This window comes from Manduca sexta, chromosome 28, assembly GCF_014839805.1.
Source record: "Manduca sexta isolate Smith_Timp_Sample1 chromosome 28, JHU_Msex_v1.0, whole genome shotgun sequence".
Classification (NCBI taxonomy): domain Eukaryota; kingdom Metazoa; phylum Arthropoda; class Insecta; order Lepidoptera; family Sphingidae; genus Manduca; species Manduca sexta.
The window spans coordinates 10147145-10219233 of record NC_051142.1 but is presented as its reverse complement, the minus strand read 5'-3'; the positions used below and the strand labels follow the sequence as shown (position 1 = coordinate 10219233).

The following is a 72089-nucleotide window of genomic DNA, read 5'->3' as shown; positions in this document are numbered from 1 at the left end:
GTTCAGTTAATAAACAAAGGACCACAACAAAACTCACGAACATTCGCTCTCATTTGTGAACGCATTATCGCTTACAGTATAATACTTATTTGTCACAGCTCTATGGTCTAGTTATAACCGTTATGTATCAAATTGGATTTGCGTCCTACCTTTACATAGTACATACTGTACAATGTACCACATACACACGAGTTTCATTAAATATGACCGACTCAACTTATGTACCATTGCGAGTACATCATAATCAAACATTTGAACAAACAAATCAAACTTTTGACACAAAAAGGTTTATCCTTTCCCCGATTAATAATGTGGTAAATGCTAGAAATCACAAAATGTACGTCAATGATATTGACACATACTAATACTGATAATGACACAATGCACAAAATGTAGTATAAATTTAGATTATAATCATAAATATAGTTGTTTATGATCGTAATCCGCATTATGTGAAAAATGAAATGTTCAATTACCACGTTATTGTTCGGGGTTCAATAATTTTCTAATATCATTATATACGGTTGCGCATAGCTGCTGAAGGCACCGTACGTGAAAATATATTCTATAATGAAGAGCCAGGCCGAGGCGCTGGGCGACTCGCTCGGCGAGGAGCCGCAGCAGGAGGTACCATCTCTCTCGCATGAACACCACCGAATACGACTTGATAACATACAAATATCTGTGCATGTGGCTGTTGCAAGGGTCAAGTCTAATCCATTCATTGCATCATCAGGCTAAATGTCATTACATAATATTCGATTTAGTTTGTTTTGTTTTTAGAGAATTAGAATATAAAATAATTCTTAATTCTAATTAATGTACAAGATGACATTAATTTTATGTTAAAATGTATAAACTCATTGGTCTCGATTATTCTATATTGTGCTTGGAGCACGTGTTTGCCGCAAAAAATCTAATAGCAACTCACGTATGTAGCTTGTCGGAAATCTTACATAATTTTTATTACGAATATTATTCCATAACTATTTTTAAAAATAATAATAAAGTACAATTTAATTTGAACTCCCACGGTGTTATCAAATACTTTTATGTCCTATTAAAAACGCTGAAAACGTAGATACGATAACGTATCAAGTCTTATTCTGTGTGATCACTCTCAATGCGAGATTATGCACTTCTTCGCTAGAGATCTGCATTTTGCACCGTTTCTACTAGGGTCAAAAGTCAAGTGTGCCGTAGTATTGACTTTTGATGTCTTAATGTTAAGATATTTTGACTTTATTATGAATGATTTCTGTTATTAGGCTAGTTGTTGCACGAATGCACACTAGATATTTACACTATATAAATAAATTAGTAGATTGTACGAACTCGTCTGAATTTAAGCGACGAATTCACATATTATTATCTTTTTATCATTTTGATTTGAATATTGTAGTAGTTTTCAATATATGTAGTTGTTTTATTATAGTGGTTCGTTACTTAATTTCTAATTGTATTTATTTTTTATAAACCGCCTTACGCTTTGATATTGATTATGTGGTGTCACCAATATTATTTCCGAAATAATTGCGTGCTTAAATAAAAAACAAAATTACGTTATAAATGATAAAGGTAATGTAAGAAGTAAAACATCTCATACAGTTAAGGTGGTAGCTCAAGGTCCATTTTCATACATTTTGTTTCGGCTTTAATCTGGGTAACTAAACAAGTATTGGCAAGTAAAGAATTTAAATTCACGTCTAGTTAGTGATTAGTTCTCGCAGTTGAAAGAAAAATGTAAAATAATTAATAATCATGGATATTTCTGCCTTTAAAATTTCGTCATATTAAATTTTAAAGGCCGAAACAAAAATTCTAAACACAAAATTGCATTTAATACACGGCAGGAAATCTAAATTTTCAATATTTCTTTGCTAATTAAAGCGTTAGTTGAGATCCACTTTTTTTTTTTAATGCCTTTGTGGCGTAGTTATAATGCTTACGCGGTTTGCGTACAATAACCGCTCTGAGGTGCTAAATTCGAATCTCAGGTCGTGGCAGTTATTACTAATACTGGAAGTTTCCATCTTAAAAATTACTCTCATGTCTGATCAGCTCGGAGTCAGGAAGTTGGCGGTGTGATAACCCCGTACATCGGAAATCATGTAAAGCCGTTGGACTGCTCTTGATATCTATCCGGTCATGTTGTAATGCTGTTTGTCTGCACTACGAGAGTGTAAGAACAGAGAGTGCACCTGTGTATTACAAACTCGTGCACTATAATATCGGCTGATCTCTGTTGAGATTGGCCGCCGTGGTCTAAATTCGGCTAGGCTGGATTCAATACTTTTTGATTTTATTATAAGCACTTATAGCTTTAGTGAAGTGCGCACATGTAACTTACTTTAATAAATTGGTATAAAATGGATACAAAAGTAATAATGATTTGCAGTTTTTATATAACAGATACCTACCTGGTTGTACAGATTTAATGAGTTTTTAATAGCACCTTTATTAAATTTAAATGTACACATCATAAGATAAAATAACTATAAACCTTAATAACTAGAAGTAACTTACGTTGTAAAAACTGTCTTGTGTTATATAGCTCCCTGAAATAAATAATAAGAAAATGAACGTTTACTTGTACACCTTAGAATTTCTGTTGGATTTTTCGTATAGACTTATTTCACTTCAGTAAAGAATTGCGACACACGAGTCTTAAAACAACGACCATCCATATACATTAAAATAATACTCGTGCCCAGTCACACATTATATTTTTCTTCAACGTATGTCTTGGACGCCTAGTTGGTATGCATTATTTATGGATATGACTCTATGCGAATTGTCTAGCGGAGGTAAAAATTATCAAAGCTGCCATGTCTTTATAAATATACTACTGTACTTTAATTTTTTATTAAATTGAATAAATCTTTCACTGTTAAATGCAGGTTCGTGATTGTATTAGAAAATACATTTATTTTGCCTGTTCCTACAACTTATTTTGTATTGTTTTATATTCTAATAGCATACGTTCAATCACAAGGCAATATAATAAATACAGAGTTTGACGCATTATGCCACGTTATGAAGTTAATGAGCTAGACAAAAATAAACGAGTTTCCAGATCTCCGTCAGAGTTTTACAAGTTACAACGCAACTTGCAGAGAGCCTGCGGCCCCGCATGGAGATTATTAAAACGCCATCCGAAGGCCGTCAACTCGCATTCGTGCATTTTAAACACGAGTAATTATTAGAAAATAGTAGTTGTTACCTCCGCCAGTAGACAGTAATCTGCATTATACATTTTAGGTGTTACAATTTTGTCCCCATGTTCCATTACATTTCCACTTTTTACTATCAGAATGTAAATTAATATATTATATACATGTTTAAATGAGTGTAATTAAATTAAACTCACCGCACACGTTCATAACCTTATTACGTTCATAATTATGAAACCACAAACCTGTTTTTTACAAATTTGAATTGAATCTCTGAATGTGATATTATTATTTAGAGTTTTTAGATTCTCGATAATTTCCTCATGATATGAAAAATGTAATTTGGGCACTAAATAATAATTATATTTTTATCGAGTCAGTGGTTTCTGTACGAATTTAATTTCTAAAATTTTTGGAATGTAAACCTTTTTAAACTGCTGAAAATAGAATAATGTCAGATTGTCTTATAAAGTTGTAAGTCATGGTTAGAAAAATAAAGTTGTTGATAATGTAAATATTTAAAAATACACTACATTTACTATGCTATATAAATAATATTGTATCTGAGCAAAATGTCTCTGTTAACATCGTCTGGTGACGCGCAAAATTCGCCTATTGAGATGAAAGTAAGCGAGTTTATTTTGTAATAATATTAGCGCTGTACCAAATCAGCCTACTGCTGGTTACTATTACAAGGGGATAGGGCTTGATCTTCGTCCACGCCGGTCCTACGCGGATTCCTAAACTTCATATTTTCAGAGTACCATTAAAATCAGATCTACAGACTGCCACTTAATGTATTACTTCATCTTTAAAGCTAAAAAGACAATAATTAATAATACACGTGTAACTTAAAAATATAGAGTTGTTTGTGAGATCGAACTGGCGCGGAGACCTGCACCGACTTTGTAGGTAATAACATGCCTGCTAGGCGGAATTATTCTATCTTCTTCATTTTACTTCATTTAACATATTGCTTTAAATTATTTATTTGTTATACTAAGTAATATGAGGTGCTGTTTGTTTCGTCTAACATATCGGACATTTGACTTCCCTCATTCTATATAAACTGCAAGATAATAAATACAATAAAAAATAAAATTACAGCACTTCGGAAACTACTAGAACCGCAACATAAATAATACAGTTAAAACCCGCGTAATTAGTAAATTAAATAACTCTTTAATGGGTCTGTATATGCCATACGGCAAGGTGTGTAAAAATGGAATTTTACACTTATTAGTAATTCGTTTGATTTTGAATAAATTATACGTATAGGTATTTACATTGAAATATCTAATAGCGAAAGGATTTTAACCTATACCAATATTATTCAGAGGAAAAGTTTTCAACTTTATTTGGTTGTAGGAGTTATTTTCTGGAACTATTGAACTGATTTATAAAATTATTTCACTAATAGGAGACTACGTTACTTGCTCTATAGCAAGTGACGTAAGAAGGCTATGCTTCTTTTTGTCCCGGGGAAATACTTAACCCGGAAAACAGTCTCGCGCGGGCGGAGCCGCGCGTAAAAGTTAGTGTAGCATATTTACTGGTACATTTAGTAACGGGGCTGAGTTTGAATTCAAAGTATTATAAACTATGTGAACATATAATTAACATCTAAATAAAATGCTAATGGACATTTGTGTATGCGTTAACTACAATCGAAACTCGACAAGCAGCAGATAAGCTTATTTTGTTTGCGTCGCGCACAAGATGTACTGATAGACAAGAATAGGCATATCTAATGAGTATTCATCTACGTTATTACGTCACCTGCACCTGTAGCATTTATTTTTGTCATTGTGATCAAGGCTTGTGTAATGACAAAATCATCTGATAACAATGGAAAGATAGGCACATCCGGTTAGTTCGCGACTTGGTACCTGTATGGCCTTATATTACATACCTAGTAGTTAGTACATATGTCATTCGTACCCGAAACTAATACATAACAATAAGTACAATATAGTATCTTAATTAAGTTTTAAAACTGAATTGGAAAATTTATCAATGTCTTCATTGCGGTTAAACTCTCCAAGCATTTGGTAGATTAATAAAATATGGAATAGAATATAACACCGAATAAAATTTCTTAATTAACAGACTTCCTAAATATATAATTAACGTATTTTACTGTTAGTGGGCAATCATTAAGATGGAATACCAGTAATAAATTTATAATAACAATATAATTGCACCAGTATCAACTAGTTTGAATTATATAAATATGTGTATACATTCGTATTATACATTATTGTATTTGTGAAAAATTACCTCTCGATATATTTTAAATGTAATAAGTATACTAAAAGTACTTTCACGGAAAACCACTCATGAAATTTAATCTGAATTCTCAGTTGAATATTATGTATATGAAACGAAATTAATTTGAACTGCAGCCCAAAAAAACAAACCGTGAAATTAAAACATAAATTTGATTAATAAATTAATTCGTTTGTGCGTTAATTCCGACCTTGTCCGTCCATTTTGGTTTTTTCCGTTGTATATTTATATAAAGGAATTTATTGGTAATAATATACATAATTAAAATCCAATAGAATAATTTAAAAAGAGTTTTCGTGTTTACTTTAAGTTTACACGGACAGATATAAATGTAAGAGTTAAGTACAAGCTCCGTCAGTCGTCCGTTCTCATGTAGTTATTAGCTTATCGTAGTTAAGGTCCAGTTATTTTGTTTTCGTATCGGACGATATGGTTACGAAACATTGTTATATTTCTTCTAAAAGTACAATAATTATCATTTCAATATGTGTATGCAATATTAATATTTATATTATCACATCCGAAACTCTGTTACGGTTTCATGTTCCTATCAGTGCGAATATGATACTTTTACATAATGTTTTATAGTGGAGTGCCTGGAGCATTCAAAACCGTAAAACCTCGGATTAGAGTTATAGTGAATGAATTAATATGATCGATGTGAGATATTGTTTTTTAAACTATAAATTGCAATGTTTACCCAAAATTTTTTTGTGCACTCCATTTTTTCATTGTTTAAACAAATTATTATAAAAAAATTATGTTTGACCAAATATTTTCACTTTAAACAGTTTTTTTTTATTTATATGTTAAATCTTACCTGAGAAGACATATAGGAACATTTTTAAAAGATACCTGTGTATAAAAATAGCAGTAGGGATCTCGAACAGGTAGAAAAACGTGGAGGGGAGAGCGGAGCGACAGCTGCTATGTACAATGAAATTTCTCGGCCAGTTTAATTATAAATGGAACATACTCTATTGTGTACATTTAAAAAAATTAGGTAATTAATTACGACTAATGAAAAGAAAAAAAATATATTAGTACAAAATCTGTTTATTTAAATATATTACATTGTTGTCTACATCAAATATTTTCTTCTACTTCATCTATCTGTATAATAGGTGAAGTATTAGAACAACTATTTCCGCTGCACTATAAACATGCTACACTGCAGTATAAACATCTTTTTCTGCATCCACACGCAGCTCCACATCCCTTTTTGCAATTACAAAATAACATTTGCAAAAAATTATCCGGAGCAGGTAATTGATTTATTGTTATTGGGATGTACATGTTATTGGAATACTTCCATCACCAATTTTCAATAACTACGTCATTTTCTAGCCATATCTGAATTTGTAGGTACACTCTGTTAAGGTGCTCAAACGCTGCATCAGTTGTTAGAGGCAGTGATGACAAAAGAACACTCGTATTTTTGGCTGTTGCTTTTATGAAAGAATTGAACCTTAATGTATTTAAATCATGAGTTTTAGACGGAGCGCCATATAAACTCAAAATACATGCTACACCTGCTTGCAATATATTATAATTTTTGGCAAACTTAATTTTTCCTTTATTGAAAAACGCAGAAGTAATATCACAACCCGTAAAGGCATGTAAAAAAAGAATATGTTCTTTACAATTTGGTAATGATTTTTCTAAACATTTCGATGAAAATATTTTCTGTTGAACTTTGCCTCGGGATGGTTTTAGAAAATATATTTCACTATCTTTATCTACCAATGCCGTTAATATCACTAAGACATCGATATCTTCTGACTTTGCACGACTCAGTAAAAGTATTTAAAAATATCAATGAAGGCCCCAATAATATACTGCAAGCAGGTGTAGCATGTATTTTGAGTTTATATGGCACTCTGTCAAAAACTCATGATTTAAATACATTAAGGTTCAATTCTTTCATAAAAGCAACAGCCAAAAATACGAGTGTTCTTTTGTCATCACTGCCTCCAACTGATGCAGCGTTTGAGCCGTTAACAGAGTGTACCTACAAATTCAGATATGGCTAGGAAATGACGTAGTTATTGAAAATTGGTGATGGAAGTATTCCAATAACATGTATATCCCAATAACAATAAATCAATTACCTGCTCCGGATAATTTTTTGAAAATGTTATTTTGTAATTGCAAAAAGGGATGTGGAGCTGCGTGTGGATGCAGAAAAAGTGGTTTATACTGCAGTGTAGCATGTTTATAGTGCAGCGGAAATAGTTGTTCCAATACTTCACCTATTATACAGATGATGAAGTAGAAGAAAATATTTGATGTAGACAACAATGTAATATATTTAAATAAACAGATTTTGTACTAATATATTTTTTTTCTTTTCATTAGTCGTAATTAATTACCTTATTTTTTTAAATGTACACAATAGAGTATGTTTCATTTATAATTAAACTGGCTGAGAAATTCTATTGTACATATAGTCCATTGAAAAGTTACATTTGGGGTTGCGTTTTTTAGAGGACGCAATTTTATTTTTTAGAAGTGTAGGGGGGGTCAGTGTAAAGCTAAAACCAAGTTTGTGGGGTCGCCACCCTTGTCCCACGGCCGCCATCTTGGGTTGAAATGGGTTTTACGATGTATCTCTTAAACTATTTATCTGACAAAAAATTATATACATTTTTGTTGCAAATTAAATTCTCTACAACTTTGGTCTAGTAACTTTTGTCGTAGAACTATAAATAAAAAGTTATAAGCAAAAATGTTAAGCAATTGCTTCATCTGTCCCAAAGCGATTCAGGATCCAGTAATTCGCGTACAAGCCGACAACCGCGGGTTTGTGTTGTACGTATTATGAACCTTATAAACACACGTTCTGATGACGTTGCAATGGACATTGCTTAACATTGAATTTCTTAACATTTTCGCTTATAACTTTTTATTTATAGTTCTACGACAAAAGTTACTAGACCAAAGTTGCAGAGAATTTAATTTGCAACAAAAATGTATATAATTTTTTTGTCAGATAAATAGTTTAAGAGATACATCGTAAAACCATTTCAACCCAAGATGGCGGCCGTGGGACAAGGGTGGCGACCCCACAAACTTGGTTTTAGCTTTACACTGACCCCCCCTACACTTCTAAAAAATAAAATTGCGTCCTCTAAAAAACGCAAGGTAAGGCCTAAAAAATGTAACATTTCAATGGACTAATAGCAGCTGTCGCTCCGCTCTGCCCTCCACGTTTTTCTACCTGTTCGAGATCCCTACTGCTATTTTTATACACAGGTATCTTTGAAAAATGTTCCTATACGTCTACTCAGGTAAGATATAATATATAAATAAAAAAACTACTGTTTAAAGTGAAAATATATGGTCAAACATAATTTTTTTATAATAATTTGTTTAATGGAGTGCACAAAATAAATTTGGGTAAACATTGCAATTTATAGTTTAAAAAACAATATCCCACATCGATCATATTAATTCATTCACTATAACTCTAATCCGAGGTGAAAACCCCCAGGCGCTCCACTATTATATTGAGTAGATTTTTAGACTGATGTTCTATAATTTTAACGCTTTTTAAAATGGATACTAGGTACATTTTGTGAAGATAAATTTTGTCGACATGTGTATCGCGTTTTTTTTAAAAGGCTAAGGTTAATTAAGGATATCCAATCACATGTCTGGCTCAAATGAAACTGACTGTGTTTCCTTACAGCCGGATATGTCTGGATAGATATGTCGTCTTTTAAATTTCAACAACTACCTAAAGATAGAACTGGTATTTTGGTGCATGGCTTTTTGTATGTCTCTTGAGAAGTTTGTGAACATAACATTATTTCTATATTTATTCGAGTTTAAAATAACATTAGAAAGTCAGCCTCTACATTTTAGAATCTGCGAAACACAACTCTTGTTGTGACTCTTCGTATGTGATGAGCACTAATGGGTTATAATTATTTCGGAATAAATTTACACCCACTAAGCTAGTGGATTTGTCCTCTGTCTCCTTGAATTACGGCTAATACATTTTACGAGAGTCAATTAATTTGCATGTCCAATTGTTGAAGAGACGTTTCAATTAAGGAGCTACGGCTGACGGCGTCGGGCTTCGTTATCACCTCGTCAGCTCTACATGTTAATCGCGATTAATTGTGCGCACCACAATGCTTCATTGTGCATCAACTCTGGGAGATTTATGCTCCAAATGCTTCTACCATGATGTTTAAAGTCAACTGCAAAAGCGCATGTAGTTTTATATTACGGATAGTATGATCTATTCGAAGTGTCTCGTGGTAGAGGGTTGTGAGAATTCAAATAGGTTGTCAGTGCATGGACGCACCATAACGTGACGGTGTTTTAAAGCGTGTTGTACGATACAGGAAAACAATAATTATCCATTTAATCGCAGTCAGTTCAAAAATGTCGAAAGGTTTTTTAATGTCATGGCGTTTGTGATACAGTAAGTAAGTAGTTGCTGTTCAGGTGTTCAGTGATAACCGGCTTTATAGTAAACATAAACTTGGAGACAACTTTTGCGTTGGACCTTCTAAAGTAACAGGTAATGCATTTATTGCATTGATTTAGTCCAATCAAGCCAATAATGATATCAGATGCACGGTCTTCTCTTTACCATATTGTTATATTAATATCTATGCTAATGAGTAGGAACTAAGTAAGAAATTAATCATTTTATAATCCTTGCTTAACTTGTAGCAAATTTAATCTCTGTATCCTATCACATTTTATATTAATAGCATTACAATGCTTTAGTGGGCAAACAGAATTAACTCAAAACTCCCGGTGTTATAAAATTGTCGTCATCGTCATGACTAATCCATTTTTTGGACTGGCCTCAAGGATTTTTTTGATAACATTCAATACAGTGAAAGGCACGATCGAATTGTTGTTTTCAATTTAAACGGGATACTTGGTATAATGGTTTGTTATCTGATTGTCATTGTTATATTGATCGGTGAATGCTGTCGTATTATACGATAATTAAGTAAACTATGAATCCATTATAGTAGCGCCGCGACGTGGCCGTACTGGCCGCTGGAAGCCCGGATACAAAAGGGTTCTTATTACCTTCACACTCGGGTCAGCCGGTACGACACTGACATTACACCCAATGCCATCACCATCTGATAGCTAAATACTTCCACGTGAATAATTTACATCCTATGCCAAATTTATATTATTTCTACAAATATCTTAAAATATTGTTCATAATTACGTTAAGGCTCCGTGTAAAGTTCGGTCACCGTAGACTCTCCGCATACTACACCATCATTGACCTGATGTGAGCAGTGTATTATGGCTAATTGGTTCAGACACTAGTCATTTATTTCCGCACGTACGATGCGACGAGGCACTGAGCGGCAATGTTGTTGCCGTCACCACGGCGCGGCGCGGCGCGGTGGGGTCGCCGAAGCTAGCGTGCTGCGTGCCTTTCTTTTTATTTCTAGTTTCCCAACGATACCGCGTTGCTGAACTCGCTTCGCGCGACCGCAGCTGTAGGAAAAACATTTGAGGCGAATCGAGAAGTAGTTACACACCGCGACGCGTATCGTCCGCCTGTCGCGGCTTCCTCTCACTGTGCACGTAACTCTTTAGTGTTCCCGATTAATGTACACACTTAAAACTCGAAACAATAACAGACAGTTTTGTTTATAAGAATACGCGTTCAACGCCACCATTCAGTGTTTGGTTACAAAACCTTGGATTGCGTGGGTGATTTCTAAATAAAGCGTTGGCAATTTGTGATGTGGACGACGTGTTTTTTGCAGTGCAGTCTATATCTACCGCGAATCGCAAAACACTAAAACATTGGCACATTGCTTAAAAGTTGATAAAGTGTTCTATACAAATGCAGACGGTCAAATGGATAGAGATGGTCCACCTAGGGCCCACGGAGACGGAGCGATCGTCAAATTTCGACCATGCAAAGGTAAGACTGTGAGTCTGAGTTCCGTTATCGAAGCTTCGCGCAAATTATAATATTATATAAACATGAATCAGAATAGAATTAACAAACTATAAATCTTATAGAAAGAAGGATAAGATAAAAGTACCAATGTCCATAAATTAACGTACGCAACAGACATAATAATGTATTAAACACAATTTTGTGACGTGTTCGATGCAAAGTTTTTATGTGTTGAGGTCATTGTGTGTGTTTGATACGATAAGTCGGACAGTGTTTCTCATAAGAGCGCGTGTTTGTGCGCATTCCAATTTTCACACATGACTACGAGCCGGTCCGAAACGTGAGAGCTTTGCTAATGTTATGAACGAAACTCAAACACGTGTGTCTGGCGATCTATGTTTACATAGATTACTTGCGATAAATTAATTAATCTGTGTCATACGTCTAGTTCTTCATGAATTCTCATACCTCGACAAAACAAAAATTGTCTGTAAAATAGGAATTTATTACTCTATAAATAGAGAGAGAGGCGCATAATCACAACATGGACAAGGTCTAAAAGCTGTCTGTTCTATGTAGTAGCTTTGACCGTAAATGGTACTAGACGCCGTCCGATGTCATAGATCGCAATAGCTTATTAATTAAAAGTTAAATATTTGTTCAAATTTATAGAAGAGCTATATACTATATAAACTTCTATCATGAGCCATATTCAACCTCATTCTTCATTCACACCTGTCGTGATACTCGTATACTTAGTTTATTATGAAGTTTGCGATTTGAGTGAAATATTTTTGTATCTTTCATTGTTATCAGTCATTTAATTTTTATTAGTTGTTCACATAGGGCTTTTTATTTGGTTCGTATACGTATTTATCAATTTATCAAGAGATATAAATTATTGTTATTTTCGCTTATTTAAAAGCAGTAATCCCACTGGCTAATCCCAAGATTATGGTCATGAAAGATAGTTAATCGCGAGTTTTCTTTATACCCAAAAGAAATCGGTGCGCATCAGTAGATATTTCAATGCGATAGTGTCCTCATGGGCTCAAAAGGGAAACAGAAAATCCTCAATATGATATCGATAGTGAAATAATTTTACTTAGTACGGCGAGAAAAAAATCTGTTAAAATGGCACTCGGTGGAATCCAGCCTTGAATTGCAGTTATTGCAAAGTGCATAATTCTTGTGCCACGAAAACGAAGAGCGAAGTCTTATACAGGATGTTACGTTTCTTACGTAGAGTCGTTCGGAGAATAGTAGAGAAGGTGCGGAGAGTGGAAATGATAATGTTCAACATGACTGTCCGACGGCGGGGAACAATACATTCAATTTGCAGACGAGGCACTATTCATTCTATGTGCGACAGAGGAACGATGCACGCTGTGCGTAGGCGGGGTACTATACATTCCATATGCGAGGTGAGATTCAAAAATACGTCTTAAATGTAGACATATATTATTTTACATATCGACGGTTAAAAAAAGCCTTCATTCAACTTTTGAACGGTAAAAAAATCCGGACAAAATTTAATATATAATATCGCTAAGCGGTTAGTCAAATAAAGCATAATTACCATGGAAAACATGAATAAACACGACATGAAGTAAACTTTAATGTTCATATATTTTGGTAACAATGAAGAAAAAATGTAAGGTGTCTTAGGTCAACTTGTTAAAACGTACTTTGATATACTACATACTACACACATTTTTTATGCGAGTATTATGTAATTCTCAAGGTTTATAATTTGTGGGACATTTAAAAATTCGAATAAATGTACTACAATTTTGATAATTGATATCCAATCGAATCATATATAACAAATCATGACTTAGGACATAATATATATGTTATGATTATAACATATACTTATCAGTGACGTTATTTAAAATATTTTTTGTTTCTTCATCAAATATAATATGAAACGGTAAATCTTACATGTAATTTTGCTTAAAATGAGGATTTGTAACTGCAAGAAACTATTACTTTTTTTATAATATTTTAAAAATATTTAAGCAAAATTATAAAAGCTCTAGCCGTACGATAACTTAATAAAGTTTATGTGTAACGTTTAAATCATTAGATTTACGTTCCTAAGACCCAAATGTTCACCTAAACAAGTTAAATGGTGAAACTATGAAATAATTTTTTACTTCTACTAGTTTTATATTAAAAATAATGCACGCAATATTTAATTATAATCTTTAATTTGAACTGTACATATTTTGTGTAAATTGTGTCTTAATTCTATTACAAATATGATGCCATTTGCACCTAATCTAGTTCTACACTGCGAGCTGCAGCTAATTGAGGCATGGAGTCTAATTGTGGGTAACAATTATGGAACACAACTAGCACAATAGTCGTACTCTTGTTATGTCAGTTAGCAGTGAGATAATTGTATATCACTTGCCGCCATGAAATACAATCGTGTCCTTTAAGATTTAAAAACTTTGTTGAATGTACAGTTATGAATACATCCGACCTTTATAATGAATAAAACAAGAATTGCCGAAGTTTATTCACCTTGTTAATATAATTTTAATGAAAAAAGTGGGTTGCTTTGTCAATTCCTTGTTCATGATTTAAAAAGTGTTTGCTTTTATAATAAAGTGAGTCGATGAATTTGAAATTAGTAAATTGATTATACTTTCTACTTAATGGTAATTTCACAAATGTTATGTAATCTTAGATATTGCATGATCATTATTTTACCGACTCTGATGGTGGTTATAATATTGTGTTTAATGTATGTAGACGTGTCTCAGGTTACTTTATAAAAAAACAGTTATGGGAAAAGAAATATACGTTAAATGTAGTAATTATACCTTATAATCGAAAATTAAATAACATTATTATACAGCATAACTGCTGGAGACCTTATTGAGTTGTATAAAAATAACTTCGGCTACATAATATTTTTCAAATCACCATTCAATTAATATAATCATCAGCCTTAATGGAATGAAACGAAAATAACAAAATCGAGAATGATCCTTAAATTGCGTCGCGTCGCAATAACTAGAAGCAACATAAGAATATTAGTGTGAGATCACTTTAATAGTTGATTAAGATAAGGCACCGAGTCGTACGGTAGGAACGCGAAAACCGACCTAATTTATTGTCTTAAGTAGCGCTACTGACGTACGGCTCTATGCGACCGAGCAATATCTAAATAACAAAAACGCTTAACCATATTCAAAAACCTGTTTAGTTTCATTTAGATTAATAGTGTGCACGGAAATTAAGCACCGAATCTCAATGTGAGCTGTAGATTAAAAATTAATTAGAATGCATCACCTCACTACCATTTTAGGAATTTTTCACATCAACCTGCCACCCTCACCGTCATTGCATATTACGTTGTATATGATGTAAATGATAACTTGCTCGTGGTAATACTTTATTCTTTTACCTTGGGGAATTGCAGGAGAGTTGCTCTGACATTACAAGGTGACTCTACCTTGTAAATTGTAACTGAAGTACGTAACCATTTTTTGAAACAGTAAATTTTAATGGTATGTAGCATAAAAATGCCTACATTTTTAAATGAAACCTAATAAACAAATGACTTCATATAACCCTATTGGGGCATAAAATATGCTCTTCTTAAATGTACAGATCATGGTTTGAGAATACTGTTCAGTATTAAAAGAAAATTCCCTTTGTATTGGAGTTTGGACATAGGTTACCGAAAGTTGGCCGCGCTTGCTATCATATTGCGGTTGGTGAATTTCATTATTCATGCATCTTTATAAATATATTAATAATTTTCTGTTGGCATGATCTGCACATGAACGGGAATGTTTGTCATATTATGATTAGTTGCACTTTAGTTTACTATAGTGAAGTTTAACGAATAGCGCTAAAGTCACAAATTTATAATTATTATTTACAATTGCGTACACAATTCTGGATAATAGTTGTATAAGTAAAATGATTTTGTTGTCATGTTATTTACAAGAAATCGACAATGTTAACTGTTTTCACAAGAAATCGACATAAAATATAAATAACGCTAAAAGTTTCACATTGTATAAGTATTTAATTGTATAACGTAAAAGCAAACAGAAATTGAACAAATAGTTATTATTGTGTAAATGTGATAACAATATTAATAAAGGTGTTGTGTATGCTATTGTATATTGTACTAATGGTTAAGGCTCCACTTATCGTTGGTTACAATATTATATCGATACCTCTACACCATGCGTTACTGCGTAACAATCCATACAATCTGTAGACTCTTAATTTAAAATGAGAATAATACCGATTTCAAGCCTTTTCATTCTAAAGTGATTAATTATTTTCTCCATATGTATAAGAAAAACAATAAAAAGAAAATGCGTGTTGGGAATGAGGTATCGAAATGTCAATTCAGAGAAACAGCATGATCTTTGTATGATTGAATCAATTATATCTGCTGTACGCAATCGAAGACCCTAGAGGATGCTAGGGCTGCGTATATTTCATAAAATTAATAAATTCTGTAATATAGATGTAAGGTATTCTTAAATGCTTAGGTTCTGTCGATGAGCGATGAACTCCGACGGGCGCTGTACTCGTCGGGCGCCTCCGTCGACATGGAGTTCTCGCCGCCTGACCTCATCGGCACCTCGGAGATATTCACCATGGAACACAGGTAACATCACCCTTATCTATACACATATCTGCTGTTTATTTAAGGTATGCTTGGTTTTTAAATCAATTACCAATAATCAGTCAAGTCTTCATGCGTATATTGTTGGTATAAGCTATTTTTGGATTCCAGTAAATTTGGTGTGAGGCTTTCGAAATTTAAATTTCGGCTTAAATACACATCTATAATGTCTTCATCGTTCACTTGGATATATTCATTTGTATCCATGCTAAACTTAATTTACGTGTTTCTTGAAGGGACTTGTTCTTTACAATATTATCAGTGGTGAAATGCCAGTACCTTCAGTTTGCCGATATCAACTTTAGAGATTAGTTGCTTCAGTTGCTTTTTAGTTAGGTTTGTAAACCGTGGATCCGCGATAAAAGGGCATACAAATCGCCTTTCAGTATGCGATACATTTACATTTTAAATAAACTGCAAAACACGTTTTCTTTTCGTTTCCGCGTTACAACTGCAAAAAATAGCATAACTAAGAACCGGTACATAATATATTGGTTTTACTGATTTCAGCATTTATAGGTATAACTATTGTGTCCCGTTCGCTATAAAATGTTCATTAATTAGGCGGTCTGATTATAACATTTTTTTAAATAAAGGTTGTTAAAATGTGAAACCGGTGTGGGCAGATCGTGAACTACGGCTGTCAACGGCCGCTTGATATGTTCCGGATTTTCGAGTTGAAATAATTTCGTTTTTGTACATTTATAGAAGGCTTTACCATTCAAGTAAATGATTTATTACCTACCTAAAATAATGCATATTCTTTGAATTACTTGATAAACTAATATTACAGTTATAGGATATGCATTCATGGAAGAGAGCTGTCGATTAGGTAAAGACGATGAAAATACTGGTTGATTCTAAATTCTAAGCCATAGAATTACCTTACCAAATAAAAAAGTGATCCGAGTTTTTACGAAGGAAATCATATTCTTTTCAAGTTAAATAAATGCATCAGTTTGCTTATACATGTACATAACATTTCAGAGAAGACTAAATGCCGTGTAATGTGTTCTTTTCAAAGCGAGGCTCCGTATATTTAAACGTGTGTGATGTTAGGATTATTTACACTGATCGGTAACAACACACTATCTAATGAATCCCGTCATGATATTAAATCAATACGTAAGCTTTTGCTTTACATTTCTGCAATCGTCGGCCTTGTGCCGTCGTGCTAGGTTGTTGTTCATCGAGTCGGAAGGCCGTGTTGTTGCACTCGCTATTGTTTCGTGGCTTTTACTTTTCCATTAAAAATAGCTTCTCTAGTTTACACTAAATCGGTATAACGGTACTAAAATTAGAGCACGTTGTAGTATTGTAGAAGTCCGTATTTAGAGACAGTTGTAAAAAGTATTGTCGTATTCTACTTTGTCATGATAGTTCCTGCTTTAAGAATTTAACAGCCTTGTACATTCTACAATGGATGTAGAGTAAATGAAGGAAAATGACAAAGTGGCAGAATACACCAAACTTAACGAGACAACTTAGAATTTGCTGGCGTGGCAATCTAATCTAACCCCTCCGTTTGTTTCATCTCATGTCAATTAGTAGCCCGTAGGCGATGCAAATTATGATTCTTTCGTATCCCGTTTTTACCCATAAACTTTAAAATGTGTTATGATTTCTTAAGTTTACGCGAATGTTATACATTTAAATTAAACTATTTTACGAATTATATCGCGGTTTTAATATTTTACTTTTCTAGTTTTGCAAAGTCAGAGTTTGCGGATGAACAACACCTCAGTCCCCCCCTGTGACCATGAAGGCTGCAAAGTCTTCGAAACGTCGGGAGAAAAGTAAAATATTAAAACTGCGATAAAATTCGTAAAATAGTTAAATTTAAATGTTTAAAATGTGTGTTGTTGTTTGCAGGGAGAAGCTGTGCAGCGTGCTGCCGGCGCGCGCGCAGGGCTACATGTGGTCGCTCGCGTTCAGCACCAGCCAGCACGGGTTCTCGCTCGCCTCCATGTACCGCAAGATGCAGCGCGTCGACAGCCCCGTGCTGCTCGTCATACAGGACACCGATAACAACGTTAGTACCACACGTTACCATGCAATTACTTGTTAAGGGATACTGCCAGGCATCAAATGAAAAGTTTCTGAAGTGTTATCGCCATTGGCGGCTTAAGCCGGTGCGAACCCTAGGACTAGATTGGTTAACAGGGTAATCAAAGGATTACGGGAAAACGTCCGGGGCCTGGCCTTGGTCTTTACCAAGGCGCCGCGCGAGGCCGAGGACGTTTTCCCGGTGCAATTTACAATCCGTTTAATAAATATACCTAATATTGTAACAAATCTACACATAGTCCAACTTATCCCTGTTAGCTCAGTATTTATCTGTGTATTAAAAAAACAAAGGCGTACATTTGTAGCTGTGCAATAGGAATAATAGCGAAAAACAACGATGTACGACAATTACGTTCAATTATCATCTCTTGGACGTCTCATCGAAATAACAACACAAATGCAGTATGCCGCTGGTAAAGCAGCAAATTAAATAATGACGGCCCTGTGTATTATTCTAGAAACTAGAGCATACTAAATGCCTTCCAATACCAGTATTGTTTGTTGACATAGAAACAGATGAGATACATTATGAATTTGCATTTGTGATACCAATGTTGAGTGCTCATCGTTATTCCACCGTATAAATAATTGAGGTAGTAGTTCCATAACAGATATGTTAATATTTTGCAATATAATCTTAATGTATTTTACAAATATATAGTTATTTGTGAAGGGCACAAAACATAATTTAAGTAATTATTGAAAGCAATAAATATAAAACTTGTTTTTTTTTTAAAGATACATGAAATTTTTACTGTCTCGGTGGCGTAGTTGTGTTGCTGTGTGACGCTGCGATGCGCTGTGATAAAGAGATATTTAGGTCATTAGACTCAATAATAGCCTGGAGTTTAATATAGTCCCCTACTACATTGCCTAAAATGTCAAGCGAAGTGTAATTTTTTTTTTGTTCAACACAAGACCTATGCGTAACAACGATATGTGGGTAACAACTTTAATTACCTTTGAAAAGGGAAAGTTAATGAATATTAAAAACTTACGAACACTTGCAGGTGTTCGGGGCGCTGACATCGTGCGCCCTGCATCCTTCGGAGCATTTCTACGGCACGGGCGAGTCGTTCCTGTTCGCGTTCCAGCGCGCGCCGGACGACGCGCCGCGACCCGCGCCCGCCGCGCAACTCCACTCCGCCGACAGCAACAAGATCGTCAAGGATGATAAGAAGGAAGAGAAGGAAGGTCAGTATTGAAAAAAATTAAGCTGATAATAATGGACCACAATATTATTTGTTTTGGATCAATCATCGATTACAATCCCTATTCAAATGTAGTCATCCATATAGGTAGCTGAACAAATTCAAAATTTCAAATCGCCTATACAATTTTACATTCTTAAAAAAAAAGTTTCTTCGAAAAACATAAAATTAAAAGGATTTCCTTTATTTCACATAAAATAAAATATTTCAGTAAAACTTAACGTATACAGGTGATATGAAGTACTTACTAAATTTGTTCAACTACTTTCGTACCATAGCCCAACGTGATAAATCGTTGATGTTGAACATAGTAATTACATGCAACTGCTGTATTATTATAACCAATAAAGTCAATTAAATCAGTAAAATAAAGACTTACTTTTTTTCTTCAAACTAGATCAAGCAGCTCCAGTGAAAACAAAGTTCAAATACTGGGGCTGGACTGGCGACAACATGTACTTTATTCGTGGAAGCAACGACAACATATCTATTGGGGCCGGAGAGTAAGTTTTAAGAAAATATATAATTTTTACCTCAAATCCAACTTTACAATATAATAAGAACAATTTGTTATATTGGTACTTATAATTTTTTTATCAATTCCAGCGGCAAATTCGGAATATGGCTCGACGGCGATTTATACCTAGGGCGCACACAGCGGTGCAAGACATACGGCAACGAGATGCTGACGACACGGGAAGACTTCATCGTCAAGATCATGGAGTGTTGGACCTTCATCTGAGCGGTGCGCAAATGATGCCCTGATCTATCGTTGTACACCGCAGCATCGCTTGCGCCTGCGAAGGCTAAGCGCTCCTCGTTCTATTTTCAATAAAAGCTTTAGATTATCTTATGAAATTTGCTTCGAAGATTTGACACCTTTACAAGTCTGTCTATTGGACTTTAGTACGGTTGAGTCTTAAAGATTTTGTATTCGCACTGCGGCTCACGACCTTTCGGCACGATCAGTACCGATCTGCCGACAAAGACAATATCTTGAAACGTCTACGCGCATTTCTAGTCAAATATATTGAAACTTGACCAAGGTTTTCATCCTCCTCGGAACATATAGAGGCATGTTCGGATACTAGTGCCGCGGCTCACGCGGGCGCCGCCCGCCACTCTCCAGGGAGCGAGTGCATTAATCCTAGTCAATTGTCATTCGTAAGTAGGTTGAAACTTTATGAAGTTGGAAAGAGGTCACGTCGGTGAGCTCTAGGGTAAATAAAGCATAGGTCGCATTGCGGCGCGGTCGGGAGTGCCGGCGCTCGAGTCGCGACAGCCGACTCCCGCCACCGGACACTCCGCCGGACCGAAATGATTACGTGTCAATTCATACAATTATAATGTGCATTGTTGTTAAGAAAATTAAAAGCATACATATTTGTAACAAAAAAAAATCATTGTATAATGTTACGTAGAACTTTACACATATTTAACGAATCAATGTTATTGTTTAGACGCAGACTTATCAGTCAGTATTGATCGTAGATGTATTCCTATTGATTTCGCCTCCATGCATCGTACGGCGCAGGGTTGCTTGTTCGTGGCTGCGAGCGGTATTCGTCGAGCCCCGACAGCCTCGTGCGCTTATTGAATATACTATATAAAAAATACTAATGTGTTTCAGCGACATTATCATTATAAATTAATATTACTATTTATGTTTCGTGTAGTAGATTTTATATGTTATGTTGTAGTGTTTGGATGTACTGAGTCATAATATTAAGTTAGTGAACGTAATTATGTTACACTTTCACTGTGATTTGATTAACTATGGTTGCATTTTGTTAATGATTGAGGCGTTATTTCACTCATCGCGATATACATCGAGTTAATGTTACAATATCATATCTTAGTTCCTCCGTATTTCCTCACGTGCATAATGTAAAAGAATATAAACCATAGATTAAATACATAAATTATTCAGAGAAGACAGATTGTTTGGTGACGTAACGCTTCACTACAGAAATGAGTAGCCAATATATAATATTAACTAAATAGTAAATAAAATCTTAAATACTAGTAATGTTAGAGTGCTTGATGAATGTAATCGTCATTGTGCTTAGTAATCGTTAGCATGTTACTCAGACGTATTCGTTGATATAATATTTATTTACCAGTTGTAAGAGCACCATAAGTCGCAAGCTATCAGCGTCACTGTAGCTAACCGTTATGGCCAGTATGTGGCGTACACTTACTTTGTGTGTATTTACAGCTGCAAAGTAATATATTTTTCTTGGAAGTGCACGCGTAACCACTTTATTGTTATAATGGCAGTAGATAAAATGTAAACAATGAAAAAAATAACTATATAATGTGCGCCGTTTACGCGTGCGTTTAAATACAGTATATTTTGATGTTATTATTTGTGTACATCAGGTGTGTCATAGATGAAATTAGGTTAAAAATTATATTGGCATAATTATTATTGTTATAAATTTATAATCATTAGACTTGTTGAGTAGCAGTGGAAAATTTAATATTTATTTATTATGTTAAATATTTATGGTTTTCATCTTGCGATTGCTGTAGCCGCATTACTTTATTGGTGATTTATTATGTAATTCTAAGTTGTTAAAGTGTAAATCAAGCCATAATAATTGAAAATATATTCTTTGGAGAAAGTAATGTTTTTATTTCATAATCATTGAATTATAATATCTTCCTTATTTATATTAGTGGCTCAATAATGCCTGGGCCTTTGATTTCGATATCCGCGCGAGTTGTCGTACTGTTGATTGTAATCGTTATAGCCTCTACTATAGTTGTCTCTCTCCCTACGGTCATGGAAATCCCTGTTTCTGTCCCTATTGCCATGTCTTTCATATGGATGGTTTCGTCTGTTATCGCGGCGATCATTCCTTCTGCCGGAGTTATTGGGCACCCACCATGAATCAACAATAGGGGGTATCGAAACGCCAGCATTAAACACTTTCATGAATTCCTCATCGTTTTCAGTGAACCTGTCTTTGAATTCCTCCTCACACTTTTCCAAAAACTCTTTGTCTTCTGGTGAGAGTTTGTTACTGGCCATTATTATGTTAGTTTTCTGGGTATATTATCAAAGAATTTGTAACTGAAATAGAAATATATAATTAATTTAATTACATTATAGTTTTTTTTATAGGTACCTATAAAAATGTGTGTACACTTGTCTGTTTTCAAACTGGTTTTAAGCAGCATTCATAAATTAAAACTGTGTAAAGTTATTTCTGGCAGTTTGATCTAAGTGTGTTGTATATTACCATCAATATAAATGGTAATAAGTGGTGTCGAAACATAAGAGATCATTTTACATCTTCCATGCATCATTTGTCATAAACAATAGGTGAAATAAATCAATTTTCCGGATTTATCGCAGGTTTAGGTGTTTCTGTAGAAATTTTAGTATGTACATATATAAAAATGTAATTGTAAACCTATCTAAAAAAAAATCATAGGTGAGTACATATGGTCTAATATAATAATACCCACTTTATAAGTCAAGGAACAAACAAGGATGTAATTATAAATAATATCAGCCCTTTTGATGTCAAGTCCCACTGCTGAGCACAGGCCTCATATAATACTGAGGATTTAGGCCTACTGCAGGTTGCCAGACTTTGCAAACCCTTGAAATTACTATGGAAAACTTCTCAGGTGCGCTTCTCAGGTCTACTCACAATTTTTCCTTCACCATTAAAGCAAGTAATAATTCACAAAGAATACTATTAACAATAATGCAAATGAGAGGAGCATGCTTATGGGTTTTGATCCTGTGTATATGTCTCAGCAGTTTGTTCCACGCCCAACTAGTCATATCACCTATATATCCATATAACACTTAACATTTATAACCACAATGTAATGTTGATGAACTTATCAGGAAATAATGTAGCCAATATATTTTATGTGAAAAAGGTATAGATGGATTTTTTGTACAATTAAATTAATTTATGTCATAAATCAATGTAACTGATTGGTATCTTCTCACATACATTTAAACCATCACAATGACGCAACAAATGATATGATGAATACAATTTCAATGAGATTTTTTTATCTTGCTTAAATGAGTCCAACACAATTAGGACAGTGTATTTTAAAGTTTTCTTTGTTCAAATATGTATGTCACTACTCACTACTATTTATGTTTTATATACTTTTCTGCATGTATCTGACAATTTATATTATACAACTGACCAGATTTCCTACCACTGTATCAGTTTGTTTAACAACATGTAATTTGTTGTTTATACACACACATCAGGCATTTATCTCCGATATGTAGAGGCGCAACCAGGGCACCCACTTTTCGCCAAGTGTGTTCCATCCCATGATGTGATAAGGTGCGAGCCTATTGCCATATTGGGCACAAATTCCAGACTCCGAGCTGATATTGAACAGAAAAACAGGACCTCAGAGTGCTGCTGTACCGCGCATGCTGTACATCTATGCCACCGAGGCAGTGCAACTTGTTGTTTATATTTTGTTTTAAGTAACTTTTAAACACAGGAATATAGCTATAACCCGTTTTTTATGTGGATGATGTATTGATGGCCAAGTGAATGATTAACAAACCCATAAATATGATTTATTATTTTTACACAAATGTAAGACATCAAATTAAAACTAGTTTTTGGATTATAGCCATGATAAAATCTGAAAACTGGATTTATTACGAAAATCATAATTCTGAAACTGATACATTTCCTACTTGCAAAAATGTATATATTGTTAACAATAAACCATATTGTCCATTCTACACTACATAGTTGGTTATCAAGACAAACAGTTATATATTAACCAAGAAAAGAAATGAATTAGCTGTAATTCACAGAAATCTCCCTTAAACACAACCAATGTCCCAAGCAACAATATCCTATTAAAACAAAAACAAATACCAATGAAAAATGACCCAAAAATAAAAATGTAAAAATATTTACAAGTTTCACCAATCAGGTTTATTAAGATGAGACAGAAAAATTGACTATCTGGTATAATTGAATTATATTCAACTGGCTCAAAAACCCATCCAACATATGTCCCGCAAACAGGACACACACAAAGCTTCCAACGGTAGCCAGGAAACCATAACTCGCTTACTTCCCACTGAAATGTGTGTTATTATAAACCTTTTATAACATTCTGGAACCATCTACAAATTATTTAGACTAAATAATTCTTATACCTCTCCAACAGTAACACAAGTGGAATGTTCTGTTGTAATAACGACGAAATTAAAAAAAAAATCGCTTCGCAAAACTTGGACTAGTACTTTGTTTCTACCAAATAAAGTATCCTCAAAATAATATTGTGAAGTGGAACTTTTTTTTGGAAATATGTAATTAGATGTAGAGATAACAGCCCCGCAACTTCTACATAGAATGTGGTCTGAAACAGAAAACTTGTACTATACCATATCAACAATTGAAGGATATATTTACCTATTGAATTAGAACAAACCGTCGGCTGATATGGTTTTTACTCCAGTTTCAACTGTAGTTATGTTTTCCAGAGAAAGTGTTATATTAATTATAACAGTTAAAATTACCACACTACGAAACATTCCACTTCTAAGTCGAATTATTATAAAAGTAAATGTAATTTTGAAGTTATTATATCGAAGATAAGCGAGATAGGCACTTTTATTATGAAGTGTGGCTTACAAGCTAATATTTAAGAAAACACAATGTTGATAACCTCAGAACAAGAACAAGCATAGAAGGAATCTAAATTACCCTCATATACTTATCCTATTTTTTCTAATAGGTCAAAACCGTTAAAAAGAACGAGACAAATATTATGTTGCTAAGGTCGGCTTGCGTACACGTTACAAGTCAGAACAATGACAAGCATAGAAGTAACACTATGACATTTGAGTGTACTTTGTCCAATGATAAAAGAGTATAGAGGATGAGTGATATGGTCACGTGACATGCGGCACATTTAATGCATAAAATGGCGCTGACTCCGCCCTTACAATAGTGATATGCTAGTACCGAAAATTTTCTATCGACATCGAAGAATTAAAAGAGAGACAAACAAGCCCAAAAAGATCAAATACGAAAGGGGTTAGGTTCTACCATAATATAAATATAACAAACCATAATATAAACAAACAAACTGAAACTGATTTATAAGTAACAATTGTTAAAGAAAGCAGTAACTGTTGTGACAAACATCCAGTTGTGTTTGATCTATATTTGTATGTTACACTATTCCTTGCTAAAAATTTAAGGTACAGATTAAGATATTTACTTAATACATGATGAATGGAATAAGATAGCGTAGCCAGCAATTATTTGGTTGGTTTTATTTTATTTTATTATTATGCTCTTTAATCGAGAAACATAACTATTTTTCAGCAAACTAAAATCAATGAGCGTAAAGATGGTGGTTAAGATAATCAATTATAATAATTATTTGCAATAACAACAATATGATTATATATCTATTTACGTGCATGCAAAGGTTGCTCGAAACATAAGACCGCCAATTGTAAAAATATATCTTACATTTCATCTTTATGTTGTTTCTTTTATGTTTATCTATTCTTTTATGTAACAATTCTTATTTTATTCATATATATTAAAGTAATATTACTATTAGATGAAGTATAATAATCATTACTATTTTACTTATCGGGAATATTGTTGGAAAACAGTTATCTTTTACTCGCGTTAATTAAACGTGTGGTTTATGCATTTCTTCTCAAAATGTAAGGAACGAATATATGTATTTGGTGTAGGATTCCAATCACGTCGCCCAATATTCTCAATTCATTTTGCCTTGGTTTTTAAATTTTTTGGTAATAAAAAAAACATTCTAATTTCACTTAGTTTGTCGCTCTGGACAATACAATATTGATTTGTGCTCTAACATTCTTTCAAAGACAAAATCCGTAACTGATAAACGGGCGTCTGTTAAAATATCGATATCAATAATTTCTAAACAAATCCACCCATCCCTAAGCTCGTGTGTAAACAAACATAATGATTTTAATGGATATAAATCACGCCTAAAAGGGTTCAAAGCTTATCGAACAAGATCCACATATAATTTTAATTGATAAAAACACATCCAAAAAGTAAACATAGAAAGATATTTACTAATTTTCGGTAAAAACAGTTACTAACCTATGAAAAGATATTTCGGGGTCTTTCTTGCGTGAATTCGATTTGCATCCTTTCACACAACACTGTGTCACTTTCGAAACTTAACAAATACACTAATAAACAAACTAAACAGTTGAGAATATGATTATATTACTTTAAATTCAATATTTATGAAGATTTGTTTACATCGTCTGACACTACATGTACTTGCTGACTGGGCTGCAATAAATGGCGTTTCTGCCGCAAGGCGGTCCCAGTGTGTTGAAGTAAACGAAATAGTGCCATATTCGAAGAAAGCAATTATTTTTGTCTTTTTGTTGCGTTCCAAATAACCTTTGAGTAAAAGAGATAGACATATATATTGACAATTCTGCGTCGATTTCCCTAACATAAATATAACTTATTCATATAGCTAACTTTTGAGGCCTGGGCCCTTATTCTCTATCTCACACGTTATTTTGGCAGTGCGTAACAAGCACGCAACACAACGCGTCATGTTTAGGACTATAGAGATTTGGCTTACAGAATACCATTCCACGCACATTTCTCGAAGATAACATGACACGGCCGCGTTACGCGCTTACACTATCATACAGAATAAGGGCCCTGTCCTTTTTATATTTAGTCATTGCAGAGTACGCTCAAATGTCATAGTGTTACTTTTTTTTTTTATTGGCTACAAGCACTGGTTTGCTGTGCTACGCCAATAGTGTTACTTCTATACTTGTTATTGTTCTGAGGTAGACACTTCAAACATTTTTTGTAATCATGTTTGGGTCAGGGTTTTCTGAGAATGATAATGTATCTTAATTCTGTTAAATAAAGTTTAGTTTTGGTTGACAAAACTTTATATAACATTTAGTACCAACATAATAGACTTAAAAATCTAGAAAGTACATATGTTGGCTACCATGATAGCTCCCAATTGGTCGCCATTGTTGCCGCTAGGTTTGTTATTGTTGGACTTTATTTGCTAAAGTTGTCTAGCGAATATGTTAAGTCGAGTTTATTTCTCCGTTTCGTATTTTTTTCTTGTATTTTATTTATTTTGTTTGCTACAATGGAGAAGAGAACTAATAAAAAAGGCACTTACTAAATCTATGAATTTGACTTTGCAATAATTGTAATAATAGTAATTGTTGATTGGTGGGAAAAGATTATATTTGTAAGGTATAATACAGTTTAATTTTGATATGAAATTGGAAATAAATAACGAAAATTTTTATTGTATTGATTTTTTGAATCAGAGACTTAAACAGTATATACCTACAATGTATACATAAGAAATTCGCGTAACACCATTGTGTACTTTGTAATAATAATTTGTTAAGGGATTTGATTAAGGGATTTTTTCAAAATTGTGGACGTATTACTTTTAATATTCCAAATTATAAATAAAATCATAATTAAAAAATATAAAATTGCTGACATAAATTTTACACAGGTGTGTAAAATTTATAATTTTTTTAACGATATAAAATTATTGATATATTACTAATCGAATAAAGACGTCCCTAGAGAGCAGCAGATTCATAGTAAGTTGCCAGCCTTGCGTCATTTTTTATGCGTAACATTGGTATAAAATCTTACCTAAACAGAGCTCATATATGCGTGAGCTCAAAATTAAGAGCAAGGAACGGAACCTTAGAATAATGTCAAGCAAACGTTCAGAAGCAAACGATAACAAATAAATCAGAGACTACAGATTACCGACTACTAATCAATTTTTTGTCAAAATCTTTTGGATAAAAATTTGTACCGGCTTCAAAAACCAATTACCTATTTTGGAGTCGGTGCTAAATAATAATTAAATCTTGTTTTCGTACATTTTTTCATGTATTTAAATTAGCAGTAAGTAGTACCTATATTACTAATTAATTTGTCTCTGGCACCCACCAATTAAAATGACAATTGACATTTGTCAATTATCAGTGACAGTTGTTATTTTCCGTTTGATAGGTATTTGTAAAAGTGCGTGCTTGTGAAAAATCTTAAAATATTTACTACTTTAAAATCAATAATTTAAAACATGTCTGAAAACGTTAACATCGATTTATCTGGGGAAATGAATGCAACTACAGAAAAAAAAGGTTTTCAAAAGTATGTCAATGATATGGATTTGTAAGTTCTGACTAACAATAATTTCTATTACGTGTATTTACCAGCTTTGTAGTTTGTGTTTATTACACTGCTTACGTACACATTCGTCTACACTCGCATAGCTTATTTATATCATAATTTCACTAGGTATTACAAGCAAAGAAAAAACGAAATCTTATATCCACCCACTTTTTAAATATATTTTTTTCTCCGTATTGTCAAAACTTTATTCTATGCATATATATATTTTTTTCTATATTTAGGCTTCATCTCCCCTAAATACGGTACAGTTTTATAACGGATAAAGCTATCTAGGTGCCTCAACAAATGATTAATCATCATTATATTAAAACAAATACAATCCTAATAAATATCTGACATATGAGGAAGAATAGATTTTAATGCTGGCAAATAAAATCATAGAAATGCTAGTTATAATGCAATAAATGCTCTCTTAATCCATATATCTTCTGTTATATTATGTTCAAGGTAGAGTATGGGCTGCATGCAAAAGCATCAGTCTGCATGAGCCAGCCCGCAGACATGTATCCAAGCTTTTTTTGTGAAATTAATGATTCAAATGGCTCACAGGGCTTTAAAAACTTCATTAACATTAAGACTTTTCCCAAGATTATTTAAGTTGCATACATAAATAAGAACAGTCCTATGAGATTAAAATCATTTTGTTAATACATTTATAAAAATAAACAAAAATTAGATATTTTATAAAGTTTTTAGACACTTAACTACTTAAGTACCTATGTCAATGAATTTAAGCTGTGCCCTGAGACACTATAATAAGTCAAAAAGGTTCACTATGGCAGTGGTAATGAGTTTGGAGTATAAGAGAATTCCATGATGTGAGCAGAAACTGCCTTTTATGAGTACTTGACACACACTTGCATATTGTGAGAATCAAAGTTTTTTGAATCTAATATTTATGAAACAAAAATTTTATTTTATTATATGGTGTGTGATTAATGATAATAGGTGTTTCTTGCCATTGAATCTTTCAGAATTGTGCAGCCACTAAAGATATATATTTTTTAATTATCATCCTCACATTAAAGTAATGATTCAGCATACATCATAGTGTACAAAAATCACTGCTTCGGACAATTTGAGTCAAACTCAGTAGAAGAGATAGAATTCAGTCTAAATGCCTATTAAGTGTGATATTTTTTTATTTATGCCATTATTCTTCACATCCCCTCATTACTGAACTCCATTCTTTGCCCCAATTGTGGTTAACATCACCTAATTCATGGTAGGGAGAATAATGTTTAGGATAAAGTATAACACAAGATAAGCATAATATAAATTACAGGTCATAGAAAATCATTATGCAGGTTTGTTGGGGGGTATCATGTTACTCTAGTAATAAAATTTAATCATCACTTTTTCTTTAAACCACTTCTTAAATATGTTACAATTAAACCACAACTTTGAGAACTCCTCATTTACAACACAATGAATATGCAATTTTATTACACCAATCTGGTTTAGGATAATTAGAAAAATTATAATACAACACATAAAGTAACATGTTGCCTATGCTGGTATTTCTGTGGAAATTATAAAGTTATAATTCACCCGTACAGCTTAGAAAGTGCATTTTCATAGTGTTGTATTGAAACCAGAAATGGTAAAAATTATTTTATTTTGTTATTTAGAATACTTCAACAAGTTACAAGTGGTGCAGCACCAGCTTTGCTTATGGGTGTGCTTGCTACCAGACGACCATGGACACAATTTGTTGCCACTGAAAATTTCAAGGTATTGATACATATTGGATACATACATATAATATACTCACAACAACATTATCCTTCTTCAGTGGTAGTTGGGTAAATAGAATAAATAAAAGAAATATAGTATATATATTTAAAATATATTTTTGTTTATAACCAATACTAATAACATTATTTTCCACTTGCCCTTAATCAAACATGAAGGAGGGTTTGGTGCAACCTTCTTTATAACCATATTACGAACAAGATTTGATTGATTTGTATGACCTGCATTGCATCTCCCCTCTCCAATCCTGGGAAGCTTGGGTTAGAAAAAGTCCCACATTTTGCCCAGCCAGCAGCAAAGATCAAATTGCTGATCTCCCAGTTCACAGTCCATAATGGTGTCACTAAATCAAAGATTCATAGCAAGATTGTAAAAACTAATACAAATCTACTGTAAGTTTTATGTTAATTTTTATTTGTAGGCACCAGCATCTCTACCACGGTTGTCTCGGCGTTTCTATAGAAATGTGGAGCACTTCCAAGCTAACTATATTATGGTCTTCCTTGGTCTATTTCTTTATTGCCTGTAAGTATTTTATAGTTAACATAGGAAAAATATTACTTTTGCTTATTATAAACAGATCCATATATACTTTACCTTTAGTCTTGCATAAATTTCAAAATAGTGGTAGATACTTAACAATATTTTATTTAAAACCCTGCATATTTTCAGGATAACATCACCATTGCTTCTCATTGCCATGGTAGCAAGCTTTTTTGGATATCGGAAGCTGACATCTGGACCTAATACATGGAAGGTAACAACATGATGACCTTGAACTAATATAATTCTCCTTTGGACTGCCATCAGCTGTTGAATGTGGTGTCCCATACAGTAATTAGAATGAATGGGCTCAACTGGGTTTACTACATAGTTAAAAGATTCATTAATTCAAAATATTTCTTAAATATATCATTTAATAATCTTTATTGCAGCCTAAAGTAAGTAACATATTTTGTAAATTTGTAGCAAACTTATTATTTTCTTATGTTTATTTTATAAAATGATGGTATAAATGCAATTTTGGTTGTAATTTTCATTTATAATAATGAATTTGCAAATAAGAATACTTCATACCTACTAGTCCAATATCTATGTACAATCAGCAAAGTTCGCGGTCGACCACCCTAAGGGTCAAAATAACTTGGCAAATTTGTTTTACTACGTTTGGGAGGCGGGGTTTGGGATCGATTGCATAGATCGATATCAGTCGTAGGCCTACTGGCTACCTGCAATGACGTTACGTAACACTACCGAACCGCTGCTGAGTGTATAATAGAAAACGAAATTAAAATTGATGCGCGCACGTCTATGCTATGACGATAATTCCTATACTTGTAAGATGCATATCGTCGGCGTAAAGAACGTAATAACAAAAGTTTTATAGTTTGGAGACAATCGCGATTTACAGTGTTTTTATTGTTAATTTTTGGCATTATTTTTGATAAATAAGAAACGACATTATGTTAATTATTTTATATCATATTATGTGCCTGATTACCTTCTTTTTAACTTTTAACAAACCAAACTTTATGTTGTATTCAAAAAAAATCATTTTAAAGCAATTTCCGCCATATTTGTCACAACTATATTTTGTTAGTAAATTATGATTAGCTACTTTTTAAGCTTTTTTAGTTTTCGGTCTCTTTAAACCCATAGTCTATAATTAATTTATTAAATAAATTCAATGACTGCATAATATTATGATTGAATTTTGAATCGTAAAAATTTAAACTGTTCAGTTTATTCAATTCGTTCAATAATTCATATTATAATAATAAATCATAGTTAATAGATTTCATTATTTGAATTGTTATTTTATTTTATTTCAAAAACTTAGACGATAACATTTTATTCCAATCTCTGTATTTACAAATATGTATTAACATTAAAGTTAAAATAATTGACCTAAAATTATTAGCTTCTTGGAGATATTGTTTTTTTTATTACCTCTTAATGATCTTTTTTTATCTTAAATAAGAATAGTTTTTGAGTTAATAACGAAATACCTTTTTCATCCTAATTTGAACTATTTAACACCTTTTTGAAGTAGTTAATTGGACTATTTATCGATATGCAGCGATTATTATTTATTTAATTTGAAGCGAGTTTAAAGATTTTATGTGTAGGCGGTAATATGCTTTTATTAGAGTAATATTGAAAGGCCAACATTTTTATTGCTGCAGATGTTGTTTGAAAAGAATAAATATATCACATAAAAATTGTTTGTTAAAGAGCGCATTTTTATCAATGTTTGTATTGACACCGGTCTTACGTGGACGCATTTATCGTTAAACTGAGTCGATTGTTATGCTATTGAATTTAGAGGCATTTAAAGATTATAAGTGTAGGCGTTGATTTGAATTCTTATTACAATAATATTTGCAAGGCTAACATTTTATTGCTGCACATGTCCAATTTGTAAATTTTAGTTACTTTCTTTAGCCAATTATTTAGTTTTCGCTGAGTTAAAACCCAAAGTCTATAATCAACTTACAGTTATTGATTTTTTTTTTTACCGATTTAATAGCTGCATATTATGATTGAATTTTGAATTATATAAATTACTTAAACAGTTCAGTTTATTTAATTCGTTAAATCATTCACATAATCATAAATTATTGTTATTCGTTTCATTATTAGAAATTATTATATTTTTCTAAATTTTTTTTATGCGTGAGTGAACATTTTATTGACTTTTAAAGGACATGTCCGTTTTGTTGTATGGGCGCTGGTTTTTTGTTTCGAATAAATTCCAACCAACCTCAAACTTATTGAATAATAATGTGCCAAAAATTAGTACTTTGGAGTCATTACAATAATAATTTTAGACCCTTCATTGATAAGAAAAATAAGAAAGAAAAGTCATGGCTGAGTAATTCATACAAATAATTTCACGATTCGTCAAAAGATATAACTACCTGTTTTTTTTTTACCTAAGTAAGTGTTGTTGTTGTGTTGGAAAAATTAAAAAAATAAGAAAATTTGAAAAAAATGTTATTCGCAGTAAATATTTTCAGAGATAACTGAACAAGATTTTTGATTACTTAACTTTTTTCGGGATGCCTTCCAAATGTAATAACGTTTATATTTGCAGAGTTCATTTTAAGTGTAATATTTAAAGTAAATATTTTTTTTAAATCTCACAATCAAATCTTTCAAATAAAATGATTTATTTCAATAGGCTCGTTTTGTGAACCAGTCGATGAGGCTCATGCACATATCGCTACGATATATAATTATCAAAAGTTAAAATCGAATATAGTAGATAATATATTTGCAACACCAACAAATAATGAGATACACATGTAAAATGAAATTTCGTAGAAAGTCCATGTAAATAAAACACATTTTTGTTACTTCAGTGATATGATTTAATTGTATTCATTACAAGTTTGATACGCTCAGCAGGCAGGTTGAGTAGAGTGTGCGCTCTGGATCGGTTAGCGATGGAGCTCTCATCCGCATCCTAGTGTATCCATCGAGGGACAGTGGTTCTCTGTAATACAATTAAATTATATATTAATTACTAAAATCTATTATTCTAATAATATTTTAACGTAATGACTACAGTGCCAAAATAATAAAATTTATATGGGAGCAGAACGCCAGTGCGGCCGACACAAAATACGTGGGTCAAGTACGAAATAATCCAAATTAAGTAAAAAAAAAATCAGCTCTGTTTTCCATAATTGCACACATTTTATTGAGATAAAAATCCCAAATTTGCATTAAATCGGATTGTAATTCTACTTTAATTCAGTGCTACATATTATGTAGTTGTAAAAGAAACAATAATAACAGAGACCTCTGGGTTAAACTGGGTGGAACTTAAACGTCTATAAGCGGATCTTACAAACGCGCCGACATAGTTAATTACTCTAGTAAGAAATCATAATACCACTACTTAAAATCTTTAAACTCGTCTAAATTCAATAAACAATGGACGCCGCTTTCCGATAAAGGCGTCGACGTGGAACCGGGGTTAACAAAAACATAAAAAATGTCGTCCTCTAACAAAGACCCTTTTATGTGAAATCTTTACACTTTTAAACTGCACATGTGCAGCAATAAAAATGTTGGCTATGCAATATTACTGTAATAAAAACAAATTATCGCCTATACATAAATTATTTATACTCGTCTATATTTTTGGCATTAAATAAAAATTATTAATAAAGGCGATAGAATTTCGGGCGTCGTGACTTCTTTAAATTGGAAATTTCCTCCTTATTTCTTAAATATTAATATTTTTTAAGTTATCGAAGAACCTCTTTATCCTCTTAATAACAATTATATTTTTTAAGTGCCAATGAATACTAAAGATTATTTTTCTAGACGTCATGTTATCCAAATCGAATGAGCTATCACTCATATTTTTGCATCTTTATAATACATAATTTGACACCTTTTTGAGCTTATTGACTAGACTAAAAGGCTTACCGGCCTGTCTTAATATATTCCCAACATTAAATTAGAGTTTACTATTAAAAGTCGACGGTAAAAGTTACGCTTAATGCTACTGCTGTTTCAATATCGAAAACTCTGAACTTTTAACTGAGATCAAGAAAAGATAGGTAACACCTATAACTATAGTGAGTATACCCGTCGAAGTAGTTTATTTTTGCATTGAGTACTTTTAAGTTTTCCAATTATAATTCTTTTCAATATTTTGACATTTGATTATACGTAAAGCAACTTAAATAACATACTACATAGATTACTACAAGTATGATTAATAGCACTATGTTAATTTTTTGGCAAAAAAACACACCAATGACTAATCATATTTGACCCTACGATAGATAGGATAACTTAAGGATTAATATAAAATATAATAAGTAGCATATTGAAGTCTGTTTTACACAATTAAAGGAATAAGTATTCATCAAAACTCAATAATATTATAATTATATTTAAAAGAGCTTAAAAAGGTGGTCTATGTTGGCTTTAAATATAAGTAATTATAATGACCAATAATTAAAAAAAAGCCATAAACCGCGATTTTCTCAAAACTGCAAAATTTTAATTATTAGTTCTCTGCGCTGACGATATTTTTCCCACGCATATTAACGTCCACTAGTTAAAATTAATATTAAAATATTATACAGGGTCATTTTGTAACCCTAGACTTAAATTTAACTGCGAGAAAGTCATCTTGAAAGAAGCAGTTTACTATAAGTTACTCTAACCTAAGGTCAAAAACAAAAAAGTAAAATTTTCAAACAAAATAAATATTCAAATAGTCATTTTATTTTTACACACCCTTTTGCCACTACTACTATACTAGAATTCGTCGGAGCGGCAACATCGCACAAATTCATTGATAATATTATGCTCACGCACACGAACAAGTGATGCACACTCGGAGCGCAAGGGTAGTTCGTCGCACCGCGCGCCGCGCCGCAACCGAACAGCTGATGTCGGCGCTTTAACTACCTAGGGTTTTGTGTCGTGCCACATCACTCAATCAACAATTAGACCAGCAGCGACGACGCTACGCCGATGTTACAAAAAGCCACATACCTAAACATCATTATCATCATCAGCCACATAAAATCCACTGTTGAACATAGGCCTCCCCTAAATATTTCAAGACGGACCTGTCGAAAGCTGCCTGCATCCAATGTGTTCCCGCGACGTTTATCAAGTCGTCTGTCCACCTTGTAGGTGGACATCCAACGCCAACATAAACATCACGCATTAATCATCACATTTCATTACAATATTTTCTAGGCTCAAACTATCATCATAAGCAAACGACACTGATCAAATAACCACAAATGCATATGTTAGGTACACATAACACATGATTTCCGTAATTTTAAAGTGGTTTCATTCTTTTAAATCAAAACACACACATTCTAATGTAGGTAGTTCATCCATTTTAGTAGATAAGTAGTTATAATAAATATGTTCAACGGTTAGATTTATAACACTCATAACAATAAAATATCATTCTGCAAGTCTGGCAATTCACACGAACAATTAATAACGAAGTTACAATCTTGATAATAATTAGGTAATGTGATAGTTTTAGGTAAAAATGTCGAGCGACGGGATGCGTCACGGCGCGACGTCCCAATAGGTATCTTAACATGTTTTCAAAATAGTAAATGCGTTTACCAATACCTAATGATTTGTAGATTGCTTGTTCCTTTAAAAGTTGTTTCATACTTCAAAGTATTTTTAATAGAGTTAATTTGTGACTACCTCGGTGCCGCAGTTGTATTATAGTACGGATGCTTTGCTAAGGTCACGGGATCGAATCCCGAGTCGGACAAAATGATATTGGATTTTTCCATTCAGTACCTATCGCAAATTCATAAATCCACATTAAAATCGTAATGACAGCCCCCGCTAGAAACATAATCAATAGATTGTAATTAGTTCAGTTTCGCGTACGCGTCAACGATGCAAATTCGCGATCGTAAAATATTCAAAATGACAAAAATATTTCTAAAAATAGACTCTATTTTATACGTGTTAAGGTCGCATTTAGGGGACCACTTTAAATATCTTTGTGCCTTACCGACCAACACGCGACACACGAGGTTAGCGAATTCCCCAAATGTAGTAGTCTGGAGTAGTGTTGCCTGATGTCCCGATTTGCGCGGGATGTCCCGATTTTTAGGGTTCTGGGGACGTGACCCGTTTTGCACCAATAAAATTATTAAAACCATTAAGTATTATGAAAAATAAACTACGAATTCATCACTGTGTTGAGTGCGACAATGCAATCAAAATAGCAAGTATCATCTCACTAGCGCTGAAGGTACAGTTTTGTTTTATTCTTTTGCTTAGAGATGCGACTACCCGGCTATCTGTGCTTCGATGTTAAAACAGAAATCCAAATAAAACGCAACTTTAGCATGACTTGCAGTGATATTTTTGTAAAACGCAATACATAAAACTTAAATTTTAAAAAATATTTGCTTTTTTTATGTCCCGATCTACAACACTAAATCTCGATTTGTTTTACCGTCTTGATTTTAAACAAATTGACCCTGGCAACACTAGTCTGGATGTACACGATATTTGACGAGCCAGAGTTTTACAACTAACACGTGCCTTCGCAGTGTTACCAAACTTTTTTTATTATTAACTTATTGTGCAATATCTTGTTTATTTTATACCCCGTATGCCTATTGAAAATGAGTGACTGAATCCAAAATCTCTATTATACTTTATTACTTAAAATAATGTTTTAAAAATACTAAAATATTGCTGTGTATTATTTTAATTAGGTAGACTTTTCATTAATCATTTCATCATAAATCATTACTTATTTTATTTTGTAATACAATTGTGTGTTAAATCTGTTAGAACATCATGTAATAAAAAAAAAAATCTAATATAATTTTTGAAATGGGTACAGAAAGCATAATATGACGTTCGGTAATGTGTACGTAGTCTTCTTTTAGATATTATGACAAACCGAAATATTAATGTTGGAATTAAAATAAATGTCGGAATATCATGTAGAATTTTAAAAAATACGATACCAATAGATTTAAATCTTGTAACTTTAGGAATTATGTAGGTAACTTTTTTGGTAGGAAAACTATTTTATTAACGAAAATAACGTTTATAATTGACGAAATATTTTTAGTAGTAATTAATTATTGACTCAATGAACTGTTGCAACCAAGTCAGTGAACGTATTGGGAGTTCATTTGTGAGCTGACCTTCTGAACCCTATAGGTTCGGTAATAATATCATCAGCTGTGACGTAGTTCATTCACTTCAGTTAAGCGCGTTAAGAGACAGCGTGATCAAAAAACCATAAATCTAAAATCGGGATTATTGACGTAAATATACGTTACTTATGAATAATCTTTTGCACGGTGTTAGCAGAGGTCACCACGAACCTGTGGTTTCATTTAGTAACGCAATGTCGAAATGACCCTGTATAGTATAGTATGACTGATTTACTTACTGTAATATTTAATTCCCGGAATATATAATCCATGGTGCAGTAGTCACATGAAGGGTCGGCGACTAAGTAATTAAGAGTCCAGTAAACGAACATAAGCCTACGTAGTGGCAAGATATCGGTGTCCGTAAACGAAACAATAATTGTGAGCAAAATACTACTGGTACTCAATAGTTGCGTGCGCGTCGTCAATCAGTAAAATACAACTAAAGTAAACAATAATAGTTATCTGCTGTTCCTTTCGCACATCTCCAAAACTGTCGTAATTGGTGAAATATGAGACAGGGGCGTGTCTAAATATCTCGGGACATTAGACCGGTCAAGCAAAATGTGTTTGGAAGTGTACTAGCACCAACTTGTCCGATTGTACCTATTAATCACTTGCACATTTGCCATTTTTATATATTGAAGTAAATAATTATGCAACTATAAGTATTTAAAGTTTTTTTGGCTTGGCACTACATACATACATATGTAATATAGGATTTTTCAGATTTTATTTTGAAAACATGTTTGTACCGTATTTAAAGATTGGCGGCTGGGAGTTGACGAAGACCCAGCAATATGCTGTAGCTGCCGGTTGTTCAATGGCGATATGTTGGCTTGCAGGAGCAGGAGCAGTTTTATTTTGGGTGTTAGGTAAGAATATACGTAATAAATGTGTTGATTAATAAGAAGACATTGAATTATATGTAATGTTAAATTGCTAAAATATGCACTAAAAAGGGCGAAATATTCACAATTAAAAATAGTACTTATTAGAATTTACGTTTATTGAGGCGGTCGTTGAGCGATAATATAACATCTTTATTTTTGCAAAACCCGAGCTTTTATGTAAAATCGCATTTAATTTGCTACGGATTTTTCCCGATAGTGAACTGATCTGATCTGAAGTTACTCCGTTTCAATATATTTTTTACAACACGTCTAACACATTTAACTGCTGAAATATGCACTATCAATAAAAAAATAGTAAATTATACAAGAACGTTATATAAACTCCGTGTTATTATATATACAGATAACTAAGGGTGCTGTGTATGCTACTTTACAAGCTCATTACTCGTGGCTTCGCCTGCGTGAAGGAGTTTTCCGGGATAGAAAACATCCTATGACCTTCCCAGGGTCAACTATCTCCATACGAAATTTCATAAAAATCCGTTCAGTAGATTTTGAGAAAATCATTAAACTTTATGGCGGTTCATTCAAGACAATCATACCGTGATAATTTTTAAACTATTCGGCCAAATTACTTAGTGTAAAAGACAAAGTTTATCTTAATTAAATACTTAAAGCGATAAATGTATTTATTTTGATAAGAGTTTAATAAATATTCTAAAATATGTGTTGTATAAAAGTATCCGATTTAGTCTTATTTTTTTTTCAATATAGGTGCGACAGTAACAGTGGTAGCTCTTCACGCAAGCTTCTTTGACGCCGAAGCGTTGCCGCCATCCGACGACCCTGAGCAGTTCCCCATGATAGAGCAGGTGTGACAGGGACACTTGCCGCTGTTCCTGCCACCTTCGAGCCGGTTGTACCAACCACACCGGCATAGTGACACAGTGAATTGAACTCATGAAACAATTATTTATAAAAGCCTACAAGCAGCATTTTAAATATTGTGTTTATCTCCCTCATTCACACAATGGGCAATATAAAATAGAAAGTGACAATGAATGCAATGATACATATGTGAAAAAAAACACTTTGTAGTCCTTTTTAAACACATTGCGCGCACGGAGGGTGTGAGATTTGGCATGATTTAAAGTTCTTATATATAGAGAAGTACATAATAATAATATTTAATTTCTGTTTCAGATAATAATAATTAATTCGAAGGTTCACTTGTGACCACTATTGTATGTATATAATATGTATGATGTGTCTGTAATTCAAGAGTATTTTAACCATTGGGTACTTTATCGTGTTGTTTTGGGCCGATCATTTTAGACTACTAACAATAAAAACAAAAGTAATATTTACCTAGTTGGAATATTGTTACTAAGAGTTTATAAATGAAAGGGTAACAAAGAATATATTATTTGCACTGTTGTAAGTGGCAAAACGCATCACTTAGTTTTAATACGACGAATGATTTTCATAATGGGCAAAACCGATGGTATAAAAAAATTCGATAATGTCATCTTCGTTTACTTAGATTGAGTATTTACTTAAGTAGACATAATAGGGGACCGGCCTATGCTTGATTTTGTACATTATTCTATATGTAATGTTTCATAATACGAAAAAGAAGCACTGCTGCGAAAACTGCATAAAAATTTGTTAAAAAGTGGGCGCGATGTGGGGATATCGCTTCATCTCTTTCTTTAGCACGCGTCGTAATTCCCGATGACGTCATATGTGCGTATTTCGTCTCTTTTCTGTTTCTTGTAAATTACCCTTTCCACCGAAATTCAAAGACTTATAACTTGTTGATTTTTTACCGGATTTTAATAATTCTTTCAGTGTTATAATTTGTTATGTAAATATTTGATAATAGTAAAGAACAAAAATGAGTCCGGTACCCTATTAATCTCATTAATTGTTTTTTGTGTTAGAAAAATATAACTAAACCTGAGGGGCTGCTCTTTTATTGTCCCACCAATTTTATGTTTTCACTTTAAATATTGCAATGATATGGCCAATGCCCTGGTCAGTGGCGGATTTGCAGTCCTAGCCGCTCCAGGCCCGAGGACCTGCGCCGCCCCTTTCTCAACACTCAAAAATAGTGACTTAGGAAGATTATAATCATAGGATACGCGAGCCTTTAATACATTAAGATACATTTGAGTTATTTCTCGTAATCAGTGTTTTTTTTTGTCCGATTTGCCGCTCTAGGCCCGGGCCTATTGGGCCTTAGGGCAAATCCGCCACTGGCCCTGGTCTATGTGTTAGCTGAGTTTATCTTGATACAATACATAATATTATATTCAAGTGGCGAAATATTTATTCTTTAGACTTAATTAGACAAAATGCTGTAAATATATTTTTAAATTGCTTAATTGTAAAAATTATTATGAATCGCTAAATTTGTACTGTGTCTATCATCCGTCATTCTATTAGGGCTATATGCAAGTACATGTCATGGGTAATGGGTATACCTATACACATATTGTTTTTATATATCATCATTTGTACGTTATTTTATGATTGTTGGTGCTTACACTTAAAATATTTATATACAGGTTAAATGCTAAAAACGTCAGACATTTAGTAAAACTGTGTTTACTCGGTACTTCAGAAGTTAATTTGCAAGGTCAGTATAATTAATGCCATTTTATGCTAAATATAAAATTCTATATAATATGTATTACATACTAAGTAGGTATACTTTAGTGAGATATTCAATATAGTTATTTTAAAGTACTTATTGTTATTAATTAGTTTTCTTTTAAGCCTAAAAATATCTTAATTTATCCATTGATGTTAACAGCTTGTGTTTTTTTTAATTATTTATTTGTTAATAAAATTTTTAGAGATTGGATCGATGTAATGATGTGTTTCCTATTAAATGTAAAAATTGACGCCTTTTTTATTTTCTTCTTTCACTTAATTTGTTTTCTTGCAGTTAAATGTTTATTTTCTCTGTTGTAATTTACTTTTTAGAGTTAATGTGGTTCTTCCAATATGTAGTTACCGTTAAATTGTTAAAAGTTCTATAAGTTTTTTATACCTCCATAAATACGTCGCTGATGATCCGTCAAGTAAATTAGGTTTGACGGTACATTTAAGTTTTACTTATATAATTTACCTAAAATTCACCAATTTAAAATTCGTACGCACATTGGAGTAACCCAAGTACTTATTTCTCAAAACTTACAGCTTGACACTCGATTTTCAGCAGAAAAGCATTTAGTTTTTTTCTAAGTTCTTTGCAAAATGATTTTTTTTTATAATTTCGTCCAACTTGAACATTTTAATATTAATCCTTAGAATAGATTATAATTATTAAAATAGAGTCCGTGTACTAATTATTAAATACATAGATTCAGGATAGGATAGAAAAAGGCAATATAAATAATTTCATTTAGTTTAATATTGGTATGTCTAAAACAGGTAGAAATAAAAAAGCATTTTATACTAAAAGTGCAAGTGTCAACTGCAAAGAAACACTGCTATAATTCAGTTCATTACACATTTTGTTAAAACATAACTCATAAACATTATTAAAAATAACATCAAATGTGTACTAAGATGCAAGTATTGCATGTTTATATCAGTCCCAGGGCTCCCAGGGGCAAAATATATTCTAATTTATAAATAAAGTGAAATATAATGAAACACCAGTCTAAACTCTCGTACTTTTAGTAATTACTTAATAAAAGCAATGGAAGTAAAGACAACAATATGTTCATTTAAAATGTGTTGTCTTTACTAACATGCAAAAAATCCATTTTTCGATAAATCAAGATAAATAATGCCAATGTCACAACAAACTATTTAAGTAAAATACACCTTTACATAATCATTTATAACATGAAAAACACAAATTTTCTCATCAATATACAAGTATATAGTGATTGCACGGCCTGCAACATATAAATCTCAGCTATATAATACAAACAATTGGATAAAATTATAATATAGGAACATGTTAAATTCTAAACTTTATACTGTCTTACAAAAAGCAGTTTATATAACTTGACTTTAAACCATGGTTTAAGAGAAATTAACATACCTCCCCTGGAAGACTAAACTGTTGGCAAATTCACTTATGCAAAAATATTATTTGATATATTACATTAAATAGTCACAACACAACTCCTTTGTTAATTCTAGTCAGTTCCATATCAGCCACAAGAAGGATCTCATCCCATTTGTGTGATGGAGTGGTTGGTGGGGTTGTGATTCCAAGTTTCAGTTCTTTGGTGGAAACTGGAGTTGTGAATTCCAGCTTCCTTTTTGACTTGCCCGCAAACACATGAAATGTGGGTGTCCTCTGCTGGCTGTCTGTGGTGGACAGTGGGGTGATAGGGGATGGAATCGAAGGCACCTTATTAATTTTCATTGTGTATGGCCCAACATATTTAAAAACAGGTTTCTTCAATATTAAATTACCAGATACTTTTTCTATGAGACCAATGGAAATAAATACATTAGCAATATCATAAAGACGCCTCACTTTAGACTTGTGTTGGCGATCCTGTTGATCAGGGGAGAGAGCTGTTTTGTTTTTAGTTGATGTGTCAATGAGTACTCTCACAGCCATTTCTAAATTTATTAGGGTGTCCTGTGAAAAGAAACAAAAAGTGTTAAGAGAATTTTTAATTATTTTGGTACTAAAGTATATTCCCTCATTTAACCCGTCATGACTTGTCAAAATTTTATTTTCAAATATGTACAGGTAGCTGAATGTTTGCCGCCAAACATTGACAGCTACGCGTGTGACGGAAAAATAACCTTATTATGTAGTATATAAGGTTATAATCCCGTGACACACGCAAATGTCATGTAGCTGTCTTGGCTCGCCGGCGAGCCACGAGAGACCAAGAGTTAAACTATTAGTAAATAGTTTGTCAAAGAACTTAGCAAACAAATATAACCATGAATTATGAGTAACCAATACACCTGAACATGCTATTAACATACTCATATTCATGGCTATTTGTTACATGGCAAGTACCTAAATCCAGGGTAATTATACAGCCAACTGCCTATGAGACTTGAAAACTAAACTATGTAATAACAGATCAAACTATACGAACATTTTGCTAGTTCATTATTTTTTATTTTACATAAGAATCTCAAAATCTCATTTGAAGCTATCATTTTAATAACAAAACAAGTTATCAAAATTATGATTTTATGGGGATTATTTAGTTATTTTTTTTTTCAAGTTAGTTTCTACCACAAGTACACATTCTTATCAAATTTAATATATGTTGAAACCATTAGCAGTTTATTGCTGTACCCAATTCATAATTCGAAACCAAGAAAAATTATTGCAGTAATTTTTCAATAATTTTTCTTGGTGTATTGTTAAAATGAAAAATCGTGCATGCATAATTCAGATGCCAATACCTGCATAATGAAAAAAAAAAATGTTTTGAAAATACACTCACAGGTGGTTCCACTAGGAACAACATGAGGAATCTCTGAGCGAGAATGCCCAATGTCTTGTGTTTAGGTGTGAGTGGCTTTGGGGCCCCTCCTCGTAGTGCCTCAGACAACCTCATGTGCTCTCCTTGCTTTTTCAGCATCTTCAGAAATGAATTTAATCGAGAGCCACCATGCCATAGGTATGTGTTCTTCCTCTTGTGTACTGCACACTGCATTGCTTCCAATATGTTTATTATGTCGTACATCCTACGCTTTTCCACACCTAATCGGGTTGCAGTGCTGTCCAGTTGTATTTCCACAGAGCCATTTCCATGCAAAGGATACAGTTGAAGGAACCTGAATACAAAAATGATAATAGTTAATAATGTCTAACAAAGTAAAGAAACATTTTTAATACATATTGTATATATTTAACCTGTCACAGAGTATTTGAAGTGATTTTTCCTTCCTGTGAACTGTACTGGGTGGCGGCGTGGGATACTGCAACGCGACATTAGTCAGCAGCTTCAGGTTGGCAGTAGGCGACACATAGCTTGACGAATTGGTGACCTCGGAGAGAACATATCGTTTTGGAGTACAAGTAATGTCACCATCTTCATACATCATGCGATAACATTATGCAAAAATCTTGATCACAAAATATTCGCGTACTTTTTGACACTAACACAAAAACTAGTTGGTTGTTTACAAATCGCAGTTGTAACTCATTTCTGTGACATTTGATAAGTAAACATGCTAATCATATTTATTCCAAAAAATATATTTTAAATTCTCTACATAAGTTCCGTGAAAAATGTAACCTCACAATAAACAATTTTGACAGAAGAAATTTGCGCGCGAGGCTCGAAGCAAAAGAATACCTACCGCACCCGCCTTCAGCTATTTTTGTGTTTGCAACACTGCTGTTTTCAATGAGTAATAAAAAAGTGCTGGTGTAAAATTATGTAACGAAATTGTATGGCGGCTACTAACAAGCAACTGATAGGATAGGCGTACAAAACTTCGAGGTGCTTGTCAGTATCCCCGTGGGCAAAGGACTTATACTTTACAAAGTATAGGTCGACAAGGATCCTAAAATTTGTAACACTGAGGATTCAACTTAGCGCCTTCCGTAAACTGTCACTCAGTCTTGTCGATCATATATAATAATTATTATAGATAATTGTCTGAGGGTAATCGGATTGACGATTTCGTCACTCGTCTTATTGTTAGCATTACAGACAAATAAATGCCTTTCGCTTTTATTGCTGAGAACACGTTTAATAGTCAGAAACGGCTGTTCAAACTATTATTTCGTTATGTACTTAATATGAAAATATATTTTCTTAGTTTGTTAATTCCAAAAACAGAATTAAAATTGATATACTTTATTTTAGTTACCTGATTAAAAATAATTACATGTTAAGATAAGATAAAATGTCCAGTAGCTGTATAAACTAGTAACAAACTAGTTTTAGAACAAACGGAAACAGTATTGTCTATGATCCTTTTTTTTTATTTGCATCATGTCATGGCTGGCATGAAGCTTGATTGCTTTTCTTGCGAAAGTGAGCTTGGTTTTCTTTGAAAGGGGTGATTTCCGTCACTGTTATATCTTTTATTTATGTTTTGTTAAAGAATAATATTGGTGTTTGTTCTACCAATCAAAAGAATGCCAATCCGATATATTAAAGTCATGTTTCGGTTGTAATATAGAAAGGTTTTCTTCACATACAAAATGAACGACGGCGACTGGATATGTACCGATGCAAATTGTGGCAATATCAACTTCGCGCGCAGAGTTTCTTGTTACCGGTGTAATAAAGAGCGACCTGATGGAAAACCGTCTAAGAAGAAACTTGGGACAGAGATTGGGAAGTCTGCAGCGGATAAATCTAGAGGATTATTCAATGCGGACGATTGGCAGTGCAATAAATGTGCAAATGTGAATTGGGCCCGGCGACAAACATGCAATGTGTGCAATGCGCCAAAATTTGGTGAAGTGCGTATCAGGAATAGTATTTTTTATTGGTGCATTTTGGTTTGGATAGTAGTTATGTTGTTTTGTTGTAGGTGGAGGCGCGCACTGGATACGGCGGCGGGTATAACGAGCGTGGCGTTGTGGAATACCGCCGCCGAGAGCCTTCCTCCGACGACGAGTATGACGAGTTTGGCAGAAAGAAACGCAAGCGCAAGAATGATTCCCAGGAGAAGGTAAGTCCTCGTTTCCTATCCCTTCAATTTCCTTATGTATATGTTTTGCCAATCGAAAAATTGTTTTGGTAAATGTCTTCCGGTATAATATAAAATTGTATTATTTTAAAGAAAATATTAAAATTTTCATTGGGTTGAAATTGAAATAAAACATGTTGATCTACTAACATAAATAATTTATTTTAACAAATACTACATAACTTAGGCAAAGAAAAATACACTTTGGGAATGAGTGCAGTCTAGCTATGGCTGCCTTTGTATATTTCACATAAGACATTCAGGTGATAATGGACTTTGAAACTAAGAAGAGTCAATGTTATATTATGAATAGTACTGCAATAAGTTGTTGAAGCACATCATTATTAAAGTGGAGATAATTTTTCCTGCCTTCAGGTTGGCATCACTGAAGGAGCAGTATTCAAAAAGTTGGCATCAACAATGCTGCAGAAGGAATCAAATAAGGAACGTGTTATGTCTGTCACTGCAAACATGTCACTTCCAAATAAAGAAAACAAAACAAATGGCAGCCTTAGCGATAACATGTGTGAACCTCCCGTGCTTACTAAAAGTGGAATTAAAAAGAGTCAACAAAATCAACCGTATAACAAACAGGAACATACATTGCCTACTAACAAATCCAATGGAGTTAGATCATGTAAACGTAAAACAAGTGTAGGTGACATAGACAATGCTGGATTATTTGGATATAAAAATGCAAAAAAGTCCAACAAACTAATTAGTGCTGAATTATCTGGGTTGAAACCTTGCAACCCAGTTATGGAGAATAGAGTTACCTCCACAAATGGTGATAATGTTATGTATAAATTTACGGGAGCCACACCAGCCCAAGATTTCAATGTCACTTATACTGTGGAAGAAAGAGTGAGAGCAGCTGCTTATGCCATTGCTTACAATAATTGCAAAATCAGTACAGAGAGATTTGAAGCTATTTATGATAAGCCAGCTCCTGATTTCAAAACTATATTCGGCTGGAGGCAAAGGTTAATGTTGACAGGTTGCTTGGTAGAGTCACATTTGGATATGAAAAAAGATGAAAATGAAAAGTCATCAAATATTGAAGAGTCAACACCACCTCAAGAAATGAAATCTACCAAAGTATCAGGTGGTATAAAGTTGCCAAATCCAGATGAAATACTGATACCATCAGATAGTGACATTGAAAGCACAAATTCAAGCCCTAATAAGAGCAAGGTCTTGCCCTCATCAATGCCAAGAACCATTAGTGCTGAAACCTTGTTAATTTGTGAAACAGGCAGGGAACATGGTACTGCTGCAAGTTCTGTGAGTACAATCGATGACAGACCATCAGTTAGGGAGGGCAGGAGTCATTCCCGTTCAACACATCAACATACTCGATCTAGTTCTAGATCAAGTCAAGATTCAAACTATCCTGACAGTGATTTTGAAAAGTTTGACAAAAAACACAACTTCAAAAAACAGTCAAGCTCAAAATCCAGCCAGTTGCCAAAAATATCTATGCATGACTCGGATTCTGATTCAATATCATACCACAGTGAAGATGAAGACTTCCTTTCAAGAGTATATGGAAAAGGTGATACCATAAAAAAAACAGATAATGTAGCCAGTACTTTAAAAATTACTAATCCAACTTCTAATGATGTTCAATGTTTTCAAGGATACACTACAATGAAACCAGCAGAACAGTCACCATTAGTCACTGGTAATATCTACAGGACTTTGCAAAACATGACTCCAAAAACTCAAGACAACACATTACTGGATACTGATGGCTGCTCGTCTGAGTATGTACCAACAAAAGTAGGATCTTTCACTAAGAAAAATTACCAGGATTTCAAAGATAATGTTAAGAAGAAAGGATTTTGGGCCAAGGGTAATGGAACTGCTATTAGAAGAAACTTCAATAATTTTCCAAATAAACCTACTCCTTCACCCAGGAATATAGTAAGCACTCCAATTAAAACAGTTCCAGTACAAAATAATTTAAAATCAGTGGCTAACTTGTCTCTTAATAAACCTTGTAAAGAATCATCAACTACCACTTCATGTTATACAGCTACTACAAGTACGTATACATCATCAGCACAAAGTATACTGCACCCTTCCATTGACTTCACTAAAGATGATTTGACTATTGACAATTCTGGTGATAAATATTTACCCTTTGATGAACTATTACTACCCAATATACCTAAACCTAAACCATCTGTGAAATGTACTGAAAATACAGAGCGTATCTTCGAAGTTGTACAATCAAATTTTGCACAGAAAAATAGAAGTATAATGGATATATTTGATACAGATGTAGAGCCTCAGAAGAGACCAGAAGAAAATAACGATTTAGAGAAGTATGACAATGTGAGGAGAATGTATGAAAGTGCCTGGGATGAAGATGATGATGCTTTGTATAAAAATACTGATACTTTAGAAACATTCGGTTCTACGAATCCTTGTGCTGCTTCTCCTTTAAGTGTTAATTCGTGTAGAACGCAAAGTCCGACCTCAAATATGTTATATGCTGTGGACAATGAATCTAATTTGATTCCAGAGAATACAAATTTGGCTAACACTTTTAAAGAAAAACAAGACATGTTATTAGACTTATTGAAAGACTTTCAAAGTGACAAAGTGAAGGAAATATGTGATTTTATTTTGCCATTTCAAAAGACTGATTCAATAACACAACCATTGTTGGCTGGTAATAATACAAGTGTTCAAGAAATTTGTTTACCAAGCAGCAACGAAATAACACTTCCGCCAGAACCGGGTCCATTCGACACAGTTGAAAAACTATGCGGTGGGGCCAAGATACAAAATAAATCAAATCATAACACCATAAGTCCATCAAAACGAGTCGAAGTCATTGAGTCTGTTACAATTGTTCCAAAACAAAATTTTTTTGCAGCAATGCCAGTACCATCAAGTCAGGAACAAAGCCATCCAAACAATTTAACTCAAACTCACACAAGTGGTAACTCTCAAAATATTCGTGATAAATCTAGATCACCAGAAAAATCGGTAGAGCAAGTTGCACCAGTATCACAAGTAGATCTAACCAATATTTTATCTGGCATCAACACAAACACTCTTTTATTAGCATTGCAAAATTTGCAACAATTGACAAAGAACACACCTCTTGATAAAAGTGTATCTCAAGAAGAAGATAATGCCCAAAAAAATGTAGAACAAAATGTGCAGTCAGTAGAAACTATTAATCTCATGAATGACGAATGGGAGAAGGATTCTAACAGAGATGGCAGCATAGAACGGGAGTTACAAAAGTTGGATGGGGATACAGACGTCACTCCTTTTTTAAGTGATATTTTTGACCCTGGCCCTGTGGTAATACCGCCCACCGTAGCTAAAAAACTCAACATTAATAAACCTGAGGAAAACAGCACAGAAAAACATACGCCCCATATTAACGATAACGCGCCTGTTATAGGCAATTTTAAAAGCTTCGCCTTGCCAAAACCTATTTTACTCAATAGGCTTAAATTGACCGTTAAAACAAAAGAAACAGACAAAAACTCCCAAAAAGTTGATGGCAAGGCGAATAGGACAATGAAAAAGGTTGGTATCTACTGAGCCATGGAACTGTTATGGTTTTTAATTGTACTTTGAGTACATAAACACAATATTTTGTTTCAGAGTAAACCTTCAGCGGCATCCGGCGAGGGAGGTGACCAGGAGGAGGACGAAGAAGAAGAATCTGGTGATGAAGCCGATCTCTCCAAATACGATTTGTGGGGTGGCGAAGAAGAACAAGGCAACTCGTCTAAAACAGGTTAGTCACCATTTACAATGAATATTGATGACTGAAAGCTGATGACAAATCTGGCCTTCATTCTTTTATTTAGAACGATTAACGTCCGATTAAGGAGTTTGATGTAAATAAAAATGACGTGAGGCCCCGAGCGGGGCAGAGCTAAAGAATGCTCCCCGTTTTCAACCATTTCGTAGGCAAGATGCTTAGTTGCATAACTAGATAGTGAACTAAAAAAACCACTGAGGCCGCGTGAGGTCTGTCAGTTCGCCTCCCATTAAATCCCCCACTGGTTGGAGATGCATTCGTGGGCAATCTCAGGCATTAGATCTCTCCTCTTCCTTGCTGTCTTAAATATGCAGTCTATTTTGACAAAGAGAGACAATGTTCAACAGTTTCCAATATTCTTAGTAGATATAATGAAACTTCCAGACAACAATGTTGAGGGCAGAGAAGGCGAGTCTTCGAAAGACGCTGTCACGCAGGGTAGTGATAAAAATGGAAAAACGACATCGCCTGACACAAAAAGTAAACGAAGGTAAGGGTTACTATAGACTATTTTAAAAGTCTTAGTGAAATGTGCGGTATTTTTGATTTGATGTTGCGTTTATATGTTTACTAGCTTTTGCCCGCGGCTCCGCCCGCGTTATAAAGTTTTTCAGGCTAAAGTTTTCCGTTATAAAAGTAGTAGTTTCCCGGGAGCCTATGTTCTTCCCAGGGTCTCAAACTGTCTCCATACCAATTTTCATCTTAATACGTTGGGTAGTTTTTGAGTTTAACACGTTCAGACAGGCTTCTCCGCTGTACTGCTCCGCTCCTATTGGTCATAGCGCGATGATATATAGCCTATAGCACTCCAGGAACAAAGGGCTATCCAACACAAAAAGATTTTTTCATTTCAAACCGGTAGTTCCTGAGATTAGTCATTACTGCTCCGCTCCTATTGGTCATAGCGTGATGATATATAGCCTCTAGCACTCCACGAACAAAGGGCTATCCAACGCAAAAAGAATTTTTCGGTTTGGACCGGTAGTTCCTGAGATTAGCCATTACTGCTCCGCTCCTATTGGGTATAGCGTGATATATAGCCTATAGAACTCCACGAACAAAGTGCTATCCAACGCAAAAAGAATTTTTCAGTTTGGACCGGTATTTCCTGAGATTAGCCATTACTGCTCCGCTCCTATTGGGTATAGCGTGATGATATATAGCCTATAGCACTCCACGAACAAAGGGCTATCCAACGCAAAAAGAATTCTTCAGTTTGGACCGGTATTTCCTGAGATTAGCCATTACTGCTCCGCTCCTATTGGGTATAGCGTGATGATATATAGCCTATAGCACTCCACGAACAAAGGGCTATCCAACGCAAAAAAATTTTTCAGTTTGGACCGGTAGTTCCTGAGATTAGCCATTACTGCTCCGCTCCTATTGGGTATAGCGTGATGATATATAGCCTATAGCACTCCACGAACAAAGGGCTATCCAACACAAAAATATTTTTTCAGTTTGGACCGGTAGTTCCTGAGATTAGCCATTACTGCTCCGCTCCTATTGGGTATAGCATGATGATATATAGCCTATAGCACTCCACGAACAAAGGGCTATCCAACGCAAAAAGAATTTTTCAGTTTGGGCCGGTAGTTCCTGAGATTAGCGCGTTCAAACAAACAAACAAACAAACAAACAAACTCTTCAGCTTTATATAATAGTATAGATTTGGATTATAAGAGGCGATGTAAAAGGAATGTCACAGTATGAATTGGATGCCATTCTGTTAGGAATTAAAACAAAATGGGCTTTATTTTTGCAGAAAGTTATTTGAAAGTGGTGGTAAATTAAAAAAAAAATATCAGTAAAATTGCTGCCTCCTGAGTTATGCAAACTTTGACCCATTTTACGGCACTGTCGCTTAATAGTAGAAATAAATAATGCAGTGGTTCGTACGCTAACATAATCTAGTGAATAATTGTTAAATGCTTCGTCCAGGTCAAGGAGTTCCTCGTCTTCGTCGAGCTCATCTTCTAGCTCCAGCTCTAGCCACAGCTCCACACAAGCACCTAAAAATAAGTAAGTTTTTTGTGAACGCTCGTCGCCGATGTTCGTCATAAGTATTTGAGTATTTAATCTGCTTCTTCGTGCTACAGCTTACTTGGATTGTGAAATCGGTGAGGTTTGGGTTTATTTTCTAAGCCGCGCAATTGAGTTCCTTGATTTTTCTGTTAGGATAACCCAATGGGTTAGGTACTCCGGTTAGTAACTTCTGGCCTATAGCATGAGTGCTTTGGCACGGATAATGTTTCGCATGCACTCAGTGAGGGTTAAGGCTCTATAATTCGTGTTTTAGCTTTTTAATCACCATTTCTCTACAATAGTTGGCAATGTGTTCAGAATTTCTCTCTCAGTGCCGGTGTACATGAATAGTTGCAATTATTCCGTAAAATAATAACTACTTATTTATTTGATTTGTACAGCGCCGTACCCAAGAGGCTGCAATATAAAATAATCATGTTTGTTTTTAACACGCTAAACGATTAAAGAGAACAAATGTGTACGAAATGTATTGCATACAAATATATGATCAGTTTGGTGAAATGAATCGATTGGCCACAGATTCGACGATTTTAATTTGAACAGCGAGCGCGAATTGTCGCCCAAAGGCCGCAAGACGCGGTCGCGTTCGCGTTCGCCGCGCTCGCGCTCCGGCGGGCCCGCGCGCCGCAAGTCCAGGGACAGCCGCTCCGCCGGCGAGTCGAGGTGCGTTCACATTTCATCTCGTAGATTTTTACATCATTCATTGTTTGTATTTATCGATAGATGGAAATTATACCCACCAAAATTATTATTAAGTATGCGTAGGTATTTAGAATTAAGCTATAAAGCGTATGCTGTGCTATAAAATGTTTCTTTATGTCATGTTACTTTGTTAAAAAAATATACGTATTACATTGGCTTGTTAGTATTATGCATGTAACCGATAATCAGATGTAAGTTATAAAACAAATATTGTACAGAAATCACGATTCGACGCGTGAGAAGGAGTGGACGCGCGACCGGGAGCGACGCGACAAGTCCCGCGGCAGCCGCGAGGACCGCAAGGAGCGGCGGTACAGCCGCGAGGGAAACCACTACGGCGGACGCGGCCGGCACCGCTAAACCACAACATTGTTACTCATATATAATGATTGTTTGTTACCCTCATGGATTACCTCCAGTAAATACCACATTATATTCCAGCCAGGGTGATAGTACGGGTATGGGAAGCAATTGAACTGGTACGCGGCTTACGGACACTCCTAATAGTATACTTAAATGAAGCATGATAGCACATGCAGAGATATTAACAGTACTCGACGCATTGTATCATATTCCATCGCCAATGGTTTAGCTCATATTAATTGCGTCCTTTAATTGCACTATCAGAGCGTTTCGTGTCTGCCCTTCATTTCATTTGAATATTATAATTATATGTAATATATCTAAAATTTAATGCAAAATGATTTTAGAAAGAAAAAGCACCCTGGATAAAGAATTTGTACTAGAATGTACAGTTGTAATGTGGTTACATGGATGTCACTAATGAGGTGTCAATTGAAGGTAGTTTATGGTTGATGTTGATGTGGCGCTGGATCGTTTTAAATTATTTTAAGATTGTTGTGATCATCCATAGAGAAGGTAACGGGAAACTGTTATGAGTCACTTAAAATAGCGAAGGCGCATTCTTTCCTGTGAACGCGTAGAATGTGGGTACTCTCCACTCGGGATTGTTTTTACGATCCAGCACGAAATGTAAGTTGAGGGAATGGGTTAACTGTTAACTTGCGGTTATAAAACCACAAGTTACCTAATCGCCACGGTTAATTAGGGTTGACCAATATAGGGGGGGAAGTATAGTATCATAAACAAATATTAATTTTTGTCATCAGACCGTGTGAAATCATTGTCCGAACTCTGTTATGTCGGTTTACAAGTTTTAAATCTTATATTATTTTACTGACGTCTCGTGTGGCTTTAGTGAGGTGTTGACATTGACGGAATTAAAGACTAATCGAGGATAATAAAAATATAGAAGTGTTGTTATTTGGTAAACCAAATGTATTATTTGCTTATTATTTTAATGATCGTTGCATTTTCGTGTCACCGAAACGGCAATAAGGACTTCATACAACTGTCGCAACTAAGTTCAATCAGAAATAAGATACTTGTCGGACGCAGTTTGTGACTAACTTCGGGTACATCACTAACATTTTCAAACAGAATAAAATAGGGTTGTTTTTATTAACTTTTTTCACATAGTATTGTCTTAATTAAATGAACAGCATTTGCGGAGTTATATGTTAAACATGTTTATTATTAAATATCTATAAAAGCGTTGATAATGTAACTAACGTGGTATAGAATAATTATGAATGTAATTATATTTTAGTTGCCTCACGTATACAGGTGTCGCAGTGAATTGTGGTTCAATATTTCCATCCCAAATAAGATGATATGTAACTAACTGTACATGTAAAACTTCATACAATATATTATGGGCCGTATTAATACATGCAATTCAGATTCGCTCTGAAGTGCGATATCAGCTCAGACGTCAAGTTTAAGTCAGCATCTTAAGGTAGTCTTCATTAAATAAATACGTTAACAATATTGCAAATGATATCTCACAATTTATTAAACAGTTCCGACTCAGCTTACAACAGGTGTTTAAATAAAAGTTCAAGCTTCGTTTTTTAATAGTTTAATACCTTAAATGTCTTCTCAAGATTCTACTTAAAGGTGAGATTGATTCATCATAACGGCCGTTAGTCCCTTTGAGTGATTGTACTTGTAAATTTGTGTGGATCTCGGGTGGGTAAATAAATTTTCACATTGTAGGACCTACTTTTAGAGGTTATTTAGTGTATACGTGTACGCTTATGTTATTTTGTCAAGATGTTTGTTCAAAGATGACATATAAAACGCTGAATGGATTGGAGAAAATTTTGGCAAAGGGATAGACTAACTAACGTCCGTTTTCAATAAACGATCTCAATGTTAACTCGATCCGATCTCGAGAACAAATCTATCAAAATAAATAATTTGTAAACATGACAAAAATATCTTTGTCCTGATGGGACGATTAGCGCGATCGATCGAAAACAAAAAGAGATTGGGATTGTTTATTGAAACCGACTGTAAGTGAATATAAAAAAATGTTATATACGAAATCTTTTACGTAATATTATCATAAGTTACAAATCGTTCTTATATTGTATTAAATGGAGTTCTACAACACCTGTATAGTAACAAGCCTGTACATATGCCAAACGCGCTTTCTTAGAATTAAGGTACCTTTATAATAGACAGGTGAACCTGGGTACTGTTGGAATTAGTTTTGGGTTCACAGCTTAACTATATATCTGATTTTCGATGTGTTACTATTAAGAGCACAATCATTATATTATGAAAAATATATAGCAGACAAATCAAATAGTTTTGTCAAACCGTCATCAATTTACTATTACAGTTCGGATTGCTAGTGATTTCAACAAGGTTTGCACCCTTATTGTAAGTTACTTGAGGATAAACCTAGTATTGGCAGGATGGATACAAGAAAGGCTTGGAGGTCTATTCATGAAGCCAGGTCCAGAAATGCGTTTCACGTAATTCAGTAACAACTGTCGTGTTGGCTAAATATTAAAGAGGGCGAGTTAACAGGGACCCCAAAAAGGAATTATTTATGGACTGGATATAATATATTAAAGTTTCTGGAACTATCTGATGACTACACTTCAGAAAGAATAGTTAGATAAAAAAAGGAATGGGCCAGAATATAGTTAAAATATGTATGTATATAGAATGGAGTATCGGTCGGTGTCGATGCCAGCGGGAACAGAATTAGCTAGCGTTTTGTCGTATTATGTACATAATATGTTTGGGAATAACTTCTTTGTTAGGGCACCGATTTTAATAATTTTTCGTTCGAGGCATTGAATTTTCTTCTTATGGGACATTGAGATTTGAAGGTAGTCGAGGGAAGTGTTTAAAAATAGGAAACATCCAATGACTGAGGAATTATAACAATACCAGACCATCTATTACGTGCTGAGAAGCTACAAAAAGAAATTTGATAACGATAAACATCACGAATGTAGATTGAGCATTGCATTAGCTGTTTAGCCTGATCACGAAAATAAAAATTGCACCATCTTGTCGTAAACATGGAATTAACTTCTTGCACTGGCAAGATTGGCTCCCGAAAGTAAGATATTTTAGTTTCCTGGTCATGCTATAAAATAAAATCAACCAGAATATGAGTTCTAATGTAAATGACGTACCTTTTTTTCAATAATTAATGTAAATGAGAAAAGTATTTTTTCTTTGCAGTCGTTTTTGAAGCTGTTTTTATATAAATTATCATCTAATAATTGTGACACGGCAAGAGTAACGCTGGCTTCACTCGTTCGGTTACGTGGTGCGCAAGAGTTGAACAGCTTTGTGGACGGCCGGAAATTTATTATTATTTGCCCATTATGGTTTTCTGAGATAGTTCTTATGTATTAGTTTTAGTTGAAAATACATTCATTTAGTTCTTTAAAAGCTTAAATACAGACGTTTGGCTAATTATTGTATATTTGTATGAAAATGTAGAAAGATTTATTTTTTATATTATGCTGATTTAATAAGCGTATTAGTGGCTGTTTTATGAGGTGTGGTTTTTATCGAGGTCTGAGTTAAAGTAGTGTTTTGACTTTGTGTCAGAATATTAGTTAGCATAAGCACTATAGTATGATAACACATTGTATAAGAACATAGTTCATATCAAGGCTATTTCTTCATATGTTTTTATTTGTGAGGATGGTATGTTTATAGGCCGTTTTATATAGTATAGTTTGAACCTATATCATGTTTTAGGCTTTATTTTTCCTATGTGTGTAGTAGGAGTATACTTCAGTGATAATTAATATTGCGGTCAGTGTGATTAGTTATTATTTGCACTCTAATGATATTGTTCTTTGATGCTAGGCTTTCTCTAGTGTGATAAATATAATGGTTATAATTTGTAAATATTAATATTACACGAATTAATGATGTGCTGCTAAGTGAAATTATGTAAATTCGGCGACGTAATGAAGGCAGATACAGTGTGAATGTATTGAGAGCTCTGACAAGACAGTTTTATTTTTCATGTTTAGCGATAAAAGTATTTCTAAGCTAACACTGTACGGTAATACATTTACCATTAAAACACTATTAAGGTGTGGTTTTGTCATTTTTATTTTTCGCTCCTTTTACACATTTATTTTTAGATATCCGTTATTTTTTAACATAGAAATTGATTATCATTCAAAGCAAAAGCAAATTGAGTAAGAAATAATGTTCCATTGTCTAACTGGGTCACTTCTGTGGCTGATCTGTAAATATAAATTTACATGAATCAACAGAGTAATGAAATATTTAGCTCGACAATTATAAATAACACTTACCACCTTCGAGACAGCGACATTCCTGAAAAAAGATGAATTGAAAGTTATTAATATGCATTTCATTAACTACTAGCTTTTGCACGCGGCTCCGCCCGCATGAATACGTTTCTCACGGGTTAATATTTTCCCGGGATAAAAGTAGCCTATAGCACTCAGCAGTTATGTAGCTTCTTATTAGTGAATAAAAATATGTAAATCGGTATAGTAGTTCCCAAGATTAGCGCGTTCAAACAAGCAAACTATAATTTTATAATATTAGTAGAGATATTTTTCGACAATCTAATTGCAAGTAAGTGCAGGTTGCGATGAGTGACCTCGGGTCTCCTGATCAGCCTAACAGTCTCTCTTTCATATACCGAGTCAGAATACGCCAAAGGCTTAAACCCACAATTAAGCTATAGATTGACCATAGCTGATAAGTTATCGGATGTATAGGAAGGCAGTAGTTTGAGTAAAATAATAATAAGTATAATTTTATGGACTCACGGTGACTATGGGAATAGGCTTCGGGGGTGGTGGTTTGGGTGATTCAACCTTTTTCACCGGCGTCTTTGGAGTGCATGTCGCGTCTACAGCGCCACCTATAAATAGGTTTGCGTTACAACGTACAACAATATAGCGTAAATTATTGGATATCTAAAGCTGTTAGATAAACTCTTATCATACCTCACCGGGCCACTTCAGTTATTACAGACTCATTATAATAACATATTACCCCGTTATCTCTTACCTGGACCGACATTAGCAGCTTCCGTGGCGGTTACTTTATACATCTGAAAGAATTTTTAAAACAATATGTAGATTAGTCAACATTAAATTGTTAGACAGTGTAACATTAAGCTACACTAATAACTACACTAATAATAACTTGCGAAAACTAAGTTTGTCAGTTTCTCATTCCGAAATAAGGACGATCGTTTTTGTTGTAAGTCAATCGTATCAAAGCATAGTCTGAAATGAGTGAACGATATTTTTCTACCCTTCCATCATCACCAGTCGCCAACCCTGAGGACAACGATAGCACGTCCGGCCCCCACTGTTTTATAAAGTGTCCCAGACGCGCGACGCGTTGCGCCGGAGTGGTCACCGTGTGAGAACCGCCGCAGTAACGGTTGCAAAGATGTTTGTCCGTGTCAGATCTGTAAGAAGATATATAAATAAAATATTTTTTATTTTTCTTTTGTATTTCTATGATGTCAGAGAGAAATAAAAAGAAATCCATGTCACATACGATAAAGTTTTATTTACATTTTCTTCATTGCATTGTAGGTCGATACATGCAACTGAGCTAAGGAACGAAAAGTAAACTTATCTACCAAAATAGTGTTTGAGGATATCTGGCGAAGTTGGTCAAAATTAATTTTATCTAAGTAATTCTCGTCTGTTTTTTGATAAATTTCTGATAAGTAGACTGGGAATACCACACCAAAATTAATAAAAATCATTACTTGTGCAAAGTGTATATGTAGGTACATTAGAAACTATATATAATTACTTAGTTTTGGCCGGTAGTTTATTTGCTTGTTTGTCTATAGTTTCCCAGTCGCGCATGTTACGTTGAGGTATATTACTTGCTTGTGTTTTGCGAATTGCATCTGTCATAGAAAAAGATATCATAAGTCCATTACCTACCGAAAGTGTATATACCGGTCTTGAAATTCTGGAAATGTTAATTAATACTTACCTATCTACCTAATGTCTACATCCTTTTAAAATATTGAGATCAATATTTTTGTACCTCTTAATTCTGCTTTCCATATTAGGATGTCATTGACCAGATTATTTAAAAATTACTATTTCTCAGGGCACTACATGTTACTAGTTACCCAATTAACACATAATACAAAATACTTACATAATTGATAGGTGGGTGGAATAGTAGTATATTATATTATGTTTACAATTTGGTAGCAGACAGGTAGGTGTAGCTCTATTGAGTTTGTTAAATCAGCGGTTAGGAGACCGACGAGCAAATTTTATGGACGTATAGAATAAATTCCGTCTAATTTCTTGCCGAAATAAATAAGTTGGATAAAATAAGATATCTTACCGTCAACTTTAGTCTTTTAGCTTTACTTCTTAGTTTAACGAATTTTCATTTTGAATGATAAAATAAAATCACTAACCAAGCTCGTAGCTAAGATATGGTTTCATGGAGAGTGTGGCGGGCATGGGCTTACTGACAGGCACAGATGAGGGAGCTTCCATAGGCATTACAGCTTTCGCATCGCATGATATGCAATTCACGTCTCTAAAATTATTAGGAAAGCATCATTATAAAATTAATAAGTTTTTATTTTTTGACTCTTATATTAATTTAACCTTAATAATCGTCTTTTAGTTCCCGCCGCTTCAGCTTCCCGTCGCAAGGAAGACATTTGTTTCAGATTTTCTTGTAGTTGTTTTAATTTGTTATTGAAGAAGTCTTTCACCGGAGATAGTTCCATCTTGTCTAATTTGGTTTCGATTTCTCGCTGAATGTCGTCTAAAGCTTGTTGCCACAAGGCTTCCTAGAGTACGGAATTTTCGAATTCAATTTATTATTAGTTAAGTCCAACGCACGCAAATGTGAATTATTTGTTAAATAAAATACCATAATTACCTGCATATTAAGTTTTCCAAGTGCATGTTCCAAACCTCTGGATAAATCGTCACAAGCAAGTTCGAATTGATCGTGTGACACTTTACGCGCCAGCATGCGCAGGTCTGCTTTGTCAGCCATTGCTTCAACCATGTCTTCTCGATCCAGTTTAACCGTTTTCAGTAGCTCGATTTGTTCTAGAAGAGCCTATAATTTTTTACGTGATGATTTATCATTTATTGTATATTTATGTTTTAAACATATGTGTTCTATTCTCACATTTTGTTACAACTTTTGTTTTACCTTGAAGGTTCTTATAAATATTAACTATGTTGAATGCTATGAATTGGCTTTCAATAAAATATTTACATTGACATGGATCTGACGATCTTCTTTTTCTGCCGCCAACTGGAGTGCTGTCTCGTGAACCTGTTTTAGTTGGTCTTGCATTTCTTGGACAGTCTGGAAGAGCTGCATTAAGCCTGATATGGAGAAATACTATGTTCACATTATCAACGCTAAACTCTACAAATAAAGTTAGATGCAAAATGATGTAGAAGACCCATCTCTTCATCAATCTCATCTGTGTTAGGATTTAAGATCTATAACTATATGGAGATTATCTCTTAGTGTTGTCATGCGATGATGGTATAATTTTGTATGATGTTGCGTTGTTAATTTTGTAAAAATCTACATCTATTCACACATTACCTCTGCAAATTCACTGCACCTGCTTAATGAGACTGCTGTTACCTTGTAAATCTTTAATAACATCTGGGGTCATTTTGGCAGCACCGCCTGATTCCAAAGTTGCTACTTGCTTCATCATGTGTTCGAGTTGATCTTGGAAGGAGTTTATCTAGAAACATAGATTCGTTCTATTGTAGATATTATGTTTAAACCATTAAGTGAAATTGGAGTGAACCGAAGAATGGAATAATATTAAGGCAGATATAAGACTTTGCAAAGTAATTCTTTATCGAGGTTATAGATTTGTAACTTGTAAAAGATTGTTTTACGTTATCTTGCATGACGCCATCCACAGCGCCAATCTTGTCACAACACTCCCTCATCCGTTTCTCTAGGGCATTTATTCTGTCGTTAAGAGCGCTTGACCCTGCATGTCTTTGAACATGTTCCGGAGGTGGGCCATCTGTAAACAACACCTTCTCATATAAACACTTTTCTTATACAAAATTTCATAAATTGATAGATTAAATGACAATTATTTTTGACTAAGCGCTTTATAATGATTCCAATAATTAGGACTATGACTTTGTGATTCTCCTAAACAATAGAGTCAAATATATTGTCCTCGTATATCAGATAGGATTAGTCGTCTCGTATCACGTAATGATAAGGGTATTTAGTATTAACCTGTTGATGCTTCTGTTGTCCCAACCGCTTCAGCAGCCCCGGGGGCTTCAGGAGTGGCTGATGTATGTTGTTCTGTAACGATATTTTATCCTCAAGCAAGTTGTATTGGTTTATTTATCTCATAACAGTGTGAGTCTAGCACAATACAAATTTCAGTTATTGTGAAATTTTGCAATTAGACACGTCGTAATTTCTGATTGAAACCACTATCTGAAGTTATAGCGTTAAATCGTCTAATCAGGAGCAATAGAATAATATAAATAAATTATATAATAACCAAATCCGGCCTGTGCTTCTGCCATAGTTCTATAGAAAGTGTTGGACAGCTGGTCCACATCAGCGCGTAGTTGGTCTAGATTCGCTTGAACTTGCGCCAAGTCTGGTGATGCGCCAGCAGTACCACCTGCCGCCGTCGGGGCCGTTGCTTCAGTCGTTTGGACTTGGCTGTCATGTATGATGTACTCAGTGTTAATATATTGTCAAGTTCTGTGAGAAAATATCTGTAGATCTCTGTAGGTCGCGTATATAGTGGAACTAACAAAAGGATATTTATCAAACTTACGTTTTTGAGCTACGTTTCTTTAAAGCTTCCTGTAGTTCCGAAGTTTCCGAAATAACATCCTGAACCAGTGAACTGAGTTTAGAGATACCGGCTTCGGCCGCTTCCAAGCGAGAGGAGACATTTAAAGATGTCCACATGTCGGTGATGGCTTTCAAGTTAGTTTGTGATCTATAAATACACATTTAAACGTTTAGGTAGGCACAGAATTTTGATAATATAGTACTTTATGAGAAATCTTTAACGATTTTCAGCAAGTAAATAAATAAAACACTTAGGAAAAATTCGGTAATTTGATCAATAATAAAATAAATTTTATTTTATTGTAATTCCAATTGTTAAATTATCAAACTGTTCGGTACGTAAAGCTAGAAAATCTACATCTACATTTATACTTAACTTTTATAGAGATTTTCGATCCTTTGGGACTAGATTTACGTAAAGTCCTTTCTCAAACACGACTACTTTATACTTACAGCTACATAGTCCTTGAGATCTATAGTTAAAAGTACTCAGTGAGATGCAAGTATGTAGGTATATATTTCTGTTTATTTATAATTATATGACGTTTTAAAGGATACCAACGAAATAGAAACGTAAAGTTGGCACCACATACAGGTAATTAATATTCACCTGACTTCTTCCAAGATCTCTTCATTCTTTGGCATACTGCCGTACACACGATTCTTTAAGTCCTCAACGGCTGATTCCAGCAGATTAAATTTGCTAAGAGTGACGAGTGACAGCCTTTCAGTTGAAGAGAGCGCATGTGGAGCGCCGGCAGCGGCACCACCAGCACCAGCGCCGTGTGGTTGTGGCCCAGGAGACCGGTCACGAGGAGGACTCCGAGCTGATTAAATTTTATCTTACTTCTTACTCTTACTAATATTATAAATGCAAAACTTTGTGAAATTCTTTGGATGTTTGTTAATTAACTCAGGAACAGCTGGACGGATTTGGATGAAATTTGGCACACGGGTAAGACACATTCTGGTTTAACAAATAGACTAATTTCTATCCCGGTAATTTGCTTCTATGAAAAGAAAATAGGCTACTCATTAGGTAGTAATTTAAGTAGAACTTACTAGGGGAATCTGTTTTTTTCACTCGTTCGACTGCAAAGTACAAAAAAGAACATTAATATGAATGTCACCAACAAGAATACTATTCCCATTTGTATACAAAAATAAACTCACCAACTAATATAGTTGGGGGTTCTGATCCCGAAGGCGAAGGATCTGAAATTTTTATAATACCCAATAATATGTGTGTAGTGGCTATGCACCCATTTATATTTTTTAAGTATTACATTTTGGCCTTAGCCCTAAACAACATTATACCTATCGTGACTGTATATAGTAAAACATTACTTACGTATCTCCGTTTTCGTTGCAGCAGCCTTAAAATCATGAATTTTATTGTTAGCATGACTAAAAAGGCTTATTAAGATTGTATAAACATTTTAAAGTAGGATGATTACTTTATCATCTGTGTCCACTACGAACTCGCTGATGGCAATTGTCTGGTTATTTTCTCTGCCGACAGGTAGCGTCGCCACGCTGCCGCGCAGTTCCACGTTCTTGCCAAGGACTCGTAGCTGTTGGGCGAGACAGTGGAGAACAGTTTGTAGCATGTTGAAGTCCACCACTCCCACCTGTGTAATAGTAGAAACCGCGCAAGAGGGTTATGTCGAAGTCGAACAAGAAAATATTATCTTCCTAATCTTCTTTATATCCGCTATATACACTCTTTGAGTAGGATTTAAGATTCCCTTAACATTTTATGTTGATGAAGTCATTTTCTAACTAAATGCATTTATTTTTAAACTTGACACTATAATACACTATTTACCCCATTCGTTCGTGTGTAAAACAGGTCAGTTGTAAAACAAGGAAAATACAATAGATACCTTTCTGCGAATTTGAGCTATTACACAAAAATGCATATACCTCCGGAGTTCCGATCGCTAAGTCTATCATATCGCTAATGTTTAAAAGTACAGCTGTCTCGTCCGCTGAAAAAATAAACGTAGAACAAAAGTTCTTTTGCGAATTTGGCTAAATATAATTTTGTAGGCGTAGGAAATTTAAATTAATGGTTAGTCTAAAACTGCTGATGGGCTTCTAAGGTTGAGTGCAAACTGAGCAAGCGGCATTGATAGTAAATTTTAAAGCATAATATATTATCTATTTTGTATGAAAACTAAAAGTGGGTGTAGCGTAGGCATTATAGCTTAAATGAGAGGTTGGAAGATGATAATTATTCATTTATTTTATTAACTACATGGTTTCTAGGCGTTATATTTTTTGATCATTTTTACCTGCCATGATTGAATTATTTTGTCAAGTTGGATGTTATGTGTATTGAGTAATATTAGTAAAAATTAAAATTATTCCAAAATATTGAACAAAGAGTTTACTAAAAATTGATAAACATTTTGGCAAATACTATCACGACGTAGGTTGACAATTGTTTGTTTTTTTTCGTGAAGTGATCATCTTAAGTTACAATAATATTGATGATATTTTGAGTTAATGAGATTGGTTACTGATTGAAAGATACTCTTTTTATTGAACCTTTTATGAGATTAGAGTTCGGCAAAAATAAGGCAAAGTACAGGGATTTGATTTAGCGTATAATCAAATTAAAATGCACATGGAATGATAAATGGTGTTTATAAGAGCGTCTAAATTTTGGTATTCGTAGGTCAATCATAAATTAATACCTACTTGTATAGTGTAAGTTATAAAAAATAAACATCTCACCAATTCAGTTTATAGGTAAATTATATCGGTTAGGCGAAGGATCGCCTTATCGCGTTTAGAAGTTGTATTTTGTTAGTAATACTTTTTTAAATACGTGTTACTCTGCCGAGTCGTACCTGGTGAGATTTTTTTTTCAATTGAGAACATGTATATCTATCAATAAAAAAAGGCTCTACTTTTTATTTTGTTTGCATTAAATTGACATTATGGATATAAAGTGAAAAAAACGAAACGTAAGCTTTGTACGCAAAGGCTCAGCGGAGTTCGCGAAAGAGTTCCTTTTGGTTTTATACTACCGTAAGATATTGAGACCGATATTTATAGCCAAGATCAGACCATTTTTTGATGTCGGATTTGCTTGAAATGTATGCAGATACCATTGGTGTGCTACATAAATTCATTTATTATACGAGAGACTACAGTGAAATAATGCGACATTTTAAAACTAATCAAAATATTGTAAGCATCTTATACGTATGTATTTATATGTTGAAATTTTACTCAATTTAGTTGTTCATAATAAACTACAAAAGAATAATTATAATAACATATTTTGTTAAAGCATTTTTCACATAATATCAATATATTTATATTTTTATAAATAACTTGTAATTTAATTTTTGTGCTAAATTGTCATAAACGCGTGGTGTGTTTATAGCCTTCTCTCGAGCGAACGTCCTTAAGCATTTGTACCATCCCTTTACTGCGTACAAGCTACGGGCGATAGGTAATAGCCATAAATTTACGAATAAATAATAACATAATTAAAAAATCGATATTAGGTATTTTTGAAAAAATTTAACTACCAAAATATTTCTTATTGAATTGTCTATCTGGTAGTGTTGATGTAAATGAATATGATGGGTACTTTAGGAGGAGATGCACAGAATCAACAGTTTTAGCATAATGACATTAATGATACAATATTCAAAAAAGAAAATAATTAAACAGCCAAAGTAAATAGAACTTACTTTAGAATTAATATGTATTTTTTTTTATATTATGAATTATAAAAATCGAAAAGATAACTTTCAAAAATTCATTTCGCGCTCCGTTTTGCTAGAGGCAAGGCTATGACGTATGTTTTGGTTACGCGGCATATAAATAGCTGTTGTATTAGGTTAGATGTATTTAAAATTAAATGTTATAATAAACTTTATTAATGTAATGTGTTTTATGCATAGGTACACACCAAAATAACAAATTGAGTTTTTTTTTAAATGCCCAAGTAATTTAATGTCGTTTTAGTGTCAAAACTGAGTTATTAATCTATATCCTTTCCACGTAGAGTGCAAGCTCTAATATTTCAGTTGCGAGCAAGGATGGAAGAGGTTATAGAGCTCAGACGTATTCAGTTAAAATAAAACGCATCTTAGTGATTTAAGTGTGGATTTAAAGCCTATTATAGCCTTATTAGGCTTATACTCTGTAGGTTTGTTGTTGAAGGAGATTTCTTTAAATGAGAAATACCGAAAATGTAAATACCAAGCATTGATAAACAATGTTGCCCAGATTGTTTATTAATCTTGGGAATACCTTTAGTTACGGTCTAGCATTCAGTTAGGGCTAAAGTAAATTCAAAATTGTTAAATTGTTTCATGTGCAATATAATATTATTGTTCCTTGCGAATACAGAATATTCATATATTTATTTGCACTTTACATACATAACTTGTATATCGGCGTACTTAATACCAAAGTCATTCTCTCCCAGTCAATCTAAGGGTGGTGCAGATATAAATAAGGAAGGTGCATCAAGGATATTTATTAATACATAAACATCCATAAAAGTAACTATAATATATAACTATATTAAATACAAACATAATATAAGTAATATTATAAATATCTTAATACATAATATACAGATTATAAATACATGAATATATATGTACATACTAATACTTACTCCTTAACCTGACAACATAATCATTAATTATCAGCATAGAATTGATACGATCATTAAAGACTTTGCTAGCATCCTAAATGTCCGAATCAAATCGGCAGTACAACATCTTTATTAAAGAGGTAATATTTTTATGAAAATGAATATGCGAATAAATTATGTATGGAAGAAACGACAGTGAGAGGTCCAGTGGCGGGCGGCCAGGTATTTTTCGTGAGTAAGAGATCTGTATTGACTATAGTTCTGCTTCTTTTCATTTAAGTTATATTTCAAAAAAGAGTTTTGGCAACATACAGCTTAATGAGGATGTTGGACCGTATTGAATTAAACAATAGTGTTGACTATCATTATATTTATTTCACGTTCAAGGTTCCCCTATGAATAAAGGCAGGTTCGGCATCTAAAGTTACTTTAAAGGGATTAAAGAGTAGTAAACAGTTTGCGGGTGCAAGGAAATTATATTCAACTTCACTTTCTGAGTGCTTTGCCGTGTCATGTCTCTGTTGTTCCCTTAACCAGTTTCACGTCTGTCTTTAAACAGGGATCCTTGTTCAGTCTTCTTTATTTTAATGCATATTTAGTTTTTTTGGCATTATAGACCTCTCCCTACTGCGGGGAAGAGGGCTACGGCGGTATTTTGATTGGTACACCGGTGTGGGTAAAGTTCATTGATAAGGACTCGACATTTTCTTTCTTGATCGCTACGGTAAGTTGCGAAATGGTCAAGAACAATGAGATTATAGAGTAAGTATAATTTTTGGTTTATATTTTATACACTGTTCTTGAAAGGAATATCATAAATACCTAAGTAAACTAGTGTTATGATTCATTATTCAAATACCTACAATCTAAATAGTTGTGTAGAGAAATGTGAGACACGCAGTTGGGTCGCTGATAGGATTGCAATAAAATTTTATGAACGTCATTTTGCGTATTTGCTGAATGACGGTCGACCTAAATTATGTAATTGCGGGAATTAGACCTAAATAGTTTACGAAATATTAAACGTGGGACCAATTAAAACCGAACCCGAACAGGGTGGTATATCAGTTGATTTTAAGGTTTGTTTGCAGTTAAAGGTACACCGTACACGAGTCAACAGTGAACCATCAGAGCGCAGGTTTCTCTCGACGTATCCACAAATATTGACCTAGGATGTTCTTAGCGAAGATAAGACGGAGAAACAACGAGTAGTTCAATCGAATACTGGAAAGAGATGGCTCCGTTTGTATCGGAGATTAAACGTATACCTCTAAAATGTTCTCGTTGTTTACTCGGTTCATTATCGACGACTGCGTGTTATAGTAATACTGATGCATTGGGTTGTTACCACAAATCGCTTCCCGGGCGCGATATAGCAATTTACGAGTTCTTCAATGATAGATAATCTATCCAAATTACGGTTCGCGGCATGCGACCGGCCATTCCTGTAGCTGACTAGCACGTAAAATAATCCAACCGGCGTCAGAGCGATCCAGACGTGCATCGTGCTAATGTAGGTAAAGGACGTTAGCGTGTAAAGTGAAGTAGCGGCGTACCTGTCTCAATGTTTATAAATCGTATAGTGCGGTTCACATTTCGCCGAAATATGAGGCTTCTCCAATTTTTTTAAAGCCGCAGGTGATCGAGTGCAAGAGCGGGACGGCGGCGGTCTCCTCCGGCGCGGGCATGAAAGCTCACGAGGATACAGAGTTCTGTTCGAGATAGTCTTGCGTCGGCTCGAACTGGGGCCGGCCGCTTTGCGCGTCGCCACTCGTTGCGGTCGCCCAACTTCAAACGTCAAAAACTTTACGTAAACATTTGACTGTTTAAAAACCTGTACTCGCAGGTTTAAACTGTACTTTATTATTTATCTGTGCACTTAGCGGTTCATTAACGGGCACCGCATTTATTTTATAAGACTTAATTCATTTATCCCGACCAGTTTTCTATAGGAATAAGATCGTGTCTTTAATTTAGTGGAAAACGTTGAGATTGAGTGCATGCGAGACGCTGCTCCTGTTGCACCTTAAATAACGGTGAGTCTTTACTTCTTTCGAGCGTACATTTTATGGGTTTCAAAAGTGTATGTATTGGCATCTATGCCTGCTATTTTGAGATGTTACCAATGTTTCCGAACATTGCATAAAATTCATTTGCCTATTGATCAATGTTTGAAAATGTATTCATGTGTCCTGTAGTTCCTTCTCACAAATGTTTAGTACCTACGTTAATTTCACTATGTTCATATAATCTTGTATGATTAATTATTGTAAAAAAAAATATGTAGGATCTACCTTCATAAAATAATTCACCGTAATCACCTTTACCTTTGGAATAAGATAAAATATGGCTTCCAGAGCTACGTATATCATCTCATTTACTTTTGAATAAAAAAATGTATGAAAATTTATTTGTCAGTATTATTTCAGTTTATTAAAGTAAAATTTTGGCTTTTTGGTTGAAATTTGAATGATAAGCGTTTATAAAGACTACTGCAGTAAAATACGTCGAACAAGTGAAGAATACAAACATAATGAAAGATAAATATTATATCATCTTCTAGGTAATATAATAATCTTTAATTCATTAATTGGTGTAGACGGAATGATAGACACTTTAATGTAACCTCAAAAACACCTCAACTTTATTTCTGTTTGTATAATAATATTAAGTATATTTTGTTTTACTGAACATGAACTTTGAGAAAACAGAACATTCATATCAAATGTTCTTTATTTGCTAATTGGACTTTAAAATTATATTTAAATCTGATTCAACGGTTTTAATGCATTCGCAGAAAATGATTCAACGTATCCGTTCTCCTTCGAGTTTGTTTTTTGTGCATATGACTGATAAATCATTAGTTAATTATTATTTAGATATTAGTGATTAGCACTCCTAGATAGCTTTGATGTATTATTTTTGTTGGACCCACTTTATCTTACTGAAGATTTACGTCACATTCGGAAATTCATATTTTTATAGTAGGTAGTCCAAATAGTGAATGCAAAAATTTTTGTGAGACATTTTAATACATTTGACAACATTATCCGCAGAAATCAGTAGGTACGATGATGTTATCATGAACGTTTATTACCTATGTATTACATTTTTTGAATCTCGGTTACCTAAAACTTGAATAGAAATGAGCTTAAAAGAAGAAGCAATTTACCTATCTGGACAGTAGCAACTATTAAAATTGATAGGATTTCATATTGTATGAAATAAGGAGATAGTAAAATGACTGTAATAGTATTTTTTTCTATTTCCAAATGATTTACTTTTAAGAATAAAATATCATCGATTACAAAATACTTTTTGATTGATATTAAAAACGATCGCATTATGATATACAGATTGGGTAGTCACAGTCGTGTTCCGTTTTAACGACACCGTAGACAGTGACTTGTAATTATTACGTATTATGTGAATATCTAATGCCAGGTTGAAGTACCTATACAGTACCTTGCAGTGGTTTGTTATATAAACACTGGTTGGTGTCGTTATTCAGAAACTTAAATATTGTGCACGTAGTTGTTTTAAGAAAACCCGTCACAATTTGAAAATTAATGATTACTAATTTGGTTACAATTATATTGTATAGTATATATAGACATATTGCTACCCACTCACTAATTTTAAGCACGATCGTAATGATCCTGTAAAAGTTTGCATGAATTGGGTTTTCTACGAAATCTTATAATATCTAAAAAATCATATTACCCAATGGCCTGTAACCTCTGTCAGAACCATGTCGTAAACCTTGTTTCAGTTTTTAAGGTTTGGCTTGCGATGACCAGACGTTAAATACTTGCATAATTCCATTTTAGAACACTATTTGTGTATCTACTGTCGGTCAAGTAGGTACTACTGCTCTGGGTATAGCAGGAAAGCATAATATAAGGAAAGCAGACATTCGTAAATCATAAGTCACGACTGACTGACACACTTCGTATTTAGTGTGTAGTTTATAATTGTAGGTATGAAATGACTAACACATGTAACAATTATTTTCCTAGACAGAAATAAACATTCAAATTTGCAATTTGAATCAGAATTGAGTTATTTATGTACTTGATAAAAAATCGTATGAAATGATGAAATATTAAATATGTATATAATTTTTCAATGCTATAACCCGCGGTGTGTGACCATTATTTATTTAGTTAGCCGCTTTTACTCAGGCGTAATTACTGCAATTTGCTTTGAAACATGTCTCATAATTATTGATTAGAGGTGTTTGCAATAATTATAAAGATTATAAAGCACCGGCAAAAGCGTCAGTCAGTTCTTTTAATAGGTACATATAGGTAAATTGTCTGTTTTGATAATACGATTACGTATTAATTATTCTTACACATTTTTAATTTGTAATGTGTAAGGTTACTTGTATGTAATTTCTTTAAGAGGCGTATATTTTAACATAAATATACCTTTATTTTTTTTAAAAGTGAATAGTGATTCTAGTAATCGATGTGATAGTAAATAACTTTGATTGAAGTGTTATTATATATTAATGGTATGATAATAATTTAATGGCTTTCAATGTTCTCTCATGACTCCTCGCCATAACTTATTACCCTTATGGTGCCATATGAGTTAATGGACATCACAATCATAAAATTATTCACGCCATCATGTACGCCAGTATTTTTATCAACAATGATTTATGGATAATTAAAAGGAGTTATATAACGATGCACACTTTTTATTTGTTGTAATAATTGGCGAAATCTTCATAGATCTACCATGCAGTAAAAATAAGCTCATTTAATATTTTCATAAATAAGTAATTGTTTGATGTACTTATATTTTTAGATAAAATATTAGATGTAGTATTTAAATCCATGTAGACAATATTGCTGTTACATCATGAAGTTATTGGTGGCAAATTGTTAACTGAGAATCTTTTCAATATAACCTATTCTACTTTTTCGTAATAAAAATATTGATATGTGGAAATATTATTAACTAAAATAATATTATAAATACGTTTGACAAATAACATAATATAATGATATAATAATTATCTAATCCCCTGTTCTTATTGTTATGCAGAAATTTTATGACTTTACTGTTCTTTTTGATAAACTATGTTATTCGATATGAACATTTTTGCTCGCATCGATCGCAATATCGTGCTGTATAAACGGATTGCTTATTGTAATATTTTTGTTAGAGAACTATATG

The 72089-nt window shown here is 33.7% G+C and overlaps 6 protein-coding genes across 23 annotated transcripts in view; 4 read left to right on the top strand and 2 right to left on the bottom strand.

Annotated features, from left to right (window-relative positions):
- LOC115445541 (TLD domain-containing protein 2) overlaps nt 1-21939 on the top strand; it is a 112144-nt gene extending 90205 nt beyond the window's left edge. For 7 of the 13 annotated variants that reach the window (XM_037444559.1, XM_037444558.1, XM_030171849.2 and 4 more), the window contains 6 exons: nt 535-627; nt 15894-16012; nt 17903-18062; nt 19108-19291; nt 19706-19811; nt 19915-21939. In XM_037444559.1, the coding sequence (XP_037300456.1) occupies nt 535-627; nt 15894-16012; nt 17903-18062; nt 19108-19291; nt 19706-19811; nt 19915-20050 (798 nt within the window). In that variant the 3' untranslated portion in view covers nt 20051-21939. Of the gene's footprint in view, nt 1-534; nt 628-10905; nt 11386-12375; nt 12789-15893; nt 16013-17902; nt 18063-19107; nt 19292-19705; nt 19812-19914 lie in introns of those variants that run through there. The other 6 variants (XM_030171857.2, XM_030171853.2, XM_030171856.2 and 3 more) reach the window with 3 other exon arrangements.
- A 6380-nt stretch (nt 21940-28319) lies between these two features.
- Nucleotides 28320-40216, top strand: LOC115445556 (prenylated Rab acceptor protein 1). 2 transcript variants are annotated; one of them, XM_030171873.2, is made up of 6 exons: nt 28320-28529; nt 30182-30284; nt 30727-30830; nt 30978-31062; nt 38772-38880; nt 39634-40216. In XM_030171873.2, the coding sequence occupies exons 1-6, from the start codon at nt 28438-28440 to the stop codon at nt 39735-39737; spliced, it is 597 nt and encodes a 198-aa protein (XP_030027733.1). In that variant the 5' UTR covers nt 28320-28437; the 3' UTR covers nt 39738-40216. The 2 variants fall into 2 exon arrangements, with proteins under 2 accessions (XP_030027733.1, XP_030027734.1); XM_030171874.2 differs by having other exon boundaries at nt 28321-28508.
- Nucleotides 40217-42258: 2042 nt separating this feature from the next.
- LOC115445555 (transcription factor E2F7) lies at nt 42259-45167 on the bottom strand. The gene is made up of 3 exons (XM_030171872.2): nt 44720-45167; nt 44307-44640; nt 42259-43474 (listed from the first exon to the last, which is right to left on the bottom strand). The coding sequence occupies exons 1-3, from the start codon at nt 44908-44910 to the stop codon at nt 42995-42997; spliced, it is 1005 nt and encodes a 334-aa protein (XP_030027732.1). The 5' UTR covers nt 44911-45167; the 3' UTR covers nt 42259-42994.
- Nucleotides 45168-45791: 624 nt separating this feature from the next.
- Nucleotides 45792-57507, top strand: LOC115445557. Of its 3 annotated transcripts, XM_030171878.2 has the most exons (9): nt 45792-46285; nt 46357-46497; nt 46891-48070; nt 48155-50070; nt 50149-50284; nt 50696-50801; nt 52253-52333; nt 52877-53020; nt 53278-57507. In XM_030171878.2, the coding sequence occupies exons 1-9, from the start codon at nt 46022-46024 to the stop codon at nt 53417-53419; spliced, it is 4110 nt and encodes a 1369-aa protein (XP_030027738.2). In that variant the 5' UTR covers nt 45792-46021; the 3' UTR covers nt 53420-57507. The 3 variants fall into 3 exon arrangements, with proteins under 3 accessions (XP_030027738.2, XP_030027737.2, XP_030027736.2); XM_030171877.2 differs by having other exon boundaries at nt 46891-50070; nt 52901-53020; XM_030171876.2 differs by having other exon boundaries at nt 46891-50070.
- LOC115445558 (glutamine-rich protein 2) lies at nt 57501-64749 on the bottom strand. Of its 3 annotated transcripts, XM_030171879.2 has the most exons (22): nt 64567-64749; nt 64196-64260; nt 63727-63900; nt 63621-63645; nt 63443-63484; nt 63332-63361; nt 62880-63096; nt 62250-62417; nt 61965-62131; nt 61688-61759; nt 61330-61463; nt 61064-61169; nt 60680-60792; nt 60332-60517; nt 60052-60239; nt 59856-59980; nt 59225-59324; nt 58709-58868; nt 58460-58502; nt 58216-58310; nt 57730-57751; nt 57501-57657 (listed from the first exon to the last, which is right to left on the bottom strand). In XM_030171879.2, exons 1-22 carry the CDS (start codon nt 64571-64573, stop codon nt 57641-57643), a joined length of 2256 nt encoding a protein of 751 aa, XP_030027739.2. In that variant the 5' UTR covers nt 64574-64749; the 3' UTR covers nt 57501-57640. The 3 variants fall into 3 exon arrangements, 2 of the variants coding, with proteins under 2 accessions (XP_030027739.2, XP_037300189.1); XM_037444292.1 differs by lacking the exon at nt 64567-64749 and having other exon boundaries at nt 64156-64221; XR_005113273.1 differs by lacking the exons at nt 57501-57657; nt 57730-57751; nt 58216-58310; nt 59225-59324.
- Nucleotides 64750-68606: 3857 nt separating this feature from the next.
- The window catches only part of LOC115445084 (extracellular sulfatase SULF-1 homolog), a 111793-nt gene continuing 108310 nt past the window's right edge, over nt 68607-72089 (top strand). The window contains exon 1 of the mRNA XM_037444476.1: nt 68607-68935. The gene's annotated coding sequence lies outside the window, so the exon portion shown is untranslated. The remainder of the gene's footprint in view (nt 68936-72089) is intronic.

What these genes read in the sequence shown, in the direction of transcription:
- LOC115445556 (XM_030171873.2), top strand. Translation starts at nt 28,438, where the DNA reads ATGTCTGAAAACGTTAACATCGATTTATCTGGGGAAATGAATGCAACT. An exon ending in TATGTCAATGATATGGATTT is followed by an intron (nt 28,530 to 30,181) that starts GTAAGTTCTGAC and finishes TTTGTTATTTAG; the next exon opens with AATACTTCAACAAGTTACAA. An exon ending in CTGGACCTAATACATGGAAG is followed by an intron (nt 31,063 to 38,771) that starts GTAACAACATGA and finishes CCGTATTTAAAG; the next exon opens with ATTGGCGGCTGGGAGTTGAC.
- LOC115445558 (XM_030171879.2), bottom strand. An exon ending in GAAAAAAACAGATTCCCCTA is followed by an intron (nt 63,097 to 63,331) that starts GTAAGTTCTACT and finishes AAATTTAATCAG; the next exon opens with CTCGGAGTCCTCCTCGTGAC. An exon ending in AAGAAACGTAGCTCAAAAAC is followed by an intron (nt 62,132 to 62,249) that starts GTAAGTTTGATA and finishes CATACATGACAG; the next exon opens with CCAAGTCCAAACGACTGAAG.
- LOC115445555 (XM_030171872.2), bottom strand. Translation starts at nt 44,910, where the DNA reads ATGATGTATGAAGATGGTGACATTACTTGTACTCCAAAACGATATGTT. An exon ending in CTTCAAATACTCTGTGACAG is followed by an intron (nt 44,641 to 44,719) that starts GTTAAATATATA and finishes TTTTGTATTCAG; the next exon opens with GTTCCTTCAACTGTATCCTT. An exon ending in TGTTCCTAGTGGAACCACCT is followed by an intron (nt 43,475 to 44,306) that starts GTGAGTGTATTT and finishes TTCTTTTCACAG; the next exon opens with GACACCCTAATAAATTTAGA.
- LOC115445557 (XM_030171876.2), top strand. Translation starts at nt 46,022, where the DNA reads ATGAACGACGGCGACTGGATATGTACCGATGCAAATTGTGGCAATATC. An exon ending in ACACAAGCACCTAAAAATAA is followed by an intron (nt 52,334 to 52,876) that starts GTAAGTTTTTTG and finishes GATTGGCCACAG; the next exon opens with ATTCGACGATTTTAATTTGA. An exon ending in CGCTCCGCCGGCGAGTCGAG is followed by an intron (nt 53,021 to 53,277) that starts GTGCGTTCACAT and finishes AATATTGTACAG; the next exon opens with AAATCACGATTCGACGCGTG.